The sequence below is a fragment of the Lolium perenne genome, chromosome 5, assembly GCF_019359855.2.
Source record: "Lolium perenne isolate Kyuss_39 chromosome 5, Kyuss_2.0, whole genome shotgun sequence".
Classification (NCBI taxonomy): domain Eukaryota; kingdom Viridiplantae; phylum Streptophyta; class Magnoliopsida; order Poales; family Poaceae; genus Lolium; species Lolium perenne.
In genome coordinates this window covers 146,898,207-146,970,295 of record NC_067248.2, presented here as the reverse complement: position 1 = coordinate 146,970,295, position 72,089 = coordinate 146,898,207, and the positions used below count along the sequence as shown (strand labels likewise).

Sequence of the window (72,089 nt, the reverse complement as noted above, 5' to 3'; positions counted from 1 at the left end):
CCAGAGATTCCGGCGCCAACGTGGAACCTGCACAACACAACCAAAGTACTTTGCCCCAACGAAACAGCGAGGTTGTCAATCTCACCGGCTTGCTGTAACAAAGGATTAGATGTATAGTGTGGATGATGATTGTTTGCAGAAAACAATAGAACAGTATTGCAGTAGATTTGTATTTCAGTATAGAGAATTGGACCGGGGTCCACAGTTCACTAGAGGTGTCTCTCCCATAAGATAAACAGCATGTTGGGTGAACAAATTACAGTTGGGCAATTGACAAATAAAGAGGGCATGACCATGCACATACATATTATGATGAGTATAGTGAGATTTAATTGGGCATTACGACAAAGTACATAGACCGCTATCCAGCATGCATCCATGCCTAAAAAGTCCACCTTCAGGTTATCATCCGAACCCCCTCCAGTATTAAGTTGCTAACAACAGACAATTGCATTAAGTATTGCGCGTAATGTAATCAGTGACTACATCCTTGAACATAGCACCAATGTTTTATCCCTAGTGGCAACAGCACATCCATAATCTTAGAGATTTCTGTCACTTCCCCAGATTCACGGAGACATGAACCCACTATCGAGCATAAATACTCCCTCTTGGAGTTACAAGCATCTACTTGGCCAGAGCATCTACTAGTAACGGAGAGCATGCAAGATCATAAACAACACATAGACATAACTTTGATAATCAACATAACAAGTATTCTCTATTCATCGGATCCCAACAAACACAACATATAGAATTACAGATAGATGATCTTGATCATGTTGGGCAGCTCACAAGATCCAACAATGAAGCACAATGGGGAGAAGACAACCATCTAGCTACTGCTATGGACCCATAGTCCAGGGGTAGACTACTCACTCATCACTCCGGAGGCGACCATGGCGGCGTAGAGTCCTCCGGGAGATGAATCCCCTCTCCGGCAGGGTGCCGGAGGCGATCTCCTGAATCCCCCGAGATGGGATTGGCGGCGGCGGCGTCTCTGGAAGGTTTTCCGTATCGTGGCTCTCGGTACTGGGGGTTTCGCGACGGAGGCTTTAAGTAGGCGGAAGGGCAGGTCAAGAGGCGGCACGAGGGGCCCACACCCTAGGTCGGCGCGGCCAGGGCTTGGGCCGCGCCGCCCTATGGTGTGGCCACCTCGTGGCCCCACTTCGTCTCCTCTTCGGTCTTCTGGAAGCTTCGTGGCAAAATAGGACCCTGGGCGTTGATTTCGTCCAATTCCGAGAATATTTCGTTACTAGGATTTCTGAAACCAAAAACAGCAGAAAACAAGAATCGGCACTTCGGCATCTTGTTAATAGGTTAGTTCCAGAAAATGCACGAATATGACATAAAGTGTGCATAAAACATGTAGATATCATCAATAATGTGGCATGGAACACAAGAAATTATCGATACGTCGGAGACGTATCAATAAACCATATTGATATGAAGTAATATACATATTGAATTATTTTCTAACATTTCTAGATGTAAAGTCACTCATTGTGGCATATATGCTGATATAAATCTTATTGATTATAACACCTGGGAACATGTTGTCGTGGTTGTCGTGGGCATAGTGCGGCTCTCCTTTTTGACAACTTGGCTTCTCGCCTCTCGGCGTGGTCATCTGAAAGTTGGCGATGGGTCGTCTCTAGCTCATTCAAGGAACGGTCAAAGGGTTATGCACATGCATGATGAACATTACATGGGCACTAATTAGACTCGTATCTAACCATTGCCTTGAACTTTCGCGCTTGTAACTGACAAAATAAATCAATGTGTGATGGGGGGGGGGGGGGGGGGGAAAAAAAGTCCACTGTATGTGACATTTCATGTGTCAATGTCTTGGACATGGTCGAGCCAACCAATCCCACCCAACATTTTATAGGTTAATCGCCAATTTGCTAGTACTAAAGTAACTTATGAATAACATTACATGATCCCAAATATGGCAACCTACGGAGGCAGCTTGAAGCAAAACGTATTTGTCTCTTGCTTCTCATATCTGATTGTCTTCAAATTATGAAGTTCTCAGATTGATCTTGACCTACATCAGCGGATTAGGCCCACTTAATGTTTTAATGTTTTTTTTCTGGAGCCAATCATTTCATACGAGCTGATTAGCTGACGAAGAAAGAAAAAGCCCAAACAAAAGGAAAGAAAGGCCTAACTTCCGGCCGTCTAATACTAAGGAAGCATAATGCTCCGTCCTCATGTCCATTGTACGCGAGAGAAAAATACACGACCTGCTGCAATGGCGCCACCATAGAAGCTCCGCGCCGCTGCATATACCTCAGCTATTTGAGATTTGAGGCCCCTCGGATCTGAGGGCCCGGGGCGCCCGCCCCGCCGGCCCTGCCCCAGGGCCGGGCCTACTCGTGGAGAGCGGCGGCGCCCTAGTCTTCGACTCTTCGTTTCTTTTTCTACTCGATTGAGATGTATCAAGCCTTCCGGGTTACATGGTTGAGGACGGCAATTGGGCAACCCCAAACCGTGGGACAATCCAACCGTCAAGATCGTTAATTGAGAAGATCCTATGGCTAATCACACAACTATCTCCGTCAACCGAGTCTTATTGCTCTGAAGCTATATAACCATGATTACTTCATGAGAGAAATGATTATCTAGCCAGCTCAAAGTTTCCCATTGGCACATAACTGATCAGGGAACGCCAAATTTATTGTTCGGGACCTCGAGATTAGCAAGGGATGAGTACTTAACGAGTTCACGTGGTAGCTCGCCTGCGAGAACATATTTTTGAACAGTTGTAACTTGTAAATAAGATTTTTTTCTGATGAGTATACATTAGTAAATATGTTGTAGTAGGGCAAGGGACCTAGAAAGGGGGGAATTACCCCCGCCCCCTTCCCTAGAAAATTCCTTAAAATATGGGGTTGTTTTGTGGTACCCTCAAATAAATTACAACCCTCTATTTTGGTCCATCTAATGGTCTACAATAACTCATACCACTCCGAGAAAGCTGAGAAGTATGATTCATACTTCTCTTAAGATTTCGGCACCAATCCAAAATAGGCTGTCAACGGGCCTAGCCCAATAGCCCAAGAGAGCCGAACTACCTGATGTCGTGTGCAAAAACTACCTAACCCTCGTTCCTTCTTCCGCGAGTCGACATGCTGCGCGGTTCCGTCGCGGATGCGCTACTCCGGCGCCCCACCGCCGCGGCCCCTCCCGTCGGCAGCCTCCTTCGCAAGATAAACCTATCCCATCCTAGGCACGTACCGTCCATGGTGCTCTCGCCCAAGGTCCTGCCCCCGATCCAGAAACGCCCGACGCCGCCATCGCCGGTCACGCCTGCAGCACCCTTTCTGTCGCCCCCGATCTAAGATCCCGCGGCCTGATCCACTCCACCGTGACCCGACACCACTGAGAAGGTGCACCTGCCGATGCACGTCGTGGCCAGCGTCGGTGTTCAAGTACCACGCCGAGACCGACATCCCCAAACTCTCGCTGGACACATGGGTCGGCATAGCTGCCACCAGACGTTCAGGGTGAGTCCTGTCCTCCTAGTCTTTCTTACGTTTCCCATGAAATTCAGCTAACGCACAATGTTTCCCTTGGGTTTCCATGAAATTTACCTATAGTGCTTACTGAGAATGTAAGGTTGTAAGTCACACACATCATGTTGGATGTACTTCTAAGATCCACACCTTTTTATCCTCATGAAATGAAATGTTTATAATAGATGTGAAGTTTACCACATTGTGGTCTTTGTGGACACCTTTTAATTTTTATCAACCGTGAAAGTATCATCATTTATACTTTCCATGTGTCCATTTACATCGTATACACTTCAAGTGTTATTAGCATATGAAGCCTCGCTGGTTTGTGCAGTGATTCAGTAATCTGGAACTTTGTTTTTACCCCACATTTCTCTTTTCTTGGTAGAGATATGTTTATCATCTGCTGTTTGGTGATCATACACCGGGGACCTCTTTCCCTTATGGAGAAGAACATTATGCTTGTAATATCACGTCTAAAGTGACTATCTAGTCTAGCTTAATGTTGCCGTATAACTTAGAACTCCTTCAGTCAAAAGCATCCTTGCTCTAATCTTTTAACTTTTAAATTTCAAAATAATCTCAAATTTCTGTTTGAATCACATACCTTGTTTTCACATGGCAATACTGGAATATTGGAGTTTATATTTGCAACAGATCCATGCTATGATGCCTTTCATGACCAAGAGTGGGGAATCCTAGTACATGATGACAAGCATGCTCTAAGCCGAATGAAACCATCTACACTAAGAACGTTAAGAAGCAATTCTCAGTTGGTGTCAAAGCTAAACGAGAAGAAATTCTCTGGGCCATGCATCCTCACTAGGTCTCTGTTGTCAAAGCATAGATTTGTACGATCATCGAAGACGCGCATGAGGTTTTAGAAGTAATTCATTCACCGTTGCAGTCATCCTATGATACTATCCACCTGTCCAGATCTTGATCTTGATAGTCTGAACAGCATCTACAGCCAATTCATTTCGCTCAACCAATTTTTTGTTTACTCTTAGACTTCGTGCCTCCCTATTTCTTTCTGCAATTAAGTCTGAATCTTGCTTTTGGTAGGTCATACAGGAGTTTTGATCGTTTGACGAGTACTGCTGGAGCTTTCTAAACCACAAGCCTATGATCAGGAAGATTGTGCAACAATTATGGGACGAGAAGATTCAACATAAGAGCTATATAGCATTTTAGGATTCATTATAGAAGAGCTGGAAGCTATTGTTGAAGACATTAATAAGAAAGATGTCGCAAAATAAGACAAGATAAATGAGCTCGAGGTTCTTACAGAGAAATTAATAGTATCTGGCCGCAGGTCCCTGGCAGCAGCCAAAATTTCATAAATTGCACATAAATTCCATAGATACTATGGGCAGCTCATGTTTTGGTTCAGGTGCTCTGTCTAGTTTAGAGGATTTTCAGTTCTGTCATTTACCCTGGTTTATCGTCTAGCTAGTTTAGTGGATGTTGCGGTTCCTTGCAGCAATCAATTTCTCTTGTTTGAGGATGTTCTCACTCTGTACGGCTGATATCAGTCACACAAAGTAAATGCACAATCTAGCTAATTTTGAAATACTTTCGAAAAGTACACACTATGGCAGTTTCAGAAATGAGTCAGAAACAATAGTATAAGGTACAAGTTCATTGCAACACATGACTGATCTGCTAAGAAATACAAAAACAATATAGTAGGGCATTCACAGAAGAATAGTGCATAGTCACTTAATCCAACACGAATTGCAAGGAAACAAGAGTAGTGCACAGTCTTAATCCAACACGAATTGCAAGGAAACACTTTTTGGGCGATACTCACACTTGATGAATGCAACTCCTCTAAGAAATACACCATAGTCCGATCAGACTCATATTGCAAGTGATTGATACTACACACCTAAGTTTCTTCATCAGACTGCCACAAGGATGTTCCATCAGCGTCCTATGCCTCTCGTTTCCTCTGTTAGATAACACAACATGCTTTTCTATGTGAGACATTTAATCTATTTTGTATTCAAATATGAATAGATACCTCAAATCAAAACTCGGGATAGTCACCAACTGATAAAAATCTCTTCAAGAACTTATGGAACGACAATGGGTTCTAGAAGCTCAAAGTTGTTTAGGTAACAATACTTGAGAAATATATATTCTATTAACTATTACATCTCCCAGCGAAAGAAGCTCTACGGAGCATAAAAAGTCTCGCCAACTACAGCTTCACTCAGGTTGACAACCAAGTCTCCAAACAACATCTTCATTCGCCTCCTCATCATAGTTATAGGCACTTCTCAAGAATTCGCATCTAGCATGTCCATTATCTCCATCTTTCCTAGCTCACAATCTTTGCCAAAGAACCTGCATTCCAGACCAAACTTGCCGAAATGAATATCATTGCTTATTTTCAATAAAGTCCCCAACATAGCAGCTGTGAGTAAATACTTAGTTCTCATTGTAAAAACAATTCTAATTGCCTAGCAAAATAACCATAGTACACATATTCTTATTTCCATCAGACTATACCAGCACAGTTGATAAGCAAATTAAAGTTTATAAATAGACTGGACATTTCCTCAAGCCTTACATCTAGATGCCATATTTTCACTATAGCAGAATAAATTGGCCAATAACTTATTCAATATGATAAACCCTAGATAGATTATAATTTCGTCCCAGGGTGATAGTAGGCTTTGGATCTGAACCGCATTCAGACAACATCATCATTCGAGACAAAATAACTAGAATTCAGACATAAGCATGCCATTCATATCCCTAGCAGTAACAAATACAAGGACTCTTGGGTAGAATAGAACAATAAAAAATGTAAACAACTTCACATAACGAAAAACTGGCTTATGATAATGACTGCTTATTACAAATTTTATGTGCGTTCATAGGTAAGGAAGATATCGCTTTGGCCTAATAATCTAATAAAAAGTTTACCATAAGGATCACAGAGTGATAACAACGCATTTCCAATCATAAATCAGTAGACAGTGCTAGAGAGAAAGTTCCTAAACTGAACTAAATAAGTAGTAGTTCATACGGCCAAAGCAGATTTAAAATTTCAGTCCAATAACTTAACTCAGAAATAGCCAGAGTACTAGGCTAAAATGATCAACTATCTAATGCATACATAGTACAATAGAATTTCATTGAAGATAGAGTCGGTGTTGCTCGTACAACATTCTCCGAATTGACAAGACGTCAGTCCACCTAAAATGAGCCAAGATACTACCCTCCATTTACCAGAAGCTTTGGTCCTAGCTTCCTAACAGTGCAATCATATTGAACACTAAATATCTATCTGTATGGTAATCAGAAAAACAACACTACTCATTTAGCTCAGCAAACCACCATAAACCAACACTATGTAGCAGTAGTATTAAATTCATACCATATCTCTTCAGTGCAAAGTACTTTCAAACTTGTTCTAGCTAAACCTGACTCACAATGCAAGCAGTCTTGAGTCATCACTGTACTCCTCCAAGCAAATGTGCATGGATACATGAACATAAAATTGAGTAAATGTTGCCTCCAAGCAAATGTGCATGGATACATGCACATAAAATTGAGTAAATGTTGCCATTTGTGATGACAAGCACTTAGGGAGCGACTCAGATTTTTTCAGTCATTTTAAACTGATCATCCCAACATGCAGGTTATGAAGATTGGGTTTTACTGCAAGATGTACAACTAAACTTATTCAGTTCTCACCATGGGTAATAACCACACAAACTAACAACAAAAAGGGGAAAATCATACCACGGAGAAGATCCATGGGGTTCCTATGTGTGTGTGAGAGGGAGGGAGCAGGCATGAGGGAGGGGAACACGTACCTCCTGCCTCACGCGTAGATTGGGCCGAAGGTCTTCAGAACAAACGGGTCGACGTGGGGCATGGAATGGAGGTGGCCGCGGCATGTGCCAGCTAGAGGTGGTGGCGGCGGCTGATACGTCTCCGACGTATCGATAATTTCTTATGTTCCATGCCACATTATTGATGATATCTACATGTTTTATGCATACTTTACATCATATTTATGCATTTTCTGGAACTAACCTATTAACAAGATGCCAAAGAGCCAGTTGTTGTTTTCTGCTGTTTTTGGTTTCAGAAATCCTAGTAAGGAAATATTCTCGGAATTGGACGAAATCAACGCCCAGGGGCCTATTTTCACACGAAGCTTCCAGAAGACCGAAGAGTCAACGAAGTGGGGCCACGAGGCGGCCAGAGGATAGGGCGGCGCGGCCCAGCCCTTGGCCGCGCCGACCTGTCTCCTGGGCCCCTCGTGTGGCCCCCTGACCTGCCCTTCCGCCTACAAATAGCCTTCGTCGCGAAACCCCCAGTACAGAGAGCCACGATACGGAAAACCTTCCAGAGACGCCGCCGCCGCCAATCCCATCTCGGGGGATTCAGGAGATCGCCTCCGGCACCCTACCGGAGAGGGGATTCATCTCCCGGAGGACTCTACACCGCCATGGTCGCCTCCGGAGTGATGAGTGAGTAGTTCACCCCTGGACTATGGGTCCATAGCAGTAGCTAGATGGTTGTCTTCTCCTTATGTGCTTCATTGTTGGATCTTGTGAGCTGTCAACACCCGGATTTTTAATTCCAGATGCCTATTATGCCATTCCTCGCAATCCCAGGAATATTGTTTTTGCGAGACATAATAGATTGATATCACAACACATCATTCATTACAACACATAATCGTCTTACAAATAAAGGATCACATGATCCAGTCTCATTACAATAATAGAAGTTCTATTTATTCATTACATAACACATAGCGGAAGCGAAAGTAGCGTAGTAGTAGTCCATCTATTCCACAGGCAACTGTTGACGTCAGGAGTGATCCTAGTTGTCGTAGACGTCCTGCTGTCCTTCTCCCGGGTTCTGGTACTCCTCTTCATAGTCTGGCCATTTGAATAGCCAGGGACACAGCCATGAGTACTTTAAAGTACTCGCAAACTAATACTAAGGTAAATACTATCAACTATAGTAAGTGGGTTCTAAGCTCTAGTTTTATTTGCATAAAGCCAGTTTTATTTCATAAGCCCTTTAAAATTCAAAGCCTCTTCATTTAACTAACTCAAGTGGGAACATTAGTGTCATTCCCACAACTCAGTTGTGATTCAAAGTCAAAGTCACCTTTCAATTCAAATCACAAGTCACCATTCATATTTTTAGAAAAGTTCTGATGACGGAACAGTATGGCCTTTCCAACTGTCCATGACCACGGACGCGGCTATTCGAATAGGTTTAACTCTGCAGAGGTTGTACACTTGTGCCACAACAATTGCAATAGTTCGTCAGGGGTAACTGGCCCTGATTTATCGTACGCAGTACGCGAACTACCAATCCTAACCTTTCATTTACATACTCTAGTATAGGCACCTCTCCCCATGAGCTTGGCCTCCCGGTGAAAACCGCAGTCAACCCGGGAACTGCACAGGGCTTGGGCCGGACATTCACCTCAATTCACGTCATTTCACATCACTTCACCAGTACGGAGGCAGCCTCGGCATAACCCCTATGACGCTTGTTTAGAGGGAACCCATACTAAAATACATAAGTTTCCAGCTAAGCCTTACCCAGATTCAGGTATTGTGGGGGTACTTGTAAAATTGGAATGGTATCGCATCCGAACCCAACCATCAGTGTTTTTGTAAAATTTACCAAGTCATTCACCAGTCATATTCACCTTCAAAATCTCTCAATAGAATGACTCATCATTCCAAGGTTTTCAAAGTCATTTCAAATCACAAGTTCCCAACTAGAGTAGTCACTTTTAATATTGAGCACTAGCCACTAGTTATGAGGGGTGCTAAGTATCTTGGAGCTTGCTAGGCTAAGTGTGATTCTCTTGTACTACTCTATAACTCAACTAAGTGAATCATAAATCAAAAAGTAACTTTGATAAATAAAATCAAATAAAGCTTGTAAGGTAAAAACTTGGGATAGATTCATAAGGTAAAAATGTAACGGTGCCTTGCTCTTGTAGAGCTTTGCACTTTGCAAGAATATAAACTTGCAACCAAAATGGTTTGCATTAGTCTAGCTTGCATTGGTAATAGCTTGCCATAATATAGCTTGCCTTGGTTGGTGAGGTGATCAAAGTTCTCTTGCTCTTCCTCTTGGTAGAAGACCTCTTCCTCTTGATAGTCTCCGGTACTAGCGTCTATAAACGAATACGAGGATACAATCACCAAACAACACTTAAGTAGTCTTAATTTGCCTTAATGGCTCACACAATGAATCTTAGCATCACTACTTAACATCTATTCTCAAAATATACTAGGGTTTCTTTATTTAACATTAGGAAAATAATTTCCTCTCATTGAAAATTGGAAGTAGGGTTTATCTTTGGTTTGGAGAACTAATTTCCTCTCATTGAATTCTTCTTAAGATTTAATTTCTCTTATGAATAATATATGACCTAGGTTGACCAAAGTCAACCTCTTCATACTTATCATTTGAGAAAAAAGATGTAAATGAGGTTCCATACCTCATGCAATTTAATACTAACATGATAGTGATTTAATGCCACCAAATAACTCAATATGAGAGTATATAGACCATGGTCACTATCTCATGTTGAATTACTTGAGAACAAGATTTAAATGAGAGGAATACCTCTCATATGATTTAACACATAGTTGTAACTAATTTAATAAAAACTATTATTGAGGTGATTTAAATAACCATGGCAATGGTAAATACTATTTAGATTTAAAAAAAATCTACAAGTGAGCAAGTATGAGCCTAAGCATTTAAAGGTCAACACCTTACCTCATATCACTTGTGAGAATGCTTTAAATGAGGTGCTACACCTCATTGGTTTAAATTCCTAAAATTTGAAATAGTTTAAATGGGCTAGTATTGACTACATAGCCAATATTTTGATTCTAGCCCATGATCATGTACAGAACATATATCATATTATTACATACTAAATTAGGGTTTGTTAAATGTGAATTATTGCAATTGGATTCACTGCAAAATTCAAATTGGTTGATTTTTAAGATTTATTTGAATACTGAAAAGTATCTGTTTTGTTATTTTTGCTATTCAAAAACTACACAACATATAGGGTTGAATCCAGTGAGGTTAGCTAGATAATTTCTTAGGCTTTCTGAAAATATAAAATTTGTTCAATTTGGTGAATTAGAATTTAAACTATTCAAATTTGAATTCAGCATCAGCAGGGAAATTGGAATTAACAGAAATTCGATTTTTGAATTTTGTGGGCTTGGCGGGAACGCGAAATGGGCTAAACGGGCGAAACGACTTGGGCTGGCCCAGCTAGCGCTTCCCACGCAGCGGGCCAACTGACATGGTGGGGCCTGCGTGTCAGTCTCTCTTTAACCCGAAACGGTACCTGTGAATGTGAGCCGCTGGATCAGATCGTGGATCGACGGCTGAGGGTCGTCGTTGTCGACGGGGGAGGAGAGCTCGCTGTGCCGGCGAGGTAGGGGGTCGGCGGCGCGACGGAGGCTCCCGCGGTGCTCTGCTAGGTGCTGGGCGTCGTTGTCGAGGACGAGGGAGCGACTGGTACCGTCGGCGGGGCTCGGGGCGGCGTGAATCGGTGACGGTGATGTGCGGACTCCGGCGGCCGTCGGCTTCGAATTGGAGCGTTCTACTGCGTAATGTGGGTGAGAGAGGGATCGAGGAGGATAAGAAGGAAGAGTGGAGCGAGTTTGGTGTGGAAGGAGAAGGCTGAGGGGGTCTCTATTTATAGTATGAGGGGGTGGCCGTGGCGGAGCGGCTAGTCGTCAATGGCGCCGGCGATTCAGGACGCGAAGGGGCAAGGCGATGGGGGCGTCGTGTAGGCGACGGCTAGGAGATGCTCAAGGCGTAGCTGTTGCGTCCAGGGCGCGATAGGATCGCTCGGGCGCGTGTGGGTTCTGCCACGGCGTGCGCGGCCAAAAGCGGAGGAGGACGGTGATGATGGTGCCTGCGCGGGCTAGGGAGCTTGTCTACGGGGTAGAGGCGAGGGAGGTGGTGCTCGATGCAGACGTAGGGATGCAGGAGGAGGACGAGGGCGACGGGTCGCGGCGTGCTCTGGCACGTCCAGGGTTGGGTCGGGGCGCGGTCACCGCGTGCCTGGCACGGTCCTGGGCGTGCATGGGCGCGCCTGGTTCGGCCACTTGTGTGTGTCTCCTTGCGTAGGGATGGTACAGGCGTGCTTAGGGGAGTACATAGATGCTCGATGACAAGGTGAAAGAGAGAGGGGAGAGCCAGAGAGATGAGTGGCATGTGTGGCCGGCATGCACACGGCATGGATAGTTTAGGGCTTTTCCATGCTTAAAGCAGCCAGAGCAAGGACGTGTAGAGGTGCAGGGGTGTAGAGGGGTGATGATCATCACAAGTTAAAGGTGGTTTAGGCCAAAATCCTCTGGATAATAGCATGTAACATGAATTCCAGGTTATGCACACAAGGTGCTCGACACAATGGCCGCATGAAGCTTTTGTTCAGATTTTGGATTTCTTTTTGGTGGAGCTTAAACATATAAATAAAGGGTTGTAAAGGTGGTGGTGGTGTTCATTTTGGTGAAGATTTGCAAAGTTTCAAAAAGTGGATCATCTTCTCTTTAATTCAAAGTCCTCTCTTGTCCATCTTATTCTGGTCAACCTGGTCAACTTCAGCAGGGGTGGTCAACATGAAAGTTGTTGACCTTGACATGGTCTTGGATGACATGGTCATAGTTGACCAAGTTTAGTTGAAGATAAGTCAAAGCCAGAGGGGTAAAGAGGGGATCATGTTAAAAATCACCAAAATGACCATCATCACATGTGAGATGGTTTTGAGATTTCCTTTGATTTGATTCCTGTTTCTTTGATGCAATTGTGTTTGTTTATCATATATAAGTATTCTACAAGCAAGAGATCAAGCAATGGTGGCCTTGGTTGAAGATTTGCAAATTTGGCTAAGTGTAGGTGAGTGAATTTTGGGGATTTTCTCCCTATTTGATTTCTCCTCATTTGAGTTGACTTTTGTTGACTCTAATGTGGTTCTTATTAGTTTAGAAACATTTTCCAACCATTGAAACCATTTCAAAGGGTCTTGTTCAAAGATTTGCAAAAATGGCCATAACACATAAGAGGTGATGTGTCAAATTTCATTATTCTTGTAAATTGTTGATCTTGCTTTACTTGGGCATGGGTTAGGGTCAATTTAGGGTTATATTAGGTTGAGGGATGGTTTCACACCATTTGGTCAAGGTTTAAAGTCATAGGGCAAAGATTGGGTATTATGGCTATGTGTCACATATGCCTCTATGCATATGTTGCACTTGAGATTTAATTTGACTTGGCTTGACCCAATTGGTGTTGTTGAGTGTTGAAATGGTATATGGAAGTGATCCAACCATTCACAACAAGTATTAGGGTCAATCTTCTCAAATTCACAATTTTGCACTTTTCTCTCATATGCCTCTATGGCATTTTTAGTTTCCTTTTTATTTTCTTTGGAAACCACTTGGATTTGCTTTGATAGGTACTAGGTAAGGTGTATGAAGGTTTTCCAAACCTCTAAGCAAAGTAGAAAAGCTTAGGGTAAAGATTTATAAAAATAGCCATAGGCACATATGCCTTTTTCTTATTTATTTTCCTTTTATTTTATTTTAACTAGGATGATGAAAAGAGGGGTGAGGTTTAGGGTTTAAGCTTACTTCAAATACTAATAACAAGCAATCATAGCAATAACACAAGAATTAAGCAAGATCACTATGTATCATACTCTATTTAATAAAAGTTTTTGTTGGTTCCAAAATTTGGAACTAGTGAAATTCATTTATTTTGTTTTGAACTTTTGGGATGTTACAAACCCTTCCCCCTTAAACAAATCTCGTCCCGAGATTTTAAGAAAAGTTAGGTTCCTAAGAGAGATTGAGCATTTTGATTAACAGGAAGACATACTTGTCATGGTCTGGGGTACTTCCTGGGCTTCAGTGGCAGTCATGTGGTAGAGGCGGCCGTTGTTGTTGTTCTGGTTCCTTCTACCTGCGAAGCGACGCTGTTGCTGAGCAGGTGCTGCGGTATTGGCGGCAATCCTGGCAAGCTTCTTGGGGCACTCATTGGAGAAGTGACCCACAACTCCACATTCGTAGCAGTTGACGGTGGACTTGTCTTTGGGAATGATGGGGGTAGCATTGCTTCCAGTCCTTGGGGCAGTATTGGTGTTGTTGTTGTTTCCATTGTTGTTGCTATTGTTGGGGTGGTTGTTGTTGTTGCTGTGGTTGTTATTGTTGTTGTTTCCTCCGGGCTTCGGGGGTCCTCCGTTGTTGTTGTGGTGGTTGGGGCGATAACTCTGAGCAGGGGGTTTGTTGTATCTTGGGGTGAATCCTCCAGAAGAGTTATTGCGGTACTTCTGGGTATGGTGGGGTCCATTCTGGTTCATCATTCTGCGCTTGCGGTTCTCATTGGCCTGATGCAGCTTTCCTTCCATCTGTATGGCTGAGTCCACGAGGGCTTCTAAGTCAGCGAACGGAATGTTCACTAACACAGTTTGCATCTCGTCGTGCAGTCCGTTCAGAAATCTTTCCTTTCTCTTCTCATTGGTGTCGGTCTCATCCGGGGCGTACCTTGACAGAGTGAGAAACCTGTCGCGGTATTCCACCACGGACATTCTTCCTTGCTTGAGTTCACGGAACTCATCTCTCATCTTCTTGATCAGTCCTTGGGGCACATGGTACTTGCTAAACTTCAGCTTGAAGTCTTCCCATGTCATCATCTGTCCCGCATTCATTGCACGGGCACTTGTCCACCAGGCTCTGGCAGGTCCTGACAGGTAGTGGGTGGCGAACAGTACTTTTTCTGCGGCTTCTACTCCCGCAACTTCGAGGTTGTTCTCCATGGTCTGGAGCCAGTCATCAGCATCAAGGGGCTCTTCAGTTTTGTTGAACATCGGTGGGTGGGTGTGCTGAAAGTTCTTCAGCTTCGATCCAGGGTGATCGTGGTTTCCGTGGCCTTGATTGTTCTGAGCTATCTGTTGCAGTGCGGTAATGTTGGCTTGACGTTCAGCTCTCTCGACTTCTCGGTCTGCCATCATCGTCTGCAGCAGTTGCATCATGGCATCCTGGGTGGCGTTGCGGGTTGGTGGGGCCATCTAAACATTGATGTAGATGATAAGATAAGAGGGAAATTTCTATGGTTTGTTTTGTTAAAGTTTAAAAAAGTTCATAATATTGAAAACTTGAGTAGTGTTGCGGGGGTAAAAACCAACAACACTTTTTCATTCATACCAAGCATCATACATTACAAATCTAACACACCGTTGGTTTGAAGAACCATTCATTCGCTCTTCGATACAAGGGGATCCTGATACAACTCACACATACGAAGGTGCTTTAAATGAGACTACTCTTCAGGGGGGGATTCTTCTTCTTCACGGGTGATGTGCTTGGCGAGAGGCGAGGGCGTTGTCCAAATCCCTGCGGGTTTTGTACTGCCTGAAGTCCTGCGGTGCTTCATAGGGGTTCATCTTGGGTTGTGGTGGGGGCATGGTCATCGATCTTCCCATGGAGTCATGTCTTGGGTAGTAGATGAAACGAGTGTTCTTGATCTTGTCCTCATTTTGTCCACACAGACGGAAAATTGCTTCTTGCATAGCTTTGGCTAGTCCTTCCTTCCAAGTGTTTCCCGTTGCAGAAATCCAGATGGTTTCCCATACCGGAGCATCATGCCTTCTTCTTAGATCAGTAGAAACGTCCCACCGAGGTGGTTCTCCTAACTGAGCTTTGAGGGGTATTTCGAAGAATTCGGGATACGGGTGTCCTAGATATTCCACCAGTTGTTTCAAATCCTTTTCGAACCGCAGTTCTCCTCCGTGACCAAGCTGATAGCACTCCCAATTGTACTCCATCTGTGAAGAATTATGATGAGTAAGTTAGAGAAGTGTGTCAAAATTTTAGGTAATAGTATAAGAAGAATAGAGCATAACTTTTCTTATTTGAAAAAAGATCTCAATGATAAGAGGAAGAATAAGTTTTCTTAAATAGTCATTTCATTTGTTTTGAAACTAAAATTTTCAGACATCCATTCTAACTAGGGTCTCCTAAGGTCAAACAATGGCTCTGATACCAACTTGTCAACACCCGGATTTTTAATTCCAGATGCCTATTATGCCATTCCTCGCAATCCCAGGAATATTGTTTTTGCGAGACATAATAGATTGATATCACAACACATCATTCATTACAACACATAATCGTCTTACAAATAAAGGATCACATGATCCAGTCTCATTACAATAATAGAAGTTCTATTTATTCATTACATAACACATAGCGGAAGCGAAAGTAGCGTAGTAGTAGTCCATCTATTCCACAGGCAACTGTTGACGTCAGGAGTGATCCTAGTTGTCGTAGACGTCCTGCTGTCCTTCTCCCGGGTTCTGGTACTCCTCTTCATAGTCTGGCCATTTGAATAGCCAGGGACACAGCCATGAGTACTTTAAAGTACTCGCAAACTAATACTAAGGTAAATACTATCAACTATAGTAAGGGGGTTCTAAGCTCTAGTTTTATTTGCATAAAGCCAGTTTTATTTCATAAGCCCTTTAAAATTCAAAGCCTCTTCATTTAACTAACTCAAGTGGGAACATTAGTGTCATTCCCACAACTCAGTTGTGATTCAAAGTCAAAGTCACCTTTCAATTCAAATCACAAGTCACCATTCATATTTTTAGAAAAGTTCTGATGACGGAACAGTATGGCCTTTCCAACTGTCCATGACCGCGGACGCGGCTATTCGAATAGGTTTAACTCTGCAGAGGTTGTACACTTGTGCCACAACAATTGCAATAGTTCGTCAGGGGTAACTGGCCCTGATTTATCGTACGCAATACGCGAACTACCAATCCTAACCTTTCATTTACATACTCTAGTATAGGCACCTCTCCCCATGAGCTTGGCCTCCCGGTGAAAACCGTAGTCAACCCGGGAACTGCACAGGGCTTGGGCCGGACATTCACCTCAATTCACGTCATTTCACATCACTTCACCAGTACGGAGGCAGCCTCGGCATAACCCCTATGACGCTTGTTTAGAGGGAACCCATACTAAAATACATAAGTTTCCAGCTAAGCCTTACCCAGATTCAGGTACTGTGGGGGTACTTGTAAAATTGGAATGGTATCGCATCCGAACCCAACCATCAGTGTTTTTGTAAAATTTACCAAGTCATTCACCAGTCATATTCACCTTCAAAATCTCTCAATAGAATGACTCATCATTCCAAGGTTTTCAAAGTCATTTCAAATCACAAGTTCCCAACTAGAGTAGTCACTTTTAATATTGAGCACTAGCCACTAGTTATGAGGGGTGCTAAGTATCTTGGAGCTTGCTAGGCTAAGTGTGATTCTCTTGTACTACTCTATAACTCAACTAAGTGAATCATAAATCAAAAAGTAACTTTGATAAATAAAATCAAATAAAGCTTGTAAGGTAAAAACTTGGGATAGATTCATAAGGTAAAAATGTAACGGTGCCTTGCTCTTGTAGAGCTTTGCACTTTGCAAGAATATAAACTTGCAACCAAAATGGTTTGCATTAGTCTAGCTTGCATTGGTAATAGCTTGCCATAATATAGCTTGCCTTGGTTGGTGAGGTGATCAAAGTTCTCTTGCTCTTCCTCTTGGTAGAAGACCTCTTCCTCTTGATAGTCTCCGGTACTAGCGTCTATAAACGAATACGAGGATACAATCACCAAACAACACTTAAGTAGTCTTAATTTGCCTTAATGGCTCACACAATGAATCTTAGCATCACTACTTAACATCTATTCTCAAAATATACTAGGGTTTCTTTATTTAACATTAGGAAAATAATTTCCTCTCATTGAAAATTGGAAGTAGGGTTTATCTTTGGTTTGGAGAACTAATTTCCTCTCATTGAATTCTTCTTAAGATTTAATTTCTCTTATGAATAATATATGACCTAGGTTGACCAAAGTCAACCTCTTCATACTTATCATTTGAGAAAAAAGATGTAAATGAGGTTCCATACCTCATGCAATTTAATACTAACATGATAGTGATTTAATGCCACCAAATAACTCAATATGAGAGTATATAGACCATGGTCACTATCTCATGTTGAATTACTTGAGAACAAGATTTAAATGAGAGGAATACCTCTCATATGATTTAACACATAGTTGTAACTAATTTAATAAAAACTATTATTGAGGTGATTTAAATAACCATGGCAATGGTAAATACTATTTAGATTTAAAAAAAATCTACAAGTGAGCAAGTATGAGCCTAAGCATTTAAAGGTCAACACCTTACCTCATATCACTTGTGAGAATGCTTTAAATGAGGTGCTACACCTCATTGGTTTAAATTCCTAAAATTTGAAATAGTTTAAATGGGCTAGTATTGACTACATAGCCAATATTTTGATTCTAGCCCATGATCATGTACAGAACATATATCATATTATTACATACTAAATTAGGGTTTGTTAAATGTGAATTATTGCAATTGGATTCACTGCAAAATTCAAATTGGTTGATTTTTAAGATTTATTTGAATACTGAAAAGTATCTGTTTTGTTATTTTTGCTATTCAAAAACTACACATTATATAGGGTTGAATCCAGTGAGGTTAGCTAGATAATTTCTTAGGCTTTCTGAAAATATAAAATTTGTTCAATTTGGTGAATTAGAATTTAAACTATTCAAATTTGAATTCAGCATCAGCAGGGAAATTGGAATTAACAGAAATTCGATTTTTGAATTTTGTGGGCTTGGCGGGAACGCGAAATGGGCTAAACGGGCGAAACGACTTGGGCCGGCCCAGCTAGCGCTTCCCACGCAGCGGGCCAACTGACATGGTGGGGCCTGCGTGTCAGTCTCTCTTTAACCCGAAACGGTACCTGTGAATGTGAGCCGCTGGATCAGATCGTGGATCGACGGCTGAGGGTCGTCGTTGTCGACGGGGGAGGAGAGCTCGCTGCGCCGGCGAGGTAGGGGGTCGGCGGCGCGACGGAGGCTCCCGCGGTGCTCTGCTAGGTGCTGGGCGTCGTTGTCGAGGACGAGGGAGCGACTGGTACCGTCGGCGGGGCTCGGGGCGGCGTGAATCGGCGACGGTGATGTGCGGACTCCGGCGGCCGTCGGCTTCGAATTGGAGCGTTCTACTGCGTAATGTGGGTGAGAGAGGGATCGAGGAGGATAAGAAGGAAGAGTGGAGCGAGTTTGGTGTGGAAGGAGAAGGCTGAGGGGGTCTCTATTTATAGTATGAGGGGGTGGCCGTGGCGGAGCGGCTAGTCGTCAATGGCGCCGGCGATTCAGGACGCGAAGGGGCAAGGCGATGGGGGCGTCGTGTAGGCGACGGCTAGGAGATGCTCAAGGCGTAGCTGTTGTGTCCAGGGCGCGATAGGATCGCTCGGGCGCGTGTGGGTTCTGCCACGGCGTGCGCGGCCAAAAGCGGAGGAGGACGGTGATGATGGTGCCTGCGCGGGCTAGGGAGCTTGTCTACGGGGTAGAGGCGAGGGAGGTGGTGCTCGATGCAGATGTAGGGATGCAGGAGGAGGACGAGGGCGACGGGTCGCGGCGTGCTCTGGCACGTCCAGGGTTGGGTCGGGGCGCGGTCACCGCGTGCCTGGCACGGTCCTGGGCGTGCATGGGCGCGCCTGGTTCGGCCACTTGTGTGTGTCTCCTTGCGTAGGGATGGTACAGGCGTGCTTAGGGGAGTACATAGATGCTCGATGACAAGGTGAAAGAGAGAGGGGAGAGCCAGAGAGATGAGTGGCATGTGTGGCCGGCATGCACACGGCATGGATAGTTTAGGGCTTTTCCATGCTTAAAGCAGCCAGAGCAAGGACGTGTAGAGGTGCAGGGGTGTAGAGGGGTGATGATCATCACAAGTTAAAGGTGGTTTAGGCCAAAATCCTCTGGATAATAGCATGTAACATGAATTCCAGGTTATGCACACAAGGTGCTCGACACAATGGCCGCATGAAGCTTTTGTTCAGATTTTGGATTTCTTTTTGGTGGAGCTTAAACATATAAATAAAGGGTTGGAAAGGTGGTGGTGGTGTTCATTTTGGTGAAGATTTGCAAAGTTTCAAAAAGTGGATCATCTTCTCTTTAATTCAAAGTCCTCTCTTGTCCATCTTATTCTGGTCAACCTGGTCAACTTCAGCAGGGGTGGTCAACATGAAAGTTGTTGACCTTGACATGGTCTTGGATGACATGGTCATAGTTGACCAAGTTTAGTTGAAGATAAGTCAAAGCCAGAGGGGTAAAGAGGGGATCATGTTAAAAATCACCAAAATGACCATCATCACATGTGAGATGGTTTTGAGATTTCCTTTGATTTGATTCCTGTTTCTTTGATGCAATTGTGTTTGTTTATCATATATAAGTATTCTACAAGCAAGAGATCAAGCAATGGTGGCCTTGGTTGAAGATTTGCAAATTTGGCTAAGTGTAGGTGAGTGAATTTTGGGGATTTTCTCCCTATTTGATTTCTCCTCATTTGAGTTGACTTTTGTTGACTCTAATGTGGTTCTTATTAGTTTAGAAACATTTTCCAACCATTGAAACCATTTCAAAGGGTCTTGTTCAAAGATTTGCAAAAATGGCCATAACACATAAGAGGTGATGTGTCAAATTTCATTATTCTTGTAAATTGTTGATCTTGCTTTACTTGGGCATGGGTTAGGGTCAATTTAGGGTTATATTAGGTTGAGGGATGGTTTCACACCATTTGGTCAAGGTTTAAAGTCATAGGGCAAAGATTGGGTATTATGGCTATGTGTCACATATGCCTCTATGCATATGTTGCACTTGAGATTTAATTTGACTTGGCTTGACCCAATTGGTGTTGTTGAGTGTTGAAATGGTATATGGAAGTGATCCAACCATTCACAACAAGTATTAGGGTCAATCTTCTCAAATTCACAATTTTGCACTTTTCTCTCATATGCCTCTATGGCATTTTTAGTTTCCTTTTTATTTTCTTTGGAAACCACTTGGATTTGCTTTGATAGGTACTAGGTAAGGTGTATGAAGGTTTTCCAAACCTCTAAGCAAAGTAGAAAAGCTTAGGGTAAAGATTTATAAAAATAGCCATAGGCACATATGCCTTTTTCTTATTTATTTTCCTTTTATTTTATTTTAACTAGGATGATGAAAAGAGGGGTGAGGTTTAGGGTTTAAGCTTACTTCAAATACTAATAACAAGCAATCATAGCAATAACACAAGAATTAAGCAAGATCACTATGTATCATACTCTATTTAATAAAAGTTTTTGTTGGTTCCAAAATTTCGAACTAGTGAAATTCATTTATTTTGTTTTGAACTTTTGGGATGTTACATGAGCTGCCTAACATAATCAAGATCATCTATCTGTAATGCTATATGTTGTGTTTGTTGGGATCCGATGGATAGAGAATACTATGTTATGTTGATTATCAATTTATTACCTATGTGTTGTTTATGATCTTGCATGCTCTCCGTTATTAGTAGAGGCTCTGGCCAAGTTTTTACTCTTAACTCCAAGAGGGAGTATTTATGCTCGATAGTGGGTTCATGTCTCCGTGAATCTGGGGGAGTGACAGAAACCTCTAAGGTTATGGATGTGCTGTTGCCACTAGGGATAAAACATTGATGCTATGTCCGAGGATGTAGTTATTGATTACATTACGCGCAATACTTAATGCAATTATCTGTTGTTAGCAACTTAATACTGGAGGGGGTTCGGATGATAACCTGAAGGTGGACTTTTTAGGCATAGATGCATGCTGGATAGCGGTCTATGTACTTTGTTGTAATGCCCAATTAAATCTCACTATACTCATCATAATATGTATGTGCATGGTCATGCCCTCTTTATTTGTAAATTGCCCAACTGTAATTTGTTCACCCAACATGATATTTATCTTATGGGAGAGACACCACTAGTGAACTGTGGACCCCGGTCCATTCTTTTACATCTGAAATACAATCTACTGCAATTGTTCTACTGTTTTCTGCAAACAATCATCATCCACACTATACATCTAATCCTTTGCTACAGCAAGCCGGTGAGATTGACAACCTCACTGTTTCGTTGGGGCAAAGTACTTGGTTTGTGTTGTGCAGGTTCCACGTTGGCGCCGGAATCCCTGGTGTTGCGCCGCACTACATCTCGCCGCCATCAACCTTCAACGTGCTTCTTGACTCCTACTGGTTCGATTAAACCTTGGTTTCATACTGAGGGAAAACTTTCCGCTGTACGCATCACACCTTCCTCTTGGGTTTCCCAACGGACGCGTGATGTACGTGTATCAAGCTCTTTTTCTGGCGCCGTTGCCGGGGAGATCAAGACACGCTGCAAGGGGAGTCTCCACATCCCAATCTCTTTACTTTGTTTTTGTCTTGCTTTATTTTATTTACTACTTTGTTTGCTGCACTAAATCAAAACACAAAAAAATTAGTTGCTAGTTTTACTTTACTTGCTATCTTGTTTGCTATATCAAAAACACAAAAAAATTAGTTACTTGCATTTACTTTATCTAGTTTGCTTTATTTACTATTGCTAAAATGGGTACTTCTGAAAATACTAAGTTGTGTGACTTCACAACCACAAATAATAATGATTTCTTATGCACACCTATTGCTCCACCTGCTACTACAGCAGAATTCTTTGAAATTAAACCTGCCTTACTGAATCTTGTTATGCGAGAGCAATTTTCTAGTGTTAGTTCTGATGATGCTGCTGCCCATCTTAATAATTTTGTTGAACTTTGTGAAATGCAAAAGTATAAGGATGTAGATGGTGACATTATAAAATTAAAATTGTTTCCTTTCTCATTAAGAGGAAGAGCTAAATATTGGTTGCTATCTCTGCCTAAGAATAGTATTGATTCATAGACTAAATGCAAGGATGCTTTTATTGGTAGATATTATCCCCTGCTAAAATTATATCTTTGAGGAGTAGCATAATGAATTTTAAACAATTGGATACTGAGCATGTTGCACAAGCATGGGAATGAATGAAATCTTTGGTTAAAAATTGCCCAACCCATGGACTGACTACTTGGATGATCATCCAAACCTTTTATGCAGGACTGAATTTTTCTTCGCGGAACCTATTGGATTCAGCTGCTGGAGGTACCTTTATGTCCATCACTCTTGGTGAAGCAAAAAAGCTTCTTGATAATATGATGATTAATTACTCTGAATGGCACACGGAAAGAGCTCCACAAGGTAAGAAGGTAAATTCTGTCGAAGAAACCTCTTCCTTGAGTGATAAGATTGATGCTATTATGTCTATGCTTGTGAATGATAGAACTAATGTTGATCCTAATAATGTTCCTTTAGCTTCATTGGTTGCTCAAGAAGAACATGTTGATATAAACTTCATTAAAAATAATAGTTTCAACAACAATGCTTACCGGAACAATTCTAGTAACAATTATAGGCCATATCCTTATAATAATGGCAACGGCTATGGTAATTCTTATGGGAATTCTTACAACAACAATAGGAACACACCCCCTGGACTTGAAGCTATGCTTAAAGAATTTATTAGAACACAAACTGCTTTTAACAAATCTGTTGAAGAAAAGCTTGGGAAAATTGATATACTTGCTTCTAAAGTCGATAGTCTTGCTGCTGATGTTGATCTTTTGAAATCGAAAGTTATGCCTCATGAAAATCATAATAATAAAATTGTTACTACAGCAAATTCCATCCAATTTAGAATTAATGAGAATATAAGATTGATGGCCGAATTGCGTGCTAGGTGGGAAAGAGAAGAAAATGAAAAAGAAGATAATATAGCTAAAGTTTGGACTATTACCACCACTAGTAATGCTAATGCTACACATGTTGCTGCACCTCCTACTATTAATGGTAAAATAATTGGTGTTGGCAATGTTTCCACTTCAAATGCAAAGCGCGAGAAACTGCCTGAAACTGCTAAAACTGCTGAAACTGCCTGTGATAAAACTGCTGAAATGTTTTCCAACATTGGGGATGATGATCCCATTGCTTTAGATTATAATGGTTTAAATTTTGATGATTGCCACATCTCTGAAGTTATTAAGTTCTTACAAAAACTTGCTAAAAGTCCTAATGCTAGTGCTATAAACTTGGCTTTCACAAAACATATTACAAATGCTCTCATAAAAGCTAGAGAAGAGAAACTAGAACGCGAAGCTTCTATTTCTAGGAAGCTAGAGGATGGTTGGGAGCCCATCATTAAGATGAAGGTCAATGACTTTGATTGTAATGCTTTATGTGATCTTGGTGCAAGTATTTCTGTTATGCCTAAGAAAATCTATAATATGCTTGACTTGCCACCATTGAAAAATTGTTATTTGGATGTTAATCTTGCTGATCATTCTACAAAGAAACATTTGGGGAAAGTTGATAATGTTCACATTACCGTTAACAATAACCTTGTCCCCGTTGATTTTGTTGTCTTGGATATTGAATGCAATGCATCTTGTCCCATTATATTGGGAAGACCTTTTCTTCGAACTGTTGGTGCTATCATTGATATGAAGGAAGGTAATATTAAATGTCAATTTCCTCTCGAGAAAGGTATGGAACACTTCCCTAGAAAGAGAATGAAGTTACCTTTTGATTCTATTATTAGAACAAATTATGATGTTGACACTTTGTCTCTTGATAATACTTGATACACACTTTCTGCGCCTAGCTGAAAGGCGTTAAAGAAAAGCGCTTATGGGAGACAACCCATGTTTTTACTACAGTACTTTGTTTTATTTTTGTGTCTTGGAAGTTGTTTACTACTGTAGAAATCTCTCCTTATCTTAGTTTTGTGCATTGTTGTGCCAAGTAAAGTCGTTGATAGTAAGGTTCATACTAGATTTGGATTACTGCGCAGAAACAGATTTCTTTGCTGTCACGAATCTGGGCAAAATTCTCCGTAGGTAACTCAGAAAATTATGCCAATTTACGTGAGTGATCCTCAGATATGTACGCAACTTTCATTCAATTTGAGCATTTTCATTTGAGCAAGTCTGGTGCCTCAATAAAATTCGTCATTACGAACTGTTCTGTTTTGACAGATTTTGCCTTTTATTTCGCATTGCCTGTTTTGATATGCTCGATGGATATTTCGATTCCATTGACTTTCAGTACCTTTGTGCAATGTCGAGAAGTGTTAAGAATAATTATGTCACCTCTGAACATGTATATTTTGATTGTGCACTAACCATCTAATGAGTTGTTTTGAGTTTGGTGTGGAGGAAGTTTTCAAGGATCAAGAGAGGGAGATGATACAACATGATCAAGGGGAGTGAAAGCTCTAAGCTTGGGGATTCCCCAGTGGTTCACCCCTGCATATATCAAGAAGACTCAAGCGTCTAAGCTTGGGGATGCCCAAGGCATCCCCTTCTTCATCGACAACATTATCAGGTTCCTCCCCTGAAACTATATTTTTATTCTGTCACATCTTATGTGCTTTGCTTGGAGCGTCGGTTTGTTTTTGTTTTTGTTTGTTTGAATAAAATGGATCCTAGCATTCTTTGTGTAGGAGAGAGACACGCTCCGCTGTAGCATATGGACAAGTATGTCCTTAGGCTTTACTCATAGTATTCATGGCGAAGTTTTTTCTTCGTTAAATTATTGTATGGTTGGAAACGGGAAATGTTGCATGTGGTAGTGTATAATAAAATACTTGTAGAACATTGAGCTTTGATAACTTGATTCTTTGCAAATGTTTTGAGATATTTAGATGGTAAGGCTTGCTGGATAAATAAGTTAAAATTAGTAGTGGATTGTTGTCTTTAAGCTTGTGCCGTACTACAAACTCTATTTAAATAGTTGAAGGCATAGTTGGACTTGATAGCTTTCCATGTCTGAGAGTTCATCGTAATAACTAAGTTGTGCTGAAGGTCGAGGGAGCTAGCGGGGTACTTGTGCCACCGTGAACGGCCCTCCTTGGAGTAAATTTTAATCATGCTCTTAATGATGAACCTGCTAGTTGTTTGCAATAAGCTTGTGAGTTCTTTTTTACTAATGTTAAGCTACGGTTTTTGGCACTTCCACCATCCAAATTTGCTAGCCTCTTCGGTACTGTGCATTGCCTTTTGCTCACATTGAGAATTGTGCATACTTCGCCGGTACATCCAAACCCGTGGGAGAAATTTCTCTTGTTCTCCTACACATAAGCCCATACATCTCCTCAAAACAGCCACCATACCTACCTACCACAGCATTTCCATAGCTGTTCCGAGATATATTGCCATGCAACATCCATTTTACATTACATGCCATGTTGTCATTTATTATTTATATATTGCTTTGCATGATCATATACAGCTGATGTGTGGTTTACCCATGTTACGCTAGATCATTGCACATCCTGCTACACCAGCGAGAGGCATACAGTTTCATACATCATGTTTCATTCATTATGAGTTATTTGTACCAAAAAGTGTGTTGTCATATTAGGATGTTGCCCCTAAAAATGAAAAGAGCCGTGGAGGCCAGCAAAAAGAAAAAAAAAAGAAAAAAAATGAAAAGAAAGAAAAAAGAAAAAAAAAGAGAAAAAAGGAAAAAAGAGAATAAAGAAAAAAAAGGGGGCAGCATTACTATCTTTTAGCCACACTTGTGCTCATGTTTTAGCACCCGCATTATTCATAGTCAGCATTTGTGCTCATGTTTAGCACCTACATTCATATGGGAGAGTTTTCATGTTTTACTAGTATAACTATATGGGGAATTTACACTATAGAACTTGGGTTGTATATTCCAATGATGAGCCTCCTCAAAAGTGCTCTAGGTCTTCGTGAGCAACCAAGTTGGATGCACCCCCACTAGTTCCATTGGAGAGCTTTCATACACATATAGCTCTATGTGCATCCGTTGCATGGCAATCACTACTCCTTGCATAGCTTCGATCATAAGGCTTCCTCTTGTCTAATGGTCATTTACAGCTTTGCAAGCCTTTCTTCCATTTGGCCTTCCAAACCCCCATTAACGTTCTTTATGCCATAACATCCTGGTGCTAATACCAAATGCGTGCGCTCACCGGTTGAGTAGACTTCGAAACAGTTGATTCATGACGTTCATGTTTATGTTTACTTGACTGAATCCTTCTTATGTTGTGAAAATTTACTTGATGCTTGGAATGAAGGATAGAACTTCTATGCTGAATGCTTAATACATCTTTAATGAACTTTGTACGGTTGCATGTCTTTAAAGCAATAGTTCATGAAAACTTCTAGCTTGTCTAACTCTTGCATTATCATCTCTTATATCAATATAGATACTTGCTTTGAATGATTTGATCTCAGCTCATATGCTTTACAATAGTATGATCAAGGTTATGATGGCATGTCACTCCAGAAATTATCTTTGTTATCGTTTACCTGCTCGGGACGAGCAGAAACTAAGCTTGGGGATGCTGATACGTCTCTGACGTATCGATAATTTCTTATGTTCCATGCCACATTATTTATGATATCAACATGTTTTATGCATACTTTACATCATATTTATGCATTTTCTGGAACTAACCTATTAACAAGATGCCGAAGAGCCAGTTGCTGTTTTCTGCTATTTTTGGTTTCAGAAATCCTAGTAAGGAAATATTCTCGGAATTGGACGAAATCAACGCCCAGGGGCCTATTTTCACACGAAGCTTCCAGAAGACCGAAGAGTCAACGAAGTGGGGCCACGAGGCGGCCAGAGGATAGGGCGGCGCGGCCCAGCCCTTGGCCGCGCCGACCTGTCTCCTGGGCCCCTCGTGTGGCCCCGTGACCTGCCCTTCCGCCTACAAATAGCCTTCGTCGCGAAACCCCCAGTACAGAGAGCCACGATACGGAAAACCTTCCAGAGACGCCGCCGCCGCCAATCCCATCTCGGGGGATTCAGGAGATCGCCTCCGGCACCCTGCCGGAGAGGGGATTCATCTCCCGGAGGACTCTACACCGCCATGGTCGCCTCCGGAGTGATGAGTGAGTAGTTCACCCCTGGACTATGGGTCCATAGCAGTAGCTAGATGGTTGTCTTCTCCTTATGTGCTTCATTGTTGAATCTTGTGAGCTGCCTAACATGATCAAGATCATCTATCTGTAATGCTATATGTTGTGTTTGTTGGGATCCGATGGATAGAGAATACTATGTTATGTTGATTATCAATTTATTACCTATGTGTTGTTTATGATCTTGCATGCTCTCCGTTATTAGTAGAGACTCTGGCCAAGTTTTTACTCTTAACTCCAAGAGGGAGTATTTATGCTCGATAGTGGGTTCATGTCTCCGTGAATCTGGGGGAGTGACAGAAACCTCTAAGGTTATGGATGTGCTGTTGCCACTAGGGATAAAACATTGATGCTATGTCCGAGGATGTAGTTATTGATTACATTACGCGCAATACTTAATGCATTTGTCTGTTGTTAGCAACTTAATACTGGAGGGGGTTCGGATGATAACCTGAAGGTGGACTTTTTAGGCATAGATGCATGCTGGATAGCGGTCTATGTACTTTGTCGTAATGCCCAATTAAATCTCACTATACTCATCATAATATGTATGTGCATGGTCATGCCCTCTTTATTTGTCAATTGCCCAACTGTAATTTGTTCACCCAACATGCTATTTATCTTATGGGAGAGACACCACTAGTGAACTGTGGACCCCGGTCCATTCTTTTACATCTGAAATACAATCTACTGCAATTGTTCTACTGTTTTCTGCAAACAATCATCATCCACACTATACATCTAATCCTTTGTTACAGCAAGCCGGTGAGATTGACAACCTCACTGTTTCGTTGGGGCAAAGTACTTGGTTTGTGTTGTGCAGGTTCCACGTTGGCGCCGGAATCCCTGGTGTTGCGCCGCACTACATCTCGCCGCCATCAACCTTCAACGTGCTTCTTGACTCCTACTGGTTCGATTAAACCTTGGTTTCATATTGAGGGAAAACTTGCCGTTGTACGCATCACACCTTCCTCTTGGGGTTCCCAACGGACGCGTGCTGTACGCGTATCAGCGGCGTGTGCCATCTAGAGGCGGTGGCCGCAGGTCAGGTGGGGCTGGCGGAGGCGTGGAGGTGGCGGCGGCGTGTGCCAAGTGCAGGCGGTGGCGGTGGCGTCTGGATGCATCGTCATATCTTTTTTCCTTGAACCCTCTTTTTTTCCTTGATGATTACGGCTTCCTGGGCCTCTTGGGCCTAAGTTGAACCGTTTAATCTTAGCCGTCAGAGCAATTCATACCACACCCTCTGTTAAGAGTGGTAAAAGGTACCGTAAAAGCAGCCTTCAGGTAACGTTTGTAGGCCACACCCTCTTATTAACGCAGTAAGCCAGAAATTGGAGCATGCTACCAAACGCGGAAATTGGAGCATGCTACCAAACGCGTTCATAGTGACCATGGCCTAGGTTGCATGTTGTGCTCTCGACTACGATGACAATTCTAAGCGTAGCTACACTTCCCATCCTTTCCAAATTTTCACCACAATTGACATAAAGGATGCTCAGCAAACATGATTTCTAGTCCTAAAGACAAAACGAGTGCAGATGTGTCCATGCATTGATTTGTAGTCCTGACCAATCACTTGGAACTAGTCACAGCTCACAAACACAAGCTGATCATTAATCGAGATCAGAAACTTCAGCCCCATTTATTCTCTCGAAAAAGTGCAAAGCTTTGCATAACTTGTCATTAACAAAGAAACGACAACCTGCAGAATCATAGGATGTTACAAAATACTCAAGAAAAAACAATCAGTATTCCACTTCACATATCATTGGCATGTCATACAAAAACAAAAGAGGAAAAATGCTTAATACAGCTATAAACATAGACACCAATCAAAAATTAGGACGGGTCCAAAAGGTAATAGAGCATTGTGCCCAGTCACACATAGGAACTGACAAGGAGTCCTGAACAACTAAATCAGCTAATCCATTTGGTAGCTGTGTCCACAGTATACATATACCACCAATAATAGAATCAATAATAGAATACATAATCTTTTCCATATATAAAACAACATGAATATCACGGTACGATCTGTGGCATCACAATTTTGGCATTGCAACTTAGCATGTCTGTACAAAACCTGGTAGCCAGAATCAGGGATCAGGCTGCCCTTTGGGCTAGGTCTGGCGCCAAGGGTCTACGGGTAGTTCTGCCATTAACCTGGGATGTCCACTAAATAAATGTAACTCTGTTGTAACATGCCTCCTAGGAGGATTGTAAAATTCTGTCTTTTCGATGAAATGAAATGCAAAAGTCTTTCTTGTTTTCACGAGAAAAAAAAAGTTAGCATGCCTTATTTTTGACTACCTTTTCTTCATTAGAAGGAAATGCACGCATACAGATTCATAACACTCAAAATTGTCACATAACTTGATAATTACCAGTTAGGTTGCACAAACTCAGTTTTCTCTTCTTCAGAATTATACAGAACAGAACTCAAGAGTGTAACCAATGTTTTGCAGCAGATCAAACAAATTAAACAACAAACCAAGAATCGGACAATAGATAAGCCACTATAGTATAAACACGCAATTTTAGCGAAAGTACCGTCACCGTCAAAGCAAACAGCAAAAATTGCATGAATGATCAAATAAAGACAAAATAAAACCTCTTAAGAGGTATAACACTCATAGAGGAGTAAATAGATTCAGGGGCAACTCTAATTAACTGTGACCATTTATTACTCCGTCAATGATAAGCAGATATTAACTGTAAATATAGAGAGTATATTTATTGCAGGAAAGATTAGCAACTGTTAGCACAGGTAACCAAACATACGCGAGTAAAAAAAAAAACTCCCTGAGAACTTGCATATAAATTGTATCAGCATGTAGTTTGCATACTGTGGCACCATGAGGAACACTAGAGGTCACAGAATCCTTCAAGGCAGATATCATGTTGACATACATCTTCCATGAAATTAAACTGTTTAGCATGTTGACATACATCTTCCAGAACTCAAGAGTGTAAACCAATGTTTTGCAACAGGTCAAACAAAAAAAATTAACGAACCAAGAATCAGACAATAGACAAGCCACTATAGTATAAACACACAATTTTACCCAAACTACCGTCAAGGTCAAGACAAACAGCGAAAATTGCATGAATGATTAAATAAAGACAACAAAATAAAAAGGTACTATACAACACTCAAAGAGCAGTAACTAGATTCAGGGGCATCTCTAATTAAATGTGACCATTTATTACTCCATCAATGATAAGCAGATACCATTACGGCCATTATGAACTGTAAATATAGAGAGTATATTTATTGCAGGAAAGATTAGCAACTGTCATCACAGGTAATCAAACATACAAGAGTAAAAAAAAACCATGAGAAGTTGCATATAAATTGTATTAGCATGTAGTTTGTGCATACTGTGGCATCATGAGAAACACCTGACATGCTGGGTTCCAACTATAAGTAAGCTAGAGGTCACAGAATCCTTTAAGGCAGATATCATGTTGACATACATCTTCCATGAGATTGAACTGTTAAGAAATTATGAATAACTTAAAAATCCCTAGGTAAGGAGTAAACTAAAATTAAAGCTCTCTTAAGTGTTTCTGTGATCACCAAGCAAGTATACTTGGCAAAAGGTACCAGCCTGCCTATCGGCAGTATAAAAATGATCACAACATTGAAAAGCACGGCATAGATTTATAATTCTAGTCAGCAATAATAATAACCCGAAAGGAACGCTCAGTTGTATAAAATGCAGTAACTATACAGACTATTAAGTAAAAGATGGAGCTAGCATGATGCAAAACCGTACTAGGGATGCTCACAAGCTGCAAAACTGTATCCCCAATCTCAACATGGCACATACATCAAATACGGTGATTGCAAATTCACAGGTGATTAGCCAGAATTCATGACCCCAACAAGGTAAACTGAAACAGAAAGGGCACCATAATTTAAACTAGTATAAGCTGCTGCTTGGCAGATCTATCTGAGGGAGTGAAGAGGAATCAAGCCTAGCCTCTTGGATCTGTTACACAGGAAACACCATATTTGGCAGATCTAACTCAGAAAGGATCAGCAACAACAAAAACTAAACATCCTTGTTACACACCAAAACCACCTGATCTGATCTGATCTGAATTGAGGAGGAGGAGGAGGAGGAAGCAGGAAGGGCGCGAGCGGACGGGGCAGGGGGATCAGGCGGAGGCGGAGGAGGCGGCGGTGCGGGAGCGGTAGAGCTTGCCGAAGACGTGGAGCGCGGTGACGAAGCCGATGAAGCAGACGGACATGACGAGCACCATGGTGGGGGAGAGGCGCAGGCCGGGGGCCTCGTCGGTGTAGAAGCGCAGCATGTTGCTCCCTCCGCCGGAGAAGCCGCCGCCCACGCCGGACGAGGAGGAGGTGCGGCCTGGGCGGCGGCGCATGCCGGCCGTCGCGGCGGCCGTGCCGCGGGGCCCGACGGTGGCCGGGCGGGAGGCGCCGGCGCCGCCGCCGACGGAGGACTGCGACTGCGAGGAGGTGCGGGCCATCCTGGACTTGGGTTGCGCCGCCGCCGACGGATCGTTTGCGCGCGTGTGTGGGGAAAAGTCTCTCTGGACTAGTAGAGTCGCAGCTGGATCTCGAGATAACAAGAGAGACGGGTGGATGGGAACTGGGAAGGAGAGCTGGATCCCACCTGTCAGTGAAATGTATTACAGATTTATTTTAGGTAATGCTACTGCCCAGTTTCCAAGTTTTTTAGCCATTTTATCGCTTCTTTTCTGTCACTGCTCGAACAAGTTTCACTCTCAAAAGTTTCACCGATCTACAGACTGAGATTTTTGTCGGGAAAAACTGAATCTTTATTAAGCAGTAGGATTTGAAATAAGCTCATGCTCAACTTTGCGAATAACTACTTCTGAACGTAAGAGCATTTATAACAGAGTCCGTAAAAATGAGAAAACTATAAAATAACAGTCAGTTTACGGGTTCAGTTCGTGAAATGACGCCGATCAGCAAGCGTAAAGGACACCAGCCCGAAAAAAAAATTACAGGCCTAGCCCGAAAACGCAACTTGACCCGAACGACCGAACTGAACGCGAGCCCTTACTTTGCGCGCGACGGAGATTTCATCTCCTCCCCTACGCGTCCAACCGCCGCCACGGATCTACGCGCCATCACCGTTTTCTCCAACGCCGCCGCCAGATCTCGGCGCGATGAGTCTCGATTCAACGCCGCCGGCCGCCGGAGCTAGCTCGCGGCTTCCGCCACCCTCTTCTGTGGTGGCGGTGTCTCACGGGGCGGGTGGAGCTAAGCTAGCCCTCGCCAGAGTTGCCACCCTGGTCGCGGCGACGAGTGTCAGTAAGCGGCGGCGCTCAGGTACGCACTTGGTCCCGCAATCAGGTGATGTGGGAACTGTTGCTCGGTTTTGTAGAGACGGTGACACTTCCTTCATGGATGTGTTTTTTTTCGAAAGGGTGGAAAATCGCCCCAGCTTCTGCATCCAAAGGATGCACGCGGCTTTTTATTAGATTATTCGCGAACCTTACAAGAAGCAATACAAAAAATCAACCTCGAAGCCACCTTACTAGACCTACAGTGGGATGAAGGGAGTGACAATACACCAACTGACATCATCCAAATACCAAATGCATTCCCAAACCGCCCAATAGCAGGTGAGAAGCACATCCAGTCAAGCCGACTCTCCGCGCATGCCAACGCACACGCCACAGAAGTTGCTACCGCCGTCTTCCTCGACTCCATCTTCAAGAGAGATCATCGCATTAACCTTGCAAGACCCGTCGTCGATGCCACCATGACGCCAGACGGCTCCGCCATCCTGCACGCATACATCATCCCGCATCTATCGTCGATACCCTGCAGCACCATGCCACCGAGCCTCAGCGCCAACAATGTGGTAGATGAATACCACTCCACCGACATCCGCCAACATCCAGCAGCTGCTCCAAAAACGATGCCCCAAGAGGTAGAACGATGCAGGGCGCGCCGCCATCGTCCGATCCGGGAGACCCGGGCCTAGGGTTTCCCCCGAAGCAGCACGAGTGAGAAACCGCAGACTGCGACGACGATGCCTTCAAGAAGGTAGCGGCGCGACACGTCACCATCGTCCGCCAACCGAGGTCGGAGCACGGTTTTCACGGGCAGCCGCGCATCCCCAACTCGCCGAGTGCAGTGCCAGGACGGGCAAAGATGACGCCTTCGACAAGGTAACGACGTCGACCGACGCCGCCATCATCCGCCAAGACTGAGGTCGAGGCCCAGATTTCACCGGCCGTCATGACACCCCGGACTAGATCACCAATGCCGGAAACCTGTGTGAGATCCCATGATCCCCCACACAGGACTACCAGCCTGACCGACCACCTCCGACGAAGAAGATGACCACCACCACCATGCCCGGGCCTGCTGCCCCAGGTTTCCTCATGACGCGAGGGATGCCCACGAACGCCTCCCTGCCGAGGAGGCAGAGCCACGACAGGCAGATCGTCACCCACCCCGGCCCAAACGGACCAAGATTGGACCCGATCCACGCCGTCGCCGCCCGCCGCCGGCAGATCGACGCCATAGCCGTCGCCTCCCTGCGCCGCCGCATCAAGGAGAGGCCGGGCAGACGCCGCCTCCGTTCCCTCCAGGTCGTGGGGGCCAGAGGATAGGCCGCCGCCGCCGCCACGCTCGCGAGGGCTTTGCCGACGGCGCTCCCGGCGACGGCGGCGGGGGAGGAGGGGGCCCTAGGGAGAAGAGACGGCTGCGGGGGAGGAGAGCCCCGGCGCGGCGCGGCGCCGCCGGCGCGAGGGCAGAGGAGGGTTAGGTCAGGAGGGTCTGGCCATTAATTGATGGTACTCTTGTCCACCGCGACCTCCCTTCATGGATGTGTTGGACGAGGTTAACATTGCCGCTCCTCCACTCACTCCGCTCGATGACGGTGAGGCGTAGGTGGTGGACGAAGATGGTGAGGAAGATGACGGTGAAGATGATGATGATGAGGAAGATGCTAGCGGGACGAAGAGGTCGTCGCGGTCGAGGCTAATGGAAAAAAAAGAGCCAACAACTACACAGAGTTAGAAGATGCAACCTTGTGTCGGGCTTAGGCCGCCGTGGGGTTGGATTCGGTCTCCGGCACCGATCAAACCAGGAAGCAGTATTGGCAACACATCGAAGATAAGTTCCATAAACTCATGCCTCGTGTTCGCCATCCCGTCGATCGCACATATCGATCCCTCCAAGGTCGTTGGAACGCGATCAAACCGGCATGTAGCTGTTGGGCTGCGGCAATGTATCAAGTTATGGCGAACCCCTCCTAGTGGCGCAACTGTTGACGAATATGTGAGTACATTGTTTGGTCAACTATTGTTTGGTGAGCAAAACTAGATGGTTTCATCTTTGTTTTGTCAATGTAGGACCGCATTGCGGATGCTAGGTATAGAGACATGGCCGGCAGCAAGGGCAAAAGCTTTACAATGAGACATTGCTTTTATGTGCTCCAACACCTTCCCAAGTGGAAATTGAGGGATCAAGAACAACCCCAAAAAAACCTGCAATGGTCAGCATGGATGACAGTGAGGATGAGAGAGATGGAAGCAACAATGACAAGCCTGAGGAAAACAAGAAGGTCAAATAGAGGTTGAAGCTTGAGGGGGAGGCGACATTGTTGAGGGACAAATTTGATCAAATGATGAAGTCCAAGGAGGCAATAGCGGTATTGTGAAAATCCTGGTTTTACGGGTTCGAATGGTGCTGTCGCGAAACAGAGTCCGCAAATCGAATACTACGGCCTCTAAACTACAGATTTTCGGTTTGCAATTTTACGGGCTCTTTAAGAGATGCTCTAAACCAAGCCAAAATAGTATTACGCTCAGTCCTAGAAAAATTTACAAGGAACATGACTAACTCTAACTCATCCTCCTCTAACTCGCCCTCCACCTTTACAAAAGAGCAGCATCTCCCTCTGATTTCTAGATGCATCTATATTAGCGACAAGTAATATGAATCTGGGAGTAAATGATCTTTTCGTCTTAAAATATAAGGCACATATATTTTTGTGACAGTCTTTAATACACAAATTTGATCACCAATATTGGAAATGTAGAAATTTTACTGTTGCACTGATCTTGCTGTTCTCCTTTATTTCATATATATTTGAACAAATTTTGTGAATATATTATGAGCACAGAAATCATTGTCAAAGTTGTCAAGTCGTTGACCATCTAAATTAGTATAGTTCAAGTCGAGCCTGGGGCTCAGTTTGCCCACGGAAGGTGTATGTGTTTTCTGTAATGCATTTCATTCTTGAGATCGAACCTCTTCTAAAATTTCTTGACATGCCTACTCTGCACGAGGTGCTCTCTCCTATTCGCTCGTGCGTTGGCTCGTTTGCGCACCTCTCTCTATGTAGATGATTCTGCGATCTTTGTTAACCCAGTGCCTAAAGAAATTCATGTTATGCATCGCATACTTACCCTTTTTGGAAAGGCCTCGGGGTTGATCATGATCACAAATCTTGGCAAAACCATGATTACCCAGTTGTTGTGATAATATTGACCTTCCACGTGGCTCAGCTTTACACCTTTCCATGTCGCTATCTCGGTCTTTACATGCATGTTTCATAAGCTATCGAAACGTGGTATCAACTGCTCTCTAAGGTTGCTTATAGTGGAGAGTAACTTAGTCTAGTAATATATGTCATATTACTAGTCTAAATTATTTTCATAGTGGGTAGTAACTTAGATGTTGTATCATGCAATGTGTCATTGATTATGTTGTAGGCTTATATTGATTTGGGATGTGTGATGTTATGGTAACATAGCTAGTTACGATCTCACTCTCTTTTTTCTTTTATTTACATGCCATGTCACCAAAATTCTTTAAGATGTATGATGTTACCACTTATATTACCCCCACACTATGAGTAGTCTAACTATGCAGACCTATAACTATGTACAAATATCATGGTAATTGTCTGCTGCTAATCTGATAATCATGGCAACATAATCTTGTAACTAGCGCAAAGAAAAGATCATTGAAACATTAACAACACGTGATGTAGCTTTGAAGCCCTCATCGAGAAAAATTCAGCAATTTAAACGGGGTAGAATTAATCATTTAGGATATAAACTATTTTGAATTTTTGAATATAACAATTAATACGATGCCATCATGAGGTGTAGATTCATTCATGCATGCATGCATTAGCTCCCTCTTATAGGGAAAATGCACAGACAACTTGGCACATCATGGGAGAGAGGGGGTGTTAGCGCCTCTAATTAGATTTTACCTGAGTGCCATTTTCCTCTCCCCTTTCTCTCTCCACCCCTCCTCTTCTTGAGAGTCGTCTTCATCGTTCCGGCTCTCTTCCCCTATCCTACGGCAGCCTCACCGGCTAGAGTGGGTGAGGGAGGGGAGGCCGGCCTCCTCATGTAGATAACGTTAGTGGTTTGTGTAGTTGTAGGCATTCACCCCTGTGGAGAATGGTGTTATGCCCAGGAGGTTCCCCTCGTCGGTGCCATGACGCGGTGTTGCGAGGTCGGCGGATCTACTCGCCAGTGAGTCGCCATGGTGGTGCCTGCGAGTGGGAGGCGGATCTCAAGAAACCTTCTTCAATAAGCGCGTTGAAGCTCCTCCTGTTGCAGATCTCGCTAGATCTGGCCGCCTCAGTGTTGGAAGGAATGGTGAGGCCACAAGATCTGGAGCTCCTTGGGATGTTCGTGGTGCTGTTGTGCTTGGCGGAGTTCATCAGCGACGGCAATCTCGATCCACCGCTACCTTCTGCCGAAAGGAAGGCCACTCCACGCATTGGCGCTTGATGCACATGAGTATCTTCATCCTCCTGACCTACGTGACATTTGGGAGGAGCTTTCTCGACTTCGGTACGGCGCCGCACATCCACCTTGCTCCAAGGGGTGTAGCCCCTGGCGGCGAGGCGGGTGGCCGTTCATCTAGAGTGGAGAAGAAGGGCCCGATCGCTTTTTTCCTTTTTTTGTTCTAGGATCCTTATTGCAAATAGTGAGGATTAGGTTGTAACCTACTTTTTCTTTGGAGTCCTCTTTGTAATTGTATGCCCACAACTTTGATGAATGCAGCTACCGGGTTCTTCTGGAGCCTTCCCTATTCAAAATAAATAAATAGATTTTTCCCTACTATATATTTATTGTTTTGAGAGTATCAACTGTCTTTACCATGTCTTCCCAATTCCCATGTTGCACAAGCCGCCACTTTGATCGGTTTTTGCAGTTTCCATGGTTCTTAATCTAATTTATTGTTGTTTTCACCATTGGTCATCTAATCAAGTATTAAATGCTTCAATTAGTAAAAAAAATAGAACACTTGAAATATAAATATGATTATTCGTTAAAAAAATATGATTTTTTTGTGGTCACACACTAGGATGTAACCGAGGGGTTTTATATGAAGTATCTATGGTTACTGAAAAACTTAGTATTACAAGTCAAATACTTGCGACACACTAAACAAATCATAAAAAAATAGTTATCCATACAAAAATCCCAATTTTTTTGTTGATTCCCTATAGGATATAATAAACCTCATTTTGAACATTAATTGCTCATCCAAAAGTTGGGACAAATACTCTTGGATAGACAGTTTATGAAATTCTTGTCGTGTGATTGTTTATTACATAAAACTTATGTATGTGATGCTAAAAATATATGCACATTGCACCCTATGAAATCATCTACAAAAATATCATATTTTTTGCGTGTATAATTATATTCCTATGCTATGTTTAATGGGTTACTAGGTATTTGTTTTAGAATATAAGCAGAAAAAAATTAAAAGAAAATCGATGATTTTTTTAAAAAAAGAGGTTAAGACCTCCAGCCTTGAGAAGGCGGAGGTGACGGTGGCGGGAACGAGCAATCACAGGATTTGGACTTGAAACCGGAGGGGGAGGTGAGAGGACTGACTAATTCGACCGTCCCAATCCAACAGTCGCGAGGGCCGTGGCTTTGTTCAGAGTTCAGACTGAAAACGAGGATGACTTCTGAATTCTGATCTCTTTTTTCCCGCATAAAACACGAAGTCGCGACCGATCGGTTTTAGCGTCTAGCGAAATTAGAATTTTCCGTTCCTTTTTGGGGTTTGAATTACCTAACCGTCCGATTTCTGCAGGGACAGTGTTTTCTCGCTGTTGTAATCAAGCACGTCCTGTGCTTCTAATCCTACTTGGTAACGAGCTAGCTAGGTTGAATATATATGTAGACATCTACCCCGCGGCCCCGCTGATTAGACCAAACGATCTTGCAAACAGGGTTAGCTTGTATACAGCGGAAACTTGCCGGAAAGCGCCAACACTGGCCACCGTCGACTGGCTGGCATGGCGGTGTTAGAGCCGAGCATGAACCAAACCCACACACCATATCCATCGAACCTGCCAGGAAGCCTAGCGTGCACCACAGATGCGGTGGCGAGGATGATGCGGAGGTGGGGCTACAAGGAGGGCTCGGGCCTTGGCGCGCGGGGGCAAGGGATCATCGCCCCCGTAAAGCCCAAGGCACAGCAAGCCGGCATCGGCTACAGCAAGAAACCGTACAACAACGGCCTCGAGGACATGACGCCGCAGGTGGTCCAAGAAGAGTGGATACTTCGGCTGGAGGATCGGTCACGAGCCATGAAGCTCGAAGAGGATTGCTGCCAGAAGACTCTCGTGCTGCTGCGTGGCATGGTGAAACAGGGCGACACATCCAAGGAGACAGCGGAAGCGCTGGCCGCGATCGTCAAGTCCCGGAAGGTGTTCCGGGGGAAGCGCGGGGAGAAGCGCAAGCTAGGCAAGTGGAAAGCCACGCTGCCATCCTCCGTCACGCGGTACATCGTCGAGGAGGTGATCATGCCGACGGTGGCGGCGGGCGCGCGAGAGTGGGAGCCGTCGTGGGACCCGGGCTGCCACAACTGGCTACGCCCATGGATCCCGCTCATCGGCCACCTGCCGGAAAGCCTCTACGACACCGTGAAGAGCAAGATAATCACCGACCTCTACGACGCCGTGTCTCCATGGAAGCAGTACCTAGATCCCATCCAATGGGACAGGTTCGCCCGGCGCCACGTCGTGCCCAGGCTAGCATTGCTTGTGCGGGAGCTAAGGATCACGCCGCCCAAGCAGATCGACCCCTCCTTCCGGATCGCGATGTTCTGGTCGCCCCTCGTGAGCGCGCAAGACATGGTGTCGATCCTAGAAGAAGAGCGCTTTTTCGACAGATGGGAAAGCGCCATGCGTCACTGGCTGCAGTGCACCGCGAGGCCACCGCTGGAGGAAGCCCTCGCGTGGTGTGCGGGCTGGAGGAAGCTCTTCACGCCGGAGCTGCTTGAGGATGAACGCGTGCTCGCGCGTCTGGATGTCGGCGTCACTATGGTTGATCTTGGGATGCAAGACCTCAGGCTATAGTTGGTAGCTAGTGCACGCAGCTTGTCTATTGAACTTTCTTTTTTCGATCTTGGTAGTGCACGCCAGATTGTCTAGTGAACTTTCTTTTTTCGATCTTGGTAGCGCACGCAGCTTGTCTAGTGAACTTGTAGTTACTAGCTATTACCGATGTAATATGGTGATCATCTCAGCATGTTATGAACTATGATGTAGATATAAAAAATAGTAAATGATATCATCTTTACTACTACTACTAGCAACGATGATTGCTTCTTGTATTCTGTTTACCGAGCAAAATATACCCCTGTTAATAATTAAATCTGACGCCGTGTTATTTTTATTTAAACACAACTTCCAAATAACCGTGTGACTCCTCTTTAGTTCTGTTGTATTTGTATGTAGTCGATTGCTAGTGGTAAATTAACCCTTGCAATATTGATTCATATGACTTCTCCAAATAGCTTCACCGGTTTCCCTGCTCATCATTACCCAAATTGGGATCCACTAGAAATTAAACTGGTCTACATTCTTCTTCACATCAAACTCAACAATAACTACAAGATCATGGCTTTGACCAAAAGATCAGGGCTCCTGATACAATGCCTGACTCAAACCTGTAGCATCATTACAGGAAGATGTTACCCCCATCTCCTTGCAAATCAGACCTTTGATCACCCAATTCTTTGTAGTGAGTTTGCCAATTATTCTAGGTAGACTACTTGCCAAGCAAACACCTTCTCCCACTGCTTGCCAAGCACCACTGCATACTTACTTTACGTTAAATTAATAACGACAAGAGTGTTCATCCAGATTACAACAACAACAACACTCAACACGCACAAAAGAATAAACTTGGAGCACAGAGTGAACTAGGCATCGAAAGTAAACCAGGTCACTCGGAAGTTCCAAACATAAAGCAATAACCTTCTAAGCAGAACTACGTCGATGAAGTTGAGTAACACGCTGGATGCGTTATGACAAGTATGGTTTGTAATGAATGATGACTTATAATATCGACTGTTATGTCTCACAACAACAATATTCCTGGGATTGCGATGTATGACATAATAGACTATAGTTGGTAGCTAGTGCACGCAGCTTGTCTATTGAACTTGTAGTTAATTACTAGCTATTATCGATGATGGGGATATACCCTAGGGGGTGTGTCACTAGTCTCACTCGGCGCAGGAAAGGAGGCCCAAGGAGACTTCCAGTCAATGTGGGCGACTGGGCCCCAAGCCCCTAGTGCGACTGGGCTGAAGGCCCAGGCGACTGAAGACGAAGCTTGCTTGGAAGAGGAGTAATGAATCCCGGATTAGTAGCAACTGACATGATTCGGATTTATCTCTATGTAACCCTAGATCGGGGGTGTCTATATAAACTCCCGAGCTAAACCCTAGAACCATACCATCTAAGATCCAATCTCCCCCTCATTGCTCTTGGCGTAGTCGCCGACTGAGCCCCCCATTGTAATTCTCCACTGAACAATAAGATCTAGCAGGATGTGGGCCTTTTACTCCCCGGAGGGCTGAACCTGGGTAAAACCTTGCGTCCTGTGCAACTCGTTTCGTAGATGGCTATGTCCCCTTGCTCCCGTATCAACGAAGTGTTGCACCCTGTAGCATCTGCCGTGGTCATATCCACGACAGTGGCGCCCACCGTGGGGCATGGGACATCAGGCCTCCGAGCTGCGGCGAGGCCCTACTCGCCTGTGCGCCGGCCGGTCGCCTCCGGCAGGATGATCGCCACGGGCAACTTCTTCCACATCCAGCCGAGCACCTACCACCCGGCTCCGTCGCCCCTCTCCCAAGCCTGGATGGTGCCGTTCGGCACGATCAACCTTTTCGTCGGGCTCGCCGGCGTCAACGACCCCACCGAGGTTCGCCCCCGCCAGCTGCACCACCCCTACGCGCCGAGGCAGCTCCTCACGGCCACTCTCCCTCTCTCCGACGAGGCGCACATCAAGGATGAGTCGGCCTGGAGGATGATGCTGAAGATGAAGAATTTATGCAGTTACAGTTCCATCCCGAATGAAATAGACCCAAGATCGAAGTTCTTCCAGTAGGTGGTGTTCAAGCATGAAAAAAAGGAGGTGAATGGTGATGCTCATATAGTAGCTATGAATGCTACTTCTAATGAATTTGGGCATCACTTGTGGTTCATGGAATCACCGAACTTTGTACCATTGGTTGTGCCTTCATAATAAAATCGATGTGTTCTCCTAAAAAAGTGGTTTCTATCTTTAACGGTTCAATTTTTTTTAAAAAATGAGGACTTAAGAAAGCTCCTTGGAGCACCTTTTGCATTTTAACCTATTTCCTATCTTTCAGTATTTTCATGTCTATGTTTTGTGGAAAATAGCAACTCAGGAAAGCTCATTGGAGTACCTTTTGTATCTTTAACCTATGTATTAAGATTATGTTTCCTAGCTTTCAGAAATTTCATGTATATTCTTTTTCTGGACAATGACAACATAAGAAAGCTCTCTGGAATATCGTTTGTATCTTTTGCATGTGTATCAAGATACCTATATTCTCCATTATACTACTACATCTCGTAGATAATCCAAATTCCTAAATTATACAAAATGCAATTCTATGAACTCTCACCGAAAACTAAAATGGCATGGCCAATAATTTAGGATAATTGCTTTAAAGGATAAAAAGACGAATAAAAATTGGGAACCTTCAGTATTGGGAACCTTCGGTAGAAATAATGAAAGAATACCTTTGTCATGATTACATTTGAGATATCTTCTTTAATGCTTTTGTCAAATGTTTGTATTGTTCCATATGGGAGTGACAATTTGCATCCCGAGCTACATGTAGCTTGTTTTTTTGCAGAATTCAAAAATGTGATTCAACAGTTTTAGAAAAAACTGAGGAAAAATATCAAGATGTAGACGATTGTCAAATATATGTCGATAAATTATCAATATATGAAAATTTTCAATTTACAAGAGAATGTCCACACGTTGAACCAATGCCATGTATACCACTTGGAAATAACCAATCAAATCGGCGACGATGAGTTTTAGTTGGGGTGTTATTTGATCTAATGTAAATGTTCTAATGTCGTACTCAAATACAAGTTGAGGAGGGTTCCATGTTTAATTTTCATGACTTTTTATTTGATAAATTGATACTGTATGAACTATTGCATACATCATACAACACCAAACACATTACAGATGAGTATGCCATATAATGAAAATATAAGTAAATTAGAATATATGGTGATTACTATTATCAATACTATTTCAAAACTAGATACAGAGTATCCATGTATTCTGAAAGTATTATTGAATCCGATATGCAAAACACATTTACTTAACGATTGCATATATAGTCTATTTTTTTTACAAACATGCTTACCAAATCATACAATTGAAACCCCCACTAAGATATTTATTGAACTATACATTTTAGATATTTCTACCATGATATTAAGGATACTAAAGTATTCACGAACACACACACATACATACACAAATACAAATATTACCTATGCACTATATAAGTTAAGGTACGTAATTATAAAAAATCGTGGAGACCTTCTATTATAGCATATGGTTTAAATATATCATGACATTTTTTCATTGATATATGCTACATCTGTACAAACAATAACGATATAGTTAATATTAATAACATTCAAGATATAAAATGAGTCTCATTAAGATTATAGTATGATAAAACTAAGACATACATAAAGTATAATTTTTTAGTATAAATATATTTATTTTAGTTTGCATTGGGTCCAAAATATGAGTGGATAACCTGGTCTCATGCATCTGTTGCGGCGACACTAACCTTCAGTTAGTCCAACACGCTATTGCTTGCTTACTTGACGAGGTTTGAGGAGGTTCTGGGAAATCATGTAGTTTGTGGTCTACTTAACTCTCATGGACTATGTGGTAGAATAGCTCGTCGACCCTCAATGCTTGATCACTAGGCCCATGCATGATCAAGACGAAGCCATGGGAGCATGATAGGTATCCATGTCATTGAATGACTAGGATGCGAGCGATAGGTTGCGGGTGTCGCAGTACTGGACTTCCGTTCTGAAAAGAAAGATAACCTGTACAAATTAAGGTTGCTATATAAAATAAATTGTACATTAATAATGTGTATTATTTTTATATTTCACTTTTCCAAGAAGAAAAATTGATAGGCCATCCACATTGATTTTTCCTATCTAGTGCCAAATTTTCCACATAATGGACATGGAAGCCATGCCAAATCTTTAAACTCTATCATAGCAAGGCGATGCAAATTTTTTTAGTAACAATAGGTGAATTGCTATATTCATTTTTTAAAACCTTGAATAGTAGGAAAGGATCCTACTGCCTTTGCATTATATTAAAAGTTGAAGTTAAATATATGTACAGGTCAGTAAGGAGGGACATGTCCACTCCTAGAAAGGAACTAAGTGTTATCTAACAACTCAGAAATAAAACTACGAAGAGAGTCTTTTGTCCTATGAACCAATAAGCCAAAAAAAAGCCTGACTTAAACCTAGCCTTCCAAGAGGAAATCTCAGGCACTATACCATTAAATAGAAAATTGTCCGGCTCTTTCTAAATACTCCAAGCTGCGACTCTGAAGACCTCCATAAACATGGGCGTGGTCCATTCATTCCCCCCCGTGCTCCAATAGTTCAAATCTGGAGTTGGTACATAGACCACAGTACCACACTGCTCAGTTTGTTGTAGGGAAACCGGGTGAAAACTTAACTAGGACAAGAACACCTCTAGAAATACAAAAGTTTAATAAAGACCGGCTAAACATAACACAAACAAACAAAAAAAAAACACTATCATAGCAAGCGGCGTCATTGCACATATAGCGCCCCTTGGGGGTTATGTTGATTAATGACAAACAATTAACATAGCATTGATTTATTGACTTTATAGCGCCCCTTGGGGGCTATGTTGATTAATTTAAGAAATAGATCCTTAAATTAAATGATTTAATCATTAATTGTGAACCCTCGAGATGTCAAGGAGAAATGATGTCTTGAGGATAGAAGACCAGTGATAGTTTTTCTACTAGTTTTATTAGTTGCAAAATCATGCATACTAAGTATATATGACAAGCGTTTTTTTAAAAGTATATATGACAAGCCATAATATGAAGATGTGTCAGATAACTGAACTAGTGGTGAAACTTCAGTTATTGCGATGTTTGTTAGGTCTCAATCCTTTACATTAGATCCTTCAAAATATGTGAGGGTGCACCTTACCGTGTTCGATATTAGTGCTATCTGTTTTGGCCTCTTTTGTGAGATCTGGGGACTTGATCGTTTTCAACTTCAGCCCCGTAGAGCTTCAAAGTGGTATAACCCCGTTTTACAATTGGTGCTATCGAAAATGGCAACTGTATCTAGAGTTAAGGTTTTTTCTCCTAATTGTTGCCCTAGGAGCTATACATATTGGAAATCGACATGGATCAGCTTATGACTCGGTGCTTCCTAGATTCACCTCTGTTATTAACTTACTAAATTAAAGTCCCAGCTTTGTTTTTGGTAGGTGCTACCGATTTCACTTCGGTGGTACCACGTTTGCTCTCTAGACTTGCATATTTTTCTAAGTGTGTGTTTTCTGTATTGTACTTGGTAAGACACATGTTTTGAATCCGGTGCAACCTTATTCTCCATGATTGTGTGATTTTCTCTCTTATCGCATGAAAATCGAATCCAATAATATTAAGCACATGTTCTCCTTATTTTCTACATTCACTTAGCTCACTGGAGGTAAAATAATTAAATAGAAGAGATATATTGTTTTGCATCTTCCCAATGTATTTTTCTCTCCACTTTATAATTTATCTTGAAAAAATCGCATGTACATTTATTTCTGGATGGAGGAAGTATGGCTTTGAAGTAAATGGTCTCGTGGGGAGGTTACATAGGTGACTCAACCAAGCAGCTGGAGAATAGGTGAAATCATGGTTAAACAAAAGTAGAGTAAGAAATGAACTTATTGGCCAATGTCAGTGAGAGAGACAAAGATGCCAGGAAAACAATAACAAGACGAAAGGACAATGTCGGCACTATGGCTATTTCTGCGAAACGACATCGTCACGGTCCCATGGATGACGGATGTATACTGACAATATCAGTTTTTTTTACGATATCAGTTTTCCAAGGCAAGACAAAAAAAACAAAGAGACGCGTCAAAAAAAACAGAGAGAGAGAGAGAGGAGACCGTTAAGATACGTGCTGGCATGGTGAAACAGGGCGACACATCCAAGGAGACCACGGAAGCGCTGGCCGCGATCGTCAAGTCCCGGAAGGTGTTCCGGGGGAAGCGCGGGGAGAAGCGCAAGCTAGGCAAGTGGAAAGCCACGCTGCCTCCTCCATCACGTGGTACATCGTCGAGGAGGTTGATCATGCCGACGGTGGCGGCGGGCGCGCGGGAGTGGGAGCCGTCGTGGGACCCGGGCTGCCACAACTAGCTACGCCCATGGATCCCGCTCATCGGCCACCTTCCGGAAAGCCTCTACGACACCGTGGAGAGCAAGATAATCACCGACCTCTACGACGCCGTCTCTCCATGGAAGGACTACCTGGATCCCGTACAGTGGGACAGGTTCGCCCGGTGCCACATCGTGCCCAGGCTAGCATTGCTTGTGCGGGAGCTGAGGATGACGCCGCCCAAGCAGATTGACCCCTCCTTCCGGATCGTGATGTTTTGGGCGACCCTCGTGAGCGCGCATACATGGTGTCGATCCTAGAGGAAGAGCGGTTTTTCGAGAAATGGGAAAGCACGATGCTCCACCCTCTCCTTAATTAGGCGTTATATAATTCATCGTCTCGATATGTATTTCGCCTTTTTTCATATTTTGTTCGTTCCAGACACTTGAACAGCTGTGTGCATCCTGGTTATGCAGAGGCTGGATGTAATTGCTTATCACAAGTAATAAAACATCCTTTATCGAAAAAAACCACTGGCTGCAATGCACCGCGAGGCCACCGCTGGAGGAAGCCCTCGCGTGGTGTGCTGGCTGGAGGAAGCTCTTCACGCCAGAGTTGCTTGAGGATGAACGCGTGCTCGCGCGTCTGGATGCTGGCGTCGCTATGGTTGATCTTGGGTTGCAGGACCTCAGGCTATAGTTGGTAGCTTGTCTAGTGAACTTGTAGTTACTAGCTATTACTGACGTAATATGGTGATCATCTCAGCATGTTATGAACTAGGATGTAAATATAAAATATATTAAATGATATCATCTTTACTGCTGCTAGCAACGATGATTGTTTCTTGTATTCTGTTTATTGAGCAAAATAGGCCTCTATTTTTATAGATAAAAGGCCAAAAGGCTCAACGTTTAAAATTAAATTAATAACGTCTTCAATAGAGAAAAGGTACATGATGCTGAACTCAGATTATAAGATCAAACCACACATCACACGGACTACCAAGAAAGCTACAACCGGATGCAAAAGCAATAGAAACGGCTAATACACAGGCTACGCTGAATCGGAGCAGAGCAGGACAGAGCTCACCCAAAAAACAAACCAACGAACACGCACGCCGTCAACCGCCCTCCACCGATCCAGACGACGCCCCAGAGGACGACCACCACCAGGAACCGGCCACGGCTGCCCACAACCAACAAGCAGCTCCAAGGTAGCACAACGAGGGAGCAGGGCACGAAGCAAGCCATGCTGAAGATCGCCAACTGAAGACACACCATCCGAAGATAACGCATCTTCACCACCCGACCATCTGAGAGCCGCCTGTTGTGAGCTCCAAGACGGTGTCTTCAAGAAAAGTACGACACAAGAGGGCCGCCACCGCCCGATCCGAGGATCTAGGGTTTTCACCTGGAGCCCGTAGAGGGACAGAGAGAAACTACAATGACGCCTTCAAGAAAGTCACGACGTCCGCGGACGTCACCGTCCTAACCCAAGAAGGCAAGGGTTTTCTGGATGATGATCCTGCCCCCAGACCTGAAGCGGTATCGCTGCATCCTGACCGTCCATGTGTTTTGATGAGTTGGCGAGTTTTGGAGAGGGTGTGTACGGAAGCAAAAGCACATCTTTACTACTGCTAGCAACGATGTTTGTTTCTTGTATTCTGTTTACTGAGCAAAATAGGGCCCTACTTTTTAGATGCCCGATGTTAATTAATAACGCCTTCAATGATGGAAAGATACATGATGTTGAACCTAACTTACAAGATGGATTCACACACTGATGTCTACGCACGGCTCTTTTCCTGTAGACAGTGTTGGGCCTCCAAGAGCAGAGGTTTGTAGAACAGCAGCAAGTTTTCCCTTAAGTGGATCACCCAAGGTTTATCGAACTCAGGGAGGAAGAGGTCAAAGATATCCCTCTCAAGCAACCCTGCGATCACAATGCAAGAAGTCTCTTGTGTCCCCAACACACCTAATACACTTGTCAGATGTATAGGTGCACTAGTTCGGCGAAGAGATAGTGAAATACAGGTGGTATGAATGTATATGAGCAGTAGTAACGGCGCCAGAAAATACTTGATGCTACAACTGGCGTGTGGTTGATGGTAGGAATATTGCAGACAGTACAGATGCAGTAAAACAGTAAACAAGCGGTGATTGCAGTATTTGGGAACAAGGCCTAGGATCATACTTTCACTAGTGGACACTCTCAACATTGATCACATAATAAAACCACTCTACACTCTATTGTTGGATGATGAACACCACTAATTGTGTAGGGCTACAAGAGCACCTCAATGCCGGAGTTAACAAGCTCCACAATATTCGATATTCATATTTAAATAACCTTAGAGTGCATGATAGATCAACACAAGTATACCAAGTACTAACATAGCATGCACACTGTCACCTTCATACTATGAAAGGAGGAATAGATCACATTAATACCATCATAGTAATAGTTAACTTCATAATCTACAAGAGATCATAATCATAAACTACGCCAAGTACTACATGATGCACACACTGTCACCATTACATCATGGAGGAGGAACAGAGTACTTTAATAACATCACTAGAGCAGCACATATATTAATAGTGATACAAAGCACATTGTAATCATAAAGGAATATAAATAAGCACTTCACTATGCTATTCTGAATTACTCTCTGGCAAGATAACATCCAACTCAAATCATAACTCAGTGAATAAATATTCTGTGAAATATAGCCTAAGAGACCCACACGGTGCACACACTGTGACCTTTACACACGTGGGACAAGGAGTTTCCGGAGATCACATAAGTAAAATCCACTTGAATAGCATAACGACATCTAGATTACAAAGCTCATCATATGGATCTCAATCATGTAAAGCAGCTCATGAGATCATTGTATTGAAGTACATGGAGAGAGAGATTAACCACATAGCTACCGGTACAGCCCCTTAGCCTCGAGGGAGAACTACTCCCTCCTCATGGGAGACAGCAGCGTTGATGAAGATGGCGGTGGTGTCGATGGAGATGCCTTCCGGGGGCACTTCCCCGTCCCGACAGCGTGCCGGAACAGAGACTCCTGTCCCCCAGATCTTGGCTTCGCGATGGCGGCGGCTCTAGAAGGTTTCTCGGGTTTCGTCAATTGGTGTCGATGTTTTAGGTCAGGGAGGCCTAAATAGACGAAGAGGCAGAGTCGGAGGGGCCACGGGGCCTCCTCACACTAGGGGGGCGCGCCCCCCCCGGGCCGCGCCGCCCACACGTGTGAGGCCCCCGGGGCTCCCCTCTGGTCCCCCTTTGACTTTCTGGAAGCTTCTGGGAAATATAAGATGTTGGGCGTTGATTTCGTCCGATTCCGAGAATATTTCCTTTGTAGGATTTCTGAAACCAAAAACAGCAGAAAACAGCAACTGGCACTTCGGCATCTCGTCAATAGGTTAGTTCCGGAAAACGCATAAAATCATCATAAAGTTAGAACAAAACATGTAGGTATTGTCATAAAACAAGCATGGAACATCAGAAATTATAGATACGTTGGAGACGTATCAGCATCCCCAAGCTTAGTTCCTACTCGTCCTCGAGTAGGTAAATGATAACAAAGATAATTTCTGAAGTGACATGCCACCAACATGATCTTAATCATACTATTATAAAGCATATGAGATGAATGCAGCGATTCAAAGCAATAGTAAAGACAATGATTAAACAACTAAATCATATAGCAAAGACTTTTCATGAATAGTACTTTCAAGATAAGCATCAATAAGTCTTGCATAAGAGCTAACTCATAAAGCAGTAGATTCAAAGTAAAGGCATTGAAGCAACACAAAGGAAGATTAAGTTTCAGCGGTTGCTTTCAACTTGTAACAAGTATATCTCATGGATATTGTCAACATAAAGTAATATAACAAGTGTAATAAGCAAGTATGTAGGAATCAATGTACAGTTAACACAACTGTTTGCTTCTAAGATAGAAGGAAATGGGTAAACTGACTCAACATAAAAGTAGAAGAAAGGCCCTTCGACGAGGGAAGCATCGATTGCTATATTTGTGATAGAGCTTTTATTTTGAAAACATAAAGAGAGCATAAAGTAAATTTTGAGAGGTGTTTGTTGTTGTCAACGAATGGTAGCGGGTACTCTAACCCCCTTGCCAGACAAACCTTCAAAGAGCGGCTCCCATGAAACATTTTTATTTTTGGGTGGCACTCCTTCCAACCTTTACTTTCACAAACCATGGCTAACCGAATCCTCGGGTGCCTGCCAACAATCTCATACCATGAAGGAGTGCCTTTTTATTTTAGTTTTATTTAGATGACACTCCTCCCCACCTTTGATTTCTCAAGCCATGGCTAACCGAATCCTCGGGTGCCGTCCAACAATCACATACCATGGAGGAGTGTCTTTTTTTTTGTAAAATCATGAAAGTTAATTAATTGGGGCTGGGAACCCCATTGCCAGCTCTTTTTGCAAAATTATTGGATAAGCAGATGAAGCCACTAGTCCATTAGTGAAAGTTGCCCAACCAGATTGAAAGATAAACATCACATACTTCCTCATGAGCTATAAAACATTGACACAAATAAGAGGTAATAACTTTTGAAGTGTTTAAAGGCAGCACTCAAACAATTTACTTTGGAATGGCAGAGAAATACCATGTAGTAGGTAGGTATGGTGGACACAAATGGCATAGTTTTTGGCTCAAGGATTTTGGATGCATGAGAAGTAATCCCTCTCAATACAAGGCTTAGGCTAGCAAGGTTGTTTGAAGCAAACACAAGTATGAACTAGTACAGCAAAACTTACATAAGAACATACTGCAAGCATTATAAGACTCTACATTGTCTTCCTTGTTGTTTAAACACCTTTACCAGAAAATATCTAGACCTTAGAGAGACCAATCATGCAAACCAAATTTTAACCAGCTCTATGTATTTCTTCACTAATAGGTGCAAAGTATATGATGCAAGAGCTTAAACACACAACAATTGCCAAGTATCACATTATTCAAGACATCATACCAATTACCACATGTAGCATTTTCTGTTTCCAACCATATAACAATTAACGAAGCAGTTTCAACCTTCATCATGAACATTAAAAGCTAAGAACACATGTGTTCATATGAACCAGCGGAGCGTGTCTCTCTCCCACACAAGCATGAATTTATTCAAACAAAACAAAAAATGAAAACAAACAGACGCTCCAAGTAAAGTACATAAGATGTGATGGAATAAAAATATAGTTTCATTAGAGGAACCTGATAATGTTGTCGATGAAGAAGGGGATGCCTTGGGCATCCCCAAGCTTAGATGCTTGAGTCTTCTTGAAATATGCAGGGATGAACCACCGGGGCATCCCCAAGCTTAGAGCTTTCACTCTCCTTGATCATATTGTATCATCCTCCTCTCTTGATCCTTGAAAACTTCCTTCACACCAAACTCAAAACAAACTCATTAGAGGTTTAGTGCATAATCAAAAATTCACATGTTCAGAGGTGACACATTCATTCTTAACACTTCTGGACATTGCCCAAAGCTACTGGAAGTCAATGGAACAAAGAAATCCATCCAACACAGCAAAAGAGGCAATGCGAAATAAAAGGTAGAATCTGTCAAAACAGAACAGTCCGTAAAGACGAATTTCTTAGAGGCACCAGACTTGCTCAAATGAAAATGCTCAAATTGAATGAAAGTTGCGTACATATCTGAGGATCACTCACGTAAATTGGCAGAATTTTCTGAGTTACCTACAGAGAACCCTGCCCAAATTCGTGACAGACAGAAATCTGTTTCTGCGCAGTAATCCAAATCTAGTATCAACCTTTCTATCAAAAACTTCACTTGGCACAACAATGCAATAAAATAAAGATAAGGAGAGGTTGCTACAGTAGTAACAACTTCCAAGACTCAAATATAAAACAAAGTTACTGTAGTAAAACAAAAACATGGGTTATCTCCCAAGAAGTGCTTTCTTTATAGCCATTAAGATGGGCTCAGTAATTTTAATGATGCACTCCCAAGAAATAAGAGTTGAAGCAAAAGAGAGCATCAAGAAGCAAATTCAAAACACATTTAAGTCTAACCCACTTCCTATGCATAGGAATCTTGTAAATAAACAAGTCATTTAAGCATAATGCAACAAGCATAGGAAAACTAGACAAGCGCAACTTCAAGATTTTCAGCAAAAAGAGAGGTGTTTTAGTAACATGAAAATTTCTACAACCATATTTTCCTCTCTCATAAAGATTTTCAGTAGCATCATGAACAAACTCAACAATATAACTATCAAATGAAACATTCTTATCATGAGTCGCATGCATAAAATTATTACTACTCCCAACATAAGCATAGTCATTCTTATTAATTGTAGTGGGAGCAAATTCAACAAAGTAGCTATCATCAAATATAGGAGGCTTATTGTAATCATAATCAAATTTATCCTCCATAACAGGCAGCACCAAAAGACTAATATCATTATAATCATCATAAATAGGGGGCAAAGTATCATCAAAGAAAATTTTCTCCTTAATGCTTGGGGGACTAAAAATATCATGCTCATCAAAACCAGCTTCCCCAAGCTTAGAATTTTCCATATCATTAGCAACAATGGTGTTCAAAGTATTCATACTAATAACATTGCCATTAGCATGCAAATAAGGTTCCATAGGTTTTTCAATTTTTGCAACACACCATTTATGTCTTAACTCAGGAAATAGATTAAAAAGCTCCATGTTGCTTTCCATTATGCCTAACTAGTGAAATAAAAACAAGAAACAAAAAGATGCAATTGCAGGATCTAAAGGAAATAGCTTCGAGCACTTACAACGGCGCCGGAAAATAGCTTAATTAGTAGCCGAGATCCGGAGTATGAGTACCTTTTACCTTTCCTCCCCGGCAACAGCGCCAGAAAATAGCTTGATGTCTACGCACGGCTCTTTTCCTGTAGACAGTGTTGGGCCTCCAAGAGCAGAGGTTTGTAGAACAGCAGCAAGTTTTCCCTTAAGTGGATCACCCAAGGTTTATCGAACTCAGGGAGGAAGAGGTCAAAGATATCCCTCTCAAGCAACCCTGCGATCACAATGCAAGAAGTCTCTTGTGTCCCCAACACACCTAATACACTTGTCAGATGTATAGGTGCACTAGTTCGGCGAAGAGATAGTGAAATACAGGTGGTATGAATGTATATGAGCAGTAGTAACGGCGCCAGAAAATACTTGATGCTACAACTGGCGTGTGTTGATGGTAGGAATATTGCAGACAGTACAGATGCAGTAAAACAGTAAACAAGCGGTGATTGCAGTATTTGGGAACAAGGCCTAGGATCATACTTTCACTAGTGGACACTCTCAACATTGATCACATAATAAAACCACTCTACACTCTATTGTTGGATGATGAACACCACTAATTGTGTAGGGCTACAAGAGCACCTCAATGCCGGAGTTAACAAGCTCCACAATATTCGATATTCATATTTAAATAACCTTAGAGTGCATGATAGATCAACACAAGTATACCAAGTACTAACATAGCATGCACACTGTCACCTTCATACTATGAAAGGAGGAATAGATCACATTAATACCATCATAGTAATAGTTAACTTCATAATCTACAAGAGATCATAATCATAAACTACGCCAAGTACTACATGATGCACACACTGTCACCATTACATCATGGAGGAGGAATAGAGTACTTTAATAACATCACTAGAGCAGCACATATATTAATAGTGATACAAAGCACATTGCAATCATAAAGGAATATAAATAAACACTTCACTATGCTATTCTGAATTACTCTCTGGCAAGATAACATCCAACTCAAATCATAACTCAGTGAATAAGTATTCTGTGAAATATAGCCTAAGAGACCCACACGGTGCATACACTGTGACCTTTACACACGTGGGACAAGGAGTCTCCGGAGATCACATAAGTAAAATCCACTTGAATAGCATAACGACATCTAGATTACAAAGCTCATCATATGGATCTCAATCATGTAAAGCAGCTCATGAGATCATTGTATTGAAGTACATGGAGAGAGAGATTAACCACATAGCTACCGGTACAGCCCCTTAGCCTCGAGGGAGAACTACTCCCTCCTCATGGGAGACAGCAGCGTTGATGAAGATGGCGGTGGTGTCGATGGAGATGCCTTCCGGGGGCACTTCCCCGTCCCGGCGGCGTGCCGGAACAGAGACTCCTGTCCCCCAGATCTTGGCTTCGCGATGGCGGCGGCTCTGGAAGGTTTCTCGGGTTTCGTCAATTGGTGTCGATGTTTTAGGTCAGGGAGGCCTAAATAGACGAAGAGGCGGAGTCGGAGGGGCCACGGGGCCTCCTCACACTAGGGGGGCGCGCCCCCCCTGGGCCGCGCCGCCCACACGTGTGAGGCCCCCGGGGCTCCCCTCTGGTCCCCCTTTGACTTTCTGGAAGCTTCCGGGAAATATAAGATGTTGGGCGTTGATTTCGTCCGATTCCGAGAATATTTCCTTTGTAGGATTTCTGAAACCAAAAACAGCAGAAAACAGCAACTAGCACTTCGGCATCTCGTCAATAGGTTAGTTCCGGAAAACGCATAAAATCATCATAAAGTGTGAACAAAACATGTAGGTATTGTCATAAAACAAGCATGGAACATCAGAAATTATAGATACGTTGGAGACGTATCACACACTCACACAGAATAACAAGGAAGCTACAGTCGGACGTGTGAACAATAGGAACGGCTGATAGCAGACTACGCTGAATCGGAACAGAGCAAGACATCAAGAGTGTCGGTGCGCCGGAGCTCACCTAAAGAGAAAACCAATGAACACGTGCACCGTGAACCGCCCTCCACCACCGGAGACGACGCCCCGAGAGGCCGAGCACCACTGGGAACCGGCCACGGCTGCCCAGAACCAACAAGCAGCTCCAGAGCCGCACAACGAGGGAGTACGGCACGAAGCAAGCCATGCCGAAGATCGCCAAACGAAGACCCACTATCCGAAGATAACGCCCCTCTGTCACCCGACCATTGGATAGCCGCCTGCTATGAGATCCAAGATGGTGTCTTCAGAAGAGTACGACACAAGAGCGCCGCCACCGCCTGATCCGAGGATCTAGGGTTTTCGCCCGGAGCCCGTAGAGGGACAGAGAGGAACCACAACGACGCCTTCAAGAAGGTCAGGGCGTCCGCGGACATCACCGCACTGGCCCAAGCAAGCAAGGGTTTTCCCTCGGCAAAATATCTACTCCTTCTACGGATGGGACTAACCAAACGGTCGACCCACCACCGCAGCACGTTGCTCGCCGGCGCCACGCCGCCCTCACGGCCGTGGACACTGGCTAGCATCATTCGAGCCTCTGGCACGCCCGCCAACCAGCAAGCTCCCACCTTCGAGGGCCGCTGCCCCGGCATCCAAGCGCACGCACCTCAGAACTGATGAAGAAGACACGGCACCGCAGCAAAGCCCCGCGGAGGCGAGAGACAGTGAGGGAAGGTTCCACAGGCCAGATCGGCGGCTGGGCTACTTTTCCTCTTTTTTTTCTTGCACACCACCTTGATGTTCTTCTTCTCCGTCTCAAATTTATTCGCTCGCCAGTTGCAAACAACATCAGTTTCCCCAGTTCACCGTCCGCCATGTCGACCAAGAGTCGAACACACAGCGCGCACTGGCGAGATCACAACCGCCTCCTTGCCATCCTCACGGAAGAAGCAATCAAGCAGCCAGCCTCCCCCTACCTCTCACTCTTTGTCACGCCTCAATTTCTTGGCTGCGAAGAAAGACCAAACCCCGCAACATCTCGCCTCCGCTTCGCCGCTGCAACAACTCCCCGCCGGCCCGCCGCCCCGCCTCCCGCTCCGGCTCCCGCTCGCCGCCATGCCTCCCGAGCCCCAGCGGGACGCGGAGATGGCGGCGAAGTACGGCATCTCGCTGGAGGTCCTCCGCGAGGAGCTCCCCCGCCCGCTGCAGAGCGCCCCCGACGGGCAGATAATATTCGGCGACCCCCTCCGCGTCCGCGTCGCCACCGCCCACAAGCTGCAAGAAGCCGTCGACCTCATTCTGGAAACCGCAGCCTCCTTCGGCGACACTCCTCCTCGGCCTCCTTCCGCCACGGACTGCTACGTCGTGCCCTACTCGCCGCCCAGGGAAGCCCCGGCGCTCCGCCAGCTCCTGGACGGTGCGCCTTACGTCACCGTGCGGAACATGGCCGTTCTGGAGGCCAAGGAGGAGGCCCTGGATCAGATAACCCGGAGGATCGCGGCCGTGGAGGAGCTCATCGGCATGCTCCGGAACCTCGCCGCTCGGCTCTTGCTTCGGCACCAGAACCCCGCCGCCAATGCCAAGCAGCGTCTCTTCGCCCTCAAGATACGCTACGTTCTCTGCAAAATTAGATCCGGTAAGCACACGCATTCCTCGTAATTCAGTCCATGTGGATCAATTGCCTATCATATGCCTGTACTCTAATTGGCTTGTTGTAAACAGAGCACATTTGTTTTCTTGATTCGATGCCAAATTCACTTTGCTCTACAGCATGCTTTACACCTTGCAACGCATGCCATGCCTTCCACATTTTTCAGTTACACCACTTATTTTGGTAGGCAGAAAACCTGTTTGCTACATTCCATGCAAATACCTCTGGGGAACGTTTGCTTTCCATATCAAATTCCAAACCAAACCGTCCTATTTTCATTTTCTGAGTTTGCAAGCACTCGTTACAGTGAAATAGCCTGAATTTCAAAATGCCAGGCCATGAAATCCTCTTGGGCTTGTCTAGCCAAGAGAGCCTTATTTAACATTCCCACATCTCTAAAACCTAGGCCGCCAAGTGTTTAAGGGTTTTACCATGTTCTGATCATCTTCATGTAATCATCACAAAATCCTGCTGACGTTTTGACAGTCCTGTCACATGAGTAGACTTGAGTACTACTGAAACCTGTTGCCCTTCATCCTCCCTTGTGTACTAGGCAGCCCTGAGTGCTTTTCCTCGAATGATGTTGTACTTCCAGGATTCCTTTTGTGTCTAGACATCACTCTCTGAACGAATTGTATTGCGTCTAGTTGGTGTTAATTAACCCTCAGCGCGCCTCAACATGCAGGTGACATCGACACAGCTAAGAGCTTGCTCGCTGGTGTGCCTGGGATCGAAGGTAATGCTGCTGAATTTGGACAGGAAAGGATACTGGAAGTCGCCGGTGATCTCTCTGAGTTATATCTTGAGGATCTCGATCTAGTGGAAGAGGATGAAGTGTCTGATGAGATATGCAGACTGATCCTTGCTGAGGTCTCTTCGTCGCATTGGCGTGATAAGATGCAGCTGATTGATGACGACCCTCGTCTTCTAGAGTTCATTGAAGATACTATTGAGGAGCTTCAAAGGAGGGTGACTCTCTACGAGGAAATAACCACAGAGCCATCACTGATAGGAGCTTCACATGTTGATTTTGATGAGCTCTGAAGGTCTTGACTGAGAAGTGGAAAGACGGATAGCTGCTTCATGCAGATTTTGGGAGAGGTGTGCGCGCAGGTGTTGTCTGAGTAGGGAAAGGGTGATTCGCAGGAGGTGTTGTTGTCACGCTTGATACGTCTCAAGTTACATCCGGAAAAAGCTGGAAAAACACTGCTAGTTTGGTATGGTATCTTTGACAATCTACCCCTGTAACTCTAGAGTGGTGTGGTCAGCAATCTTCTTCGGCTTGATTTACCATGATCTGTTTCTCTGTTACAAAGACATCTGAGTAGCAGTTGTAGGTTCATTCAGGTAACCAAAGTAGCTTCAGATTGACAGAGATGAAATATATTCCTTAAAAGTTAGGGTACAGTATCACTTTCTTCATTCAGGTAACTGAAGTAACTCTTGAATGAATGGGAACAAACCAGCCATATGTACGTCAACTGCCACGCGCAGTTACTTGCTATGCTACACTGATTGTTGTTGCTAATAGTGTCGTTCTTTAGCATGCAATTAGTGTTACCACTAGTATTTACCACTTGTATTTATTACTGCGAGAAACGAATTGAGGTTATCTGTTGAGACGCAAAACGCGAGAGATTAGGACAATTTCTTGCTGTGATGTTGATAATTTGCTTGGACGGCTTGCTCCATGTCCCGAGCATGTTCCGCTGCATCATATAGATTGGCCGGTTTCAAGGGCTTAATGTAGTGCTTGATTTCTGGTCTCAAACCATTGATGTAACACTTAACATAATATGCATCTTTGACCTCCGGGTTTTCCTTTCTGTATTTGGACATCTTTTCCTCAAAACGATCTGTGTACTCAGACACAACCTTACCAACTGCCTTGTTTCAGGCATATTCGTAGCAGCTATTGGGACACAACCATTTTAATGCCATGAATCTCAGGCCCTGTACTCAGTTTCCTGCTTTTTTAAAGAACAATCTGATAATGAAAGACAATGTTTACAGGTATAGTTTCAGAGTAAGGAATACTAAGCCACAGGTGGCGTCTTACTAGGTCCATGTGAAATCATATACCCAGTGGTGTAAATTAGTTGAGCAATTTGTTCAAGGTGGAAGCGTGGGAATAAGAGTCAATGATGACATTGGCCATTATTTTGAAACTAAAAATGGTTTAAGACAAGGTGATCCGTTATCGCCAATGCTTTTCAACATTGTTGCAGATATGCTCGCCGTCTTAATAGCTAGGGCTAAAGAAGATGGTCACATAGGTGATCTCATACCTCATTTGATTGATGGAGGGGTATCAATTCTGCAACATGCTAATGGCACAATTTTGTTCATGGAGCATGATTTAGAATAAGCAGTTAATATGAAGCTTATCTGGTCTTTCTTCGAACAATTGTCTGGTCTAAAGATTAGTTTTCACAAAAATAAAATTTTCTGTTTTGGGAAGTCCAGGGAAGGGAAGCAACAGTATAAACAACTCTTTGATTGTGAGGCTGGTTCTCTCCCTTTCCGTTATTTGGTTATTCCTATTCACTATCGAAAACTAAATATTTCTGAATGGTATCCAGTTGAAAGTCGGTTTGAAGGAAACTTTGCTGCTAGGCGAGCAAGATGTTATCATATGGAGACCATCGTGTACTCGTTAATTCAATGTTCGCTGGTCTACCAGTGTTCATGTTATCTTTCTTACAAATACCTAAAGGGGTACGAAAGCGTCTTGACTTTTACAGATCTCGGTTTTTCTAGCAAAGTGAAGATAGTAAACGTAAATATCGGTTGTCTAAGTGGAATATTATTTGTATACCAAAGGATTAGGGGGCGGGGGGGGTGGGGGGGGGGGGGTCGGTTTGAGGTTCTCGATGTTAAGAACAGATGCTTACTCAACAAATGGTTGTTCAACTTGATAAACGAACGGGGCGTGTGGCAAGAATTGCTACATAATAAATATTTGTCCAAAAATCATTATCTCAAGTCCAAAGCAAGCCGACATACTCGCCGTTTTGGAAAGTCCTTATGAACGTTTTTGGGAAGATACTTGGCTAGGATTTTCACCGTTAGCTCAGCAGTACCCTACATTATTCAACATTGTGCAACATAAGCATGTTACTGTTGCAAGTGTTTTGTCTTCTATCCTCGTAAATATGAGGTTTACGAGTAATAACGGGTAATAAGTGGAATTCTTGGATTCACTTATGTAGACGTTTGATGTGGGTATCTTTAAATAATGATCCGGACTTCTTTATATGGAAATTAACCTCTGACATGTTTATTGTCAAATATTTGTACGTGGATTTAATGAATGATCATAAACCTTTTCTCAAAAAGTAGCTCTGGAAGTTAAAAATCCCACTAAAGAAAAAAAAACTCATGTGGTTCCTAAATATAAAATTTCTACTCACACGTGATAATTTAGCGAAAAGGAATTGAAATGGGAGTAAGAAATGTTGCTTTTGCGATATAGAGGAGACCGTGAACCATCTTTTTATTTCCTATCCTTTCCCTAAACTGGTATGGGGAGTTGTTTATGTCACTATATTTCATCACCATCCAATATCACAAATATATTTGGGAATTTGCTAAATGGTATCAATAAGAGTAAAGCTAAAATTTGCATTGGTGTTTCGGCTCTATATTGATCGATCTGGAATTGTAGAAATGATATTATATTTAACATGAAAGATGCTAAAATTTTATGTAGGTTATCCATATGACTGCACATTGGATTCAGTTATGGCGTTTATTTTCACGGAGAACCAGCGGGAATGCATTGTTTTGCAAGATGCTTAGGCTTAGCATTACTTGCTTCTTTTTTAATGGTTGATTTTTGTATCAACCCTATCGGATATGTGATTTGTAAATTAGCAAGATGCTTAGGCTTAGCATTACTTGCTTCTTTTTCAATGGTTGATTTTTGTATCAACCCTATCGGATCTGATACAAAAATCAACCATTCGTAAATTTAGAATTTTTTATTTTTGTTAATAAATAGTTGTGTGCATCTATTGATGCAGGGTCATTCCCCATTTCAAAGAGAAAAAAACTAGATTGTGTGCTAGAAATTTGAAGCTCTACCTTCATGGGCGAAACTACATTCTCGGAAATTGTAGTTCAGGATCTTATCTCAGAAACCACGATCCATATATCCCCATATAACCATCCTTGATATCTGAAACGACTGACTTGCAATCCAAGACGATATGCATCCTGTCCAAAGCAAGATCTTCAGCAAGGGCCAATGCTATGACGATGATTTAACAAAAATGAAATACACCTTAACAAGAATACTTTACACAACTAAAGACACGAGACACTATCCCTTTCTTCTTTACTAATATGGTGATGATATAATTAAAATTAAAAACATGAGCTCGGTCCATTATCCCTTTCTTCTTCAGAGAAGAAACCTTACTCTAATGAATGGATAACGAACCACCCCATATGTACATTAACTGCCACACGCAGTTCCTGCTATGCTATAAAACCAAAATTGCCTACACAGTTGAGCTCTATACACTTCAATATTGCACTCTTGCTATGTTCTAGGGCCTACAAGATCAGCTCGAGAGAAAGAAAAACAGCTTCCTGCTTGCACTTCCCAGAACAACGATCATGAGAGCACTGCATTCATGCTCCAACATCAGGTAGCGTCCTTTCCAAAGGCAGGCAGGATTGGACGAATGAATCACAAACAAAACTTGAGTGATCATTCCATGGAGGAGACGGCAATAAATTGTACAGCTCGCACCAGAAATGCACGGCACACTGCTAGTCAGAGTCCAAGTCGATTGTTAGTACAAATCTTGGTCGAACTGAACGCGCTTGCCGAGGCGGTGATAAAGGACCACCAGGTCTCTCCCCGGCTAACTTATCATCCGGAGCTGCACACGGGGAATAAAATGTTATATAAGACATTGTATTCAGAAACATTCTGCAAATACAGTTTAATGATCTAACACAAATGGCAGTAAGCAAGGAGGCAGTAAAGAGATAGCAGGCACACTACAATTCTAGTTTGCTAAAGGTCTAGACTGAATTGTAATGCGCACAGAAATCACACACAAACAAAACAACACAAATCAGAATGAGCTAGTGGCTTCTGTCATACCATCTAAAGCTGTTATTTCATCCCCAGGGTTCGTCCTCTTCCGGGACACATTATTGGCAGTACTTAGACTTCTGCCAGCACAACTATGGTCAAGTGGTGCTTGCAACGAACTATCATGTCCATCTTCTAGTAGATTTGCTGCTGGCGTTGCTACCGAGTTAACCCCAGAGACTGGATCAAGCAGAGATTGATGGTTGGCAGCGAAGTTTTGCACTTCACCTAGACCATTTGTTGACTCTATGGCAGGGTCATCTTGGGGATTTGAAGGATACCCCCAGAATGGCAGTCCCAACTCTTCAAAATCTTCAGTTAACATAAGAAACGAAGCTTCGACTGGAGCTCCGTCAGGTTGTTCCTTACTTGTTCCTGAAGTTTTAGGTGGATTGGGTGGAAATGGATCTCCAGTATAATCTGCCGAGTTGCAGTTCAAAGCATTAGAAGACAACACCATGACATTATCATCATCATCATCAGAATCACTCAGTACTATTATATCTTGCTCTATTGGTACTGGAGGCACATGTTCATCTACAGGAGAAGAATCAAGATCATGTACACACTGTCCTGGTTCTGAATCTTCAGTGTTCTCAAGATCAATGTTGCTTGTAGAACTGACAGAGTTTCCATTTTCGAAGTTCTCTGACTGATCATTATCAGAAGATGGCATCGAGTTAACATCCCCTCTCTTGGTAATTTCCCACTTGCCATTGTTGTTTTTCCTAATTCCCAACTTAATACGACAGCCCAGCTGTTCAGATGGAGACACTTCTTTAATCTCCTCCTTTACTATATCCGTGTTGGGCCTAGAGCCTATGCTGGTGGCCACGCAGAGAGTACCATCTGGTAAATGCCACCGTGCAAGATCCTTCAGTTTAGCTCCGCCCTTAACTCTCCAAGAACCATCAGGCTTGACATCAATTTCACATACATCATCTTCACAGCTTTGGATCTGTGTCACCAAAATGCAACGATATCGGCAAAATGATGCATAATGGACTAATGCAGACTTCAACAAATACATCGTTCCACTATGAACTCACCAGCGAAGCGATCCTATTGAAATACGGATCAATGATTATATTATCCAAAGAATAGTTCTTCAGGCAAATTGGGCATTGCCACTGCAGAGAGGGAAATAAAGCTTTATTAGGCAAAGAACGGAAAAAGGGTAATTAATTAATTTTAAGAGAAATAATCAAACCTTCCGTGAACGTTGATTAAGTTCCACAAAAGCTTCCAAGTCAAAACAACCCATGTGAACACAGGATTTGAACCTACCAGCTATCTTAATCCTTGAACCAGTCATCTGTCAAGATAAATTAGCTTTCAGAAAGCCAAGTATTACAGAACCTGGCATACAAAGACATGATGGCTAACATTGTGTGAAGGAGAGCAAAATAAACTATGAGCCAGATAATATCATATTTACAATATGGGATTTTTAGGAATGCATTTTGTTAAAAATTTGTAATTAAAAAGTATGATGATTCTAGAAGGGTAAATTTAAGCACTGGGTTCATGGATCGCAGAGAGAACAATGTCCGGCCATCAGGTGGCAATTGCAAAGTTCGGTACTCCAATGAACATGAGGTCAGGTAGCAGAATATCAGCAATATCATGCCGGATCTAATCATTCTGAGTAATGGCCAGGGTAATTACCGGGCATCGGAGATTCACAGAGACTGTGTCAGCCACAACCTCAATATCGCTATCACTGTCTGCTTTATCTGCCTCAGCTCCACCACCAACACAGCGGCGCACACGAGCAAGGGCATAATCAAACTTCTCACCATCATCTTCCTTTGGCACCAAACTCAGAACCTGTCCATATCAAACTATAAGATATGAACTGAGACCATAAAGCACGGTCCAATCTCAGGTTGTGATGGTTCACACTTCATAGGTATCAGCTTGTTTTCTGGCCTTATACCAGAGTGTGGAAAGAAAATACATTTTTAACAGCGTAATTTGATGTAAAACCAGAAATCCTGGCCAGAAAGCAAGCTGATACTGGAACATTCTTCAACAAACATTATTAGTTTTATACTTTTGTACCACCTTTGATCACATAGACGATCGCCTGAGGACTTACATTGGAGTTCACTTGGGGTGACAATCTAGACAACAGTAAAAAATACGAGCTTCATAATTGGCACGCGATGGTGATCAATTCCGACTGCACCCAGCCAGAAACAAGCCCCACATTTTCACCCCGTGGTTGCCTCTTCCTCTCCTTTTTTCTCTCTTTTACTTATCCCCAACCAACAATACATTCCTTCATTTACGAGCACCGCAAATGAAGGCTATGGCTTGCCACTCCCGCCCAAACCGAGTGCTGGCCCTCCGTCAGAATTTCATGTTCATTGAGTTGAAAGCTTTAGTTTTCGAAGTTGTAAGTTAATGTTCATTTGAGTTGAAAGTTTGTGCTTTGATAGTTGAAAGCCATAAATCACCTAGTCAAAACTTGATTTTTTTTGTCTTTTCTAGTGCCAGCACAGCAGGTGGAAGGGGATCGAGGATGGAACGATAGTGATGGAGGAATACAGATGTTTTAGTCACGTGGGTTCAGATCCGTGTTATACCAGGGGGAGAGCCCAGTAAGAATCGATCATACTGTGCACGAAAGATCACCAAATAGAGGCTTTGTGAGTAGATTGAGTTCTCCCTGGTTGACTCAATACACAAATAAAAACAGTTACCTCTTGCAGAGATTTCCTCTTGGCGATTCGGACACCCAAAGAAAACATGCGGGAGTCACTTCTAGATAGAACAATTTTGTTCGGTCCTTCTTTGCAATATTCAGTTAACTGGGAAGAGAGAAAAAATGAGTAGATCAACAAACAACTAAACATGAATTGTAACTAACTAGTAAAATAATAATTAGTGAGGCAAATCATTCTGAAGCTATAACGTAAGAGAGCATGCTCCATGCCAACATGCTACTTACTACTGGACCATCATCTCTACCATTGGCACCTAACTGCTGTGTAACTTGCCGGTTGAAAACCCTGACATGAACACCTGAAGGGAAGAAAAAGAACTGCCAACATGAATAGCTCAAATCTATGATGATTTCACATGGCTATCTGGCACAGCAAATTTCATGTAACAAATGCCAGATTAAATCTATAGCTAGAAGAATGCATGATACTAAATTCCTTAATTGCCAATATGAGAGCATGCACAAGCGTAAGAAGCCATAAATGCATAAAGACGTGTAATTAGGCAAGTGAGTGCAACATATCATTCCCTTTCAATACAAAATTATACTGTAGAGGCTTCCCCTATGGTTTTACTGTCACAAAAAAAAATGGTATTCAGTGCAGCGACCGATCACAAGCTATGTCAGACTACCACCACATATAAAGCTTGAAAACGTAAAATACCATGCAAAACTTACTCAAAACATCCTAACAGGGGAAAATTGGTTTGGCAAGCGAATATGAAGCCAAGCCGTTCAATCAGGCACATGGAAGAACATAATGTCAACGTGTGCAACAAAATATAATACACTAATAATAAAGACAATATATAAATACATCTTCCATGGATTAAACCACATGACTGATAAGAAACAAAACCAGCAGCAAACCAATACAGTGAACTTTAAGGAGTGTCCTTTGAACTGAATAAACATTTTTTTATAGAACTATATCAGAGAATATTATCTAGTAGGCCAATTCATGTTACCATTAACTTGCACATCAGAGTGTAAAGGCCAGTGGATCCTAAAAGGAACTCGGTCATCGAGAAGGATACACCAAACCTGCAAGAACATAAATGGTACAAAGAAACCCAATGTCAAAATGTATACACAGTAGGCCAATATTCTCTGATATGGCATCAGATGACTAGAAACTGCATTCTCAGAAGTTACAGATAAGTCTTTGAAATTGCAATTTGACAATTCATAATAATGTATGGCAAAAGAAATGGTTAGCGGAAGATGACCCTGGACAAACCTATTAACTGAACAAAATGAAGAAGCAAACGTAATTAACCTGAATGTCATATTCTGCTTTCTGTATCATTTCCCAGTGTGCCCTTGATAATGGAAAGGTTTTCTCAAGATGCTGTACAGTATATGACCTGGAAATAAGCATGAATCACACACCAAAATTATGCAAATCGCATAAGTATCATGGTTCTATTCTAAATAGTAATTCAACAATAACCAAGTGAACTTTGGTACTCCCACCATTTCATATTAGTTGTCGCTGATTTAGAACAAAATTGTACTAAAGCAGCAACAACTAATATGGAACGGAGGGAGTAATATCTAATGCATTACTCACCCATCAGATGCTATTTTAGACGGAACTATTGCTGTTGGGAGTAATGGATGATTAATTGTGACCCAGAAGCTGCGAGTGAAAGAAGGAAAGTATGTTAAAACAATTGGTAGTCTAATATTTATACAGGAGCATAATGGAACGGATTAAGTAAACTCATCCATAAAATGTAGAAAGGTAAGCAGACAGAACAAGGATGAGTTTCCTATCACATGAAAGTTTGAAAGAACTTACGGATCAGCCCTATTAATTCGACAGATGTCACAATAGAAGCTAGAAGGTAATTCTGGAGGGACATTGTCTGCAGATTTCTCGGATATGATAGCACAACCAACATGTTGCCACACATTGCATTGTGGATCATCACACTGAAAAGGACCAAGAAAATTTCCAAGGAAAACAAACATGAGCAAGAGAACCTATTTAGAACAGAATTGCTAATTTCGTACAAGACTAGATGTTCACAATAAAATAAGTTCAGTGATCAAGAACAATTAGCTGCTTCGAAGTTTTAGAATATAAGAAGAATTAACTGCTTTGAAGTTGCTGAAATCTAGTAATCTAGATAAACCGATTCGATGATTCGGCATACAATCAATATAATTAACAGGCATAATGAACAAAATGTGATCTTACCGCATTTATTGGAAACAATCAAATAGACAAAGAATCACATAGCGATACCTTAATCATGGGTCCATTGGCCATGGAGTTACCACAAGGACATCGGACCTTGACTTCCACTTTAGCAGACTCATTTAACTTCTTTTTGGTCTTCATGCTATGTCCTGGATCAACCTGGTTTTTAGGAGCTGCAACAGAATTTGCAGGCTCGTGCAGTTTCCTAGAAACAGTAAGGAAAAATCAACAGTATGACAAAACCTAGTAAGATCCAAATCATACAAACAAAAGGTCGATGCATTAAGAAATGTAGACTCGCCTAAAAGTGTCATCAACTATTTTCAACACTTTTTCTTTTCCAACCATCTGTTTCCCATTGAGGTTCGATACTACAAGAAAAAATGGAAGTTATTCCTCGTGTACCTTTAGAAAAACCACTAGTATAAAAAGATAATTCTTTGAAAAGAACAGAAGTGTAATGTACCTTGATCTTGTTGATCAGACAGTACTGCAATGATTTTTTCCACCAGTTCCTGTAATTGTAAAGAAAAAACATAAAACCAAAGTGGCCTAGAAGTAAACATTCTATACATAGTACAAAATGCACAATAAGTGAATAAGTTTCAGAACATGTTTAAGGTTTTGATAGGAAGGGCTTGACAGCCCAATAGGTTATGTGTTTTCTCCCATTAAGTAAAGCAACAACTAGAATGTATATTTGTGGAATGATTGAAATGTACATAAAAAGTTGCAGTGCACAAACCTGCTTCTTTCCTTGCCTTGAAAGTCCAAGCTGTTGCAGGACATCCTTTAGCTCTTTTATTCGGAAGAGTTTCAGGTTGTCCTGTAACAAATAGTTTAGCAGTGAGCATGTTGAAAACAACAACAGGAACAGGAAAAATGATACAAAAAAAAGGATGAAAATTTTGATATAGACCATTGCAAATTAAATAGAGGCAAATAAGAAATAAGTTTTTGTTAACTAGTGTGAGAAGCTGAGGGCAGAATTTCCAGCGCCACTATAGGAGGATGGCATAGTGTAATATAGGCCAGTTCTACGCTGATGGTGGATGCTTGAATCCAGAAACTTGTTCAACTACAATATACGGGCATTAAGTACAACTGAAGTGAAGTTGGGGGTACTAAATGCCTGCCTTAAAAATCTTACTACTGAAGCCAACGGGAGAATGTCCGCTTGGAATCGCAGAAGGGCATCCGAAATGCCGCCTCCCAAATGGCAATTATCTTTACTATTAAATTCCTATGCGACCGTGGTACGTCGCTAGCAGTTTTGCACTTTTCCCTCGCAGCCCCTTGTAAATTGGGTAATCAGCCCGCAGTCCTATCTCTCCATCATAGTTTGACTGGCCTGAAGCTAGCAGTTTTGCACTTTTGCCTCGCAGACCCTTGTAAATTGGGTAATCAGCCCACAGTCCTATCTCTCCATCAGAGTTCGACGGGCCTGAAACCGATCGCCGGTTGGATCGAGGCCGCCGCCAGGTTAGATCGCCGCAGGTGTCTCTTTGGATTAACGAGGAAGAAGATCGATCAGTGGTGCTAATAAGGAACATGATCTCAAAAGGGGGAGCTTGGCTGAGGAAGCCAGGAGGGGAGGAACATGGGGGATGGGAGGAGCTCGGCCATGGTGATGGATATCGGCCATGGGATGGCGAGGAGAGATGGGGTGGACTCGGTGGAGCATGGCCAGCTGATTTTATTTACTCCCGTGATTCTTTCAATGAAATTGCGGAGACATCGATACAAATCGAGACTCCACTTGAGATTAGCCACAAACAGAGAAATTCTCGATTAGATAGATACACTCAATGGCTAAGAGAGGGAGAAAAGGAGGTCGAAGCCGTGGCGATGGTTTGCCGTGGACTCAGTGGACGCCACCACTAGGCTTGCCGGCATGCAGTCGACTCGCCGGGAGAGCTTGCCATGGATGGAGTCCTGCCGCTGAGTTGCTGCCTAAATAATTGACTTGCCGCTCCTCTACACTATTAACTGGCGGTGGAAGAAGCTAGCGCTTCATGTCTCTGGATTGCTAGCTGTAGGTGTCTCGCACTCTCGGTGCTACCGATTGCTTAGCTGCTGCTCTAATTTTAATTTTTTTATTCTTTTCACATGTGAGGCTGCTTATTCTCCTTTCGCAGGTGATTCATCTCTGATGCTCAACCATGTATTTTTTTTAACCCTGAGGCAGGTCCAACCTCATTTTACACTGGGTATTTTACATTTATTTTTTCTTGTGTTTTTTATTTGCAAGTGTGATGCCGGGTGATTATAAAAGAGAAACTTGTAAAGTGGATTTGAAGACAAATGGTGTAATATTCGACGAATGCAAACATACTTATACATATTGTAAGTAAATAAATATAACTGTAATTTAATAAGTTTCATTCACTAACAAAATGATGGGGAATATTTGTGCAGTAGTATAGCATGAACAAAATATTCAAAAGTATATATAGGGCCGATGAACTGGTAGTGTATATCTTTCTGCATAAGGGTAAGGCAGTTATAATTCGCTTATATTTTTCCAGCAGTACATTAGCACAAGCAAGCACTAAAAACTAAAAATTCTTTTCAAAAAAAATAAAAGTCCAGATGAACTTCTAACCTATTCAGTAAAGTCAATTCACATTCACTTCATATGTGTTAGCGACTTGGCAATCTTCCGGTTCATTGACAAGATAATACTACATGCCTTTGTCGATTGTTGTCAAAAAAAATTCTATTTTTCAAGTCAACAATTTATGCTATTCCGCAGCAATGCGCGCGGGTATTGTGCTAGTCTATATAAAACAACCTAGAGGCGCAACCACGCCCCAATCGCAACAGCTATATATGGATATAGTGGCCAACTTTGGCAACTCTTGGTAAGCAAAGCTATGGCGAGTTACAGAAAGAAGCGGATTTTGGGGGTTGGCACGATCGATCGGGAGTTTAGCTGTCCCTAATCGGCTAACCAAGAACCTATTCGGGAGCAGGAACGGGAACGTAGCCAAAATGGCAGCAGCAAAGTTCCCAGTTACGGGAGGGGATCGCCGGAGGAAGGCTTCAGGATCAGAGCCGACCCGTCGGCAGACCAGATTGATGAAAAGTAGAAGCCCTAGAGCACGCACCAACGGAACCGCACGCGTACGAGGCGTGGAAGGGCGTAGGTAGGTAGGTAGGTAGGTAGGTAGGCGGGGTTACCTTGCAGGCGGCGACCGCCGATTCGTCGGCGGGCTCCGGCTTCATGGCGGCTTTGGGCGGGGATCCAGCCCGATGATGCCCTAGGCGAGGTGGGCGTGGGTTAGCGAGAGGATCGACGGCGGCGATGGGGGGCCGCCGGAGGAGGAGGAGGAGGAGGGGGAGGGGCGTTCAGTTCCGGTGGTGTGCGGCGGCTCGCGGGCGTGGCTGCTGCGTTTGGCGACGACGATGATGACGGAGGAGAAACCTGAGACGGAATCTCAGGCGACGACTGTACCCTACGCGTGCCTGCACGAATCTTAACGCAAGCTTGTCTCTCTCTGTTTTTTCTTTTTCTTGCGGGGAAAGTCTCGTTCTGTCTTGCCTGAAAAATTGATATCGTCAGTATACATCCGTCATCCGTGACGATGTCCTTTCGAAGAATGCAATCTTAGTTTCCTCGCACCTTCGGCTCTGTCGCTGCCAACAAGATTATTTTCTAGTAATACTCTGCTTTTGTTTGTGTTAACCATGTTTTGCCCTACTTTTTATCTGACATGTGTAACCTCCCCCGATCCCATTTTCACTTCAAAGCATAGTTATGGTCCATTGGAACCTCATGAAAAATTGGTTTAGACTATCTCCACCGGCGTGTTCTAAATAGACGCGTCGGCAGCGTGCTATAGGAAGCGCCGGCACCTACTCCTCAATTTAGAGAGAGGTTGCACACACCATCAACTCCGTTAGCGATAAGAAACCCTAAAAAATTTCTAGAAATACTACATAAGGTTCATTTTAAGATAGAAATATTACATAGAATTCATTTTACATAGTTGTAAAATGTGAAATATTGATGAAACCTATACTAGAAGCTAGTGATGGCCTTCGCCATCTTCGTAGTTGTCATCATCGTTGTGGTCGCTATGGTAGTGTCTACGATGGGATGTGTCGTCAAACACCTTCACCCTGAGCTCAATGTCGCCTTCCCACTTGAAGTTCACCAAGAAGTCGACCTCGAGGTTGTGGGCGCGGGAGAACTTCTCCCAGCTAATGTGGAGGAACATGTGGTCTTCCCCGTAGAACATCGCCCTGACAGGCCACCGGCAAAAACCGCAGTTGGCTTCCCGCAAGTGCATTCTAGCCGGCTCCCGCGCCGACGAGATATTTTGCAAACTTCTTCGGGAGACTTTTTGAACCGAAAGGTTCCTCATTGATGAGGACGATGAACTCGAAGAACTTGTGGAAGCAGTCCGGCGACGGCGAGCGTCATGGGGTGGGGATCCTACACCCCGGCCTCTGCCTCGGCGGCCACGACCGCGACCGCGTATTGTATAACCGGCCATGGAGCTTTGGGGAGATAATGAACAGTGGTGGCAATGCCAGGGTTTGTGTGAGGAGGAGCCGGTGCTCGAGCACCCTGTTTTACCCGGAGGCATGCGTGGGGGCGGTGGTCCCCAATTATTGCTTGATCGGAGGTAGGCGAAGATAGGTGGACGATGGCGACATTAATATTCGGCATGCATGGCTAGGTCATTATGATGGCCGCTTATTTAGCGGGTGCCAGGTAAGGCCGAGGGCTTCCATCCAACGTGGCGTGAGGAGCCCGCGTGCCCATTCGGCACCCCTCGCAGCACGGGGTTGTCGGTGATTGTAGTGGGTTCCAAAACTAGCCGGCTACGTATTGAACGTCCCAGTGTAGCCTAAAAAGTCTCTAGAGCCCTAAATGACTATTATGGTCGCTATGGGGCGCGCGGTGAAGATGCTCTTTCTAAGGTTACTTTTACGATGCCTTGTGTGCGGAAACTATTAAGATGTTTTGACAATGAAAATCACACACTCAATCGTGAAGTACAGGAGGTTGCACCAGATTCAAAACTAGTCTTCCCTAGTGCGACACAGAAAACACCCACTCAACATGGCTATGCAAGCAAGGCAGACATGGAGGCTGCTAAACAACCCTAAAGCGCTTGTTACGAAAGTACTATTAGCTAAATACTTCCCAAACGGACAGATCCTGAACTCTAAGCCAGTGAGAGGCATGTCTTACACATGGAGAAGCATACTAAAAGGAATTGATTTTTTGAACAAAGGAATAATCTGGAGGGTGGGGAAAGGAAATAGGATTAACATATGGAGCGACCCATAGATCCCGAGGGGAATAACAAGGACAGTTATCTCGAGAAACAAAAGTGAACATGGTCCAAGACCTCAAGACCTCATTGATCCGGTTACCAATACTTGGGATGT

The 72,089-nt window shown here is 43.2% G+C and overlaps 4 protein-coding genes and 1 pseudogene across 4 annotated transcripts; 3 read left to right on the top strand and 2 right to left on the bottom strand.

The window, feature by feature from the left end:
• Positions 1–31,303: 31,303 nt before the first annotated feature.
• Positions 31,304–32,069, bottom strand: LOC127300183 (protein transport protein Sec61 subunit beta). Its single transcript, XM_051330267.2, has one exon. It carries the CDS (start codon positions 31,968–31,970, stop codon positions 31,638–31,640), a length of 333 nt encoding a protein of 110 aa, XP_051186227.1. The 5' UTR covers positions 31,971–32,069; the 3' UTR covers positions 31,304–31,637.
• Positions 32,070–38,770: 6,701 nt separating this feature from the next.
• LOC127303643 (septin and tuftelin-interacting protein 1 homolog 1-like) lies at positions 38,771–39,835 on the top strand. The gene has a single exon (XM_051334352.1). The coding sequence runs from the start codon at positions 38,771–38,773 to the stop codon at positions 39,833–39,835; it is 1,065 nt and encodes a 354-aa protein (XP_051190312.1).
• A 6,206-nt stretch (positions 39,836–46,041) lies between these two features.
• On the top strand, positions 46,042–46,930 carry LOC127303642 (septin and tuftelin-interacting protein 1 homolog 1-like; annotated as a pseudogene).
• An 8,813-nt stretch (positions 46,931–55,743) lies between these two features.
• On the top strand, positions 55,744–58,236 carry LOC127304851 (uncharacterized). The gene is made up of 2 exons (XM_051335424.2): positions 55,744–56,618; positions 57,319–58,236. The coding sequence occupies exons 1-2, from the start codon at positions 55,781–55,783 to the stop codon at positions 57,675–57,677; spliced, it is 1,197 nt and encodes a 398-aa protein (XP_051191384.1). The 5' UTR covers positions 55,744–55,780; the 3' UTR covers positions 57,678–58,236.
• A 2,630-nt stretch (positions 58,237–60,866) lies between these two features.
• LOC127300182 (E3 SUMO-protein ligase SIZ2) lies at positions 60,867–70,140 on the bottom strand. Its single transcript, XM_051330266.2, has 16 exons — positions 69,867–70,140; positions 67,429–67,509; positions 67,150–67,198; positions 66,985–67,054; positions 66,729–66,888; positions 66,279–66,412; positions 66,048–66,116; positions 65,754–65,841; positions 65,443–65,518; positions 64,700–64,773; positions 64,452–64,559; positions 63,412–63,573; positions 62,954–63,058; positions 62,793–62,873; positions 61,753–62,701; positions 60,867–61,525 (listed from the first exon to the last, which is right to left on the bottom strand). The coding sequence occupies exons 1-16, from the start codon at positions 69,909–69,911 to the stop codon at positions 61,413–61,415; spliced, it is 2,364 nt and encodes a 787-aa protein (XP_051186226.1). The 5' UTR covers positions 69,912–70,140; the 3' UTR covers positions 60,867–61,412.
• Between the last annotated feature and the right edge of the window lie 1,949 nt (positions 70,141–72,089).

Excerpts from the sequence above, each read along its gene's own strand:
- LOC127300183 (XM_051330267.2), bottom strand. The coding sequence starts at position 31,970 with ATGGCCCGCACCTCCTCGCAGTCGCAGTCCTCCGTCGGCGGCGGCGCC.
- LOC127303643 (XM_051334352.1), top strand. The coding sequence starts at position 38,771 with ATGGCGGTGTTAGAGCCGAGCATGAACCAAACCCACACACCATATCCA.
- LOC127304851 (XM_051335424.2), top strand. The coding sequence starts at position 55,781 with ATGTTCTTCTTCTCCGTCTCAAATTTATTCGCTCGCCAGTTGCAAACA. Across the intron at positions 56,619-57,318 it reads TCTCTGCAAAATTAGATCCG|GTGACATCGACACAGCTAAG; the intron begins GTAAGCACACGC and ends CTCAACATGCAG.
- LOC127300182 (XM_051330266.2), bottom strand. The coding sequence starts at position 69,911 with ATGAAGCCGGAGCCCGCCGACGAATCGGCGGTCGCCGCCTGCAAG. Across the intron at positions 66,889-66,984 it reads ATAGTTGATGACACTTTTAG|GAAACTGCACGAGCCTGCAA; the intron begins GCGAGTCTACAT and ends TACTGTTTCTAG. Across the intron at positions 62,702-62,792 it reads TCAATAGGATCGCTTCGCTG|ATCCAAAGCTGTGAAGATGA; the intron begins GTGAGTTCATAG and ends TTGGTGACACAG.